Source organism: Dermacentor andersoni, chromosome 7 (assembly GCF_023375885.2).
Source record: "Dermacentor andersoni chromosome 7, qqDerAnde1_hic_scaffold, whole genome shotgun sequence".
Classification (NCBI taxonomy): domain Eukaryota; kingdom Metazoa; phylum Arthropoda; class Arachnida; order Ixodida; family Ixodidae; genus Dermacentor; species Dermacentor andersoni.
Window position 1 is genome coordinate 156,528,372 of NC_092820.1, and position 60,948 is coordinate 156,589,319.

The 60,948-nt window shown below is 45.9% G+C and overlaps 1 protein-coding gene across 1 annotated transcript; it reads right to left on the reverse strand.

Moving 5' to 3' along the window:
- Positions 1-31,149: 31,149 nt before the first annotated feature.
- Positions 31,150-60,582, reverse strand: LOC126533498 (protein-cysteine N-palmitoyltransferase HHAT-like). Its single transcript, XM_050180667.3, has 12 exons — positions 60,313-60,582; positions 57,185-57,267; positions 49,660-49,742; positions 44,981-45,091; positions 42,806-43,000; positions 39,887-40,123; positions 38,730-38,845; positions 37,808-38,014; positions 35,981-36,016; positions 35,093-35,294; positions 33,482-33,623; positions 31,150-31,787 (listed from the first exon to the last, which is right to left on the reverse strand). The coding sequence occupies exons 1-12, from the start codon at positions 60,369-60,371 to the stop codon at positions 31,663-31,665; spliced, it is 1,596 nt and encodes a 531-aa protein (XP_050036624.1). The 5' UTR covers positions 60,372-60,582; the 3' UTR covers positions 31,150-31,662.
- Between the last annotated feature and the right edge of the window lie 366 nt (positions 60,583-60,948).

A 60,948-nucleotide genomic window follows, 5' to 3' on the forward strand; every position in this document is an offset into this window, starting at 1 on the left:
TGTATTGTTGATGATGCCGTTAAAAGAGCCGATGCGCTCAGTCTCTGGGATTTGTTCCGCGCAAAAACAAAAGCAATGCTCTGTTCAGACACAAAGTAACCTTGTTCTAAACCACTCAGCATCGGTTCCAAATGTTTCGTCAATCCTTAAAAAACCATTTCAACATACTAGCGCAGATTGGTCACCTTAAAGTAACCTTGAAGTAAGTTTTCCAGAACCATCTCAGGTAGTCTTCAGACTGTCTAGTAATCTGCACAACATCCTAACGTCACCTAAAACAAGGATTCCTCGGTCTGCGGATTGCCCACCTTGCAAGAAATCACGATACAAGGTAGGTTTGTGTACACATGAGGACATCATGCATACCAAAAGCACTGCCTCCGATTTTTACATGAAAATTGAAGGCAATTTCACATGCGACACTAACAAATGTATCTATTTGCTGGAATGTTCTGGTTGTAAATTAGAGTACGTTGGCCATACTGAAACGCCGTTCAGATGCAGCTTTAACAACCGTAAGTGTCACGCTGCTACTCTTCCTATGCTTCCGCTATCAATGCACATGCGTCTTCCGAGCCACTCATTTGATAAAATCCCCACAGCAATCGTTCAATCTGGTTTTATGCGAAGCATATTACTAGAGCTCAACCCAGCTCCTCAGGCGCGGCGGTGTCGCCTTCAATGACATTTGACCCCATGCCATACCACGTGACCGTATATTTGACCGTATGAAAAATATAGAAACACGAAGTTTACAAATTCATAGCTCTGCATCAAGAACTGTTATCGCGGTTCTGTAAACGGCATCCATTAGATCATTCAAAGCGGACAAATTCAATATGCCATTTTACATCTTACGTGAATTTGTTACGTTGGTTACAACGGTTTTGCAAAAGTTGTATTTCCCTATGATTAATGTTTTTATATTCATGTGTAACATATCAATTTTGTCCGCTTTAGATGTACTATCAGATGCAATTCACAGAATTGTATTATCATTTTTAGTGGTTTAGTTACGGAGTTGTAAACTTGATAGTTTCGTTTTCTGAAAATTTTCGATTTTTGCCAAATTTTAATAAAAAATTGACGACCTAACTCAAAAATTCGAAACCAGCAGTCACTAGATTTTAAGTTTTTCTTTTAAATGCTACAAACCTCGTCAAATTTGGTGCAGTGGTTGCCGAGAAAAACGAATTCTCCTTTTACATGTATTTAGACAGGAGCACCCGAGCTAAAGCTTCCTCTTAAGACACACGAGTGTCGGCAACGCGCCCCTACGGCGTTCGCAAAAGGCGTCAACGCCGTAGTAGACGCCGCAACATCTCCACTCTGTACGAAGCAGCGGACATCGAGACACTGTGGCAGCCGCCGGAGAAGAACGCCCCTCCTCCCTCGCCTGACCCCCATTGCCTCACGCGCCACAGGAGAGGGCACACATCCGGGCAGCGTTCCTCTCTCGCGCACGCGAGATTGAACCGCATTCGCCGGCTCACCCTCACATGCTTTCACTCATACGAAACCTCACGGCGACGCCAACGGCGACGGCAGAAATGCGCCTGGAGTGTCATATAATTGTTATCGCAATAAGAACAACTTGCCGCAGGTGGGGAATGATCTCACGTCTTCTCATTACGAGTGCGATGTAGAAAGTAGGTTGCCCCGGCTAATAAGTTGACAAGGAAATTTATTCACCGGTAGGCACACTTATAACTCTGGTATAAACGTAAATTACAATATAAGGTATAGACCATGTAATACATCATACGTGTTATAAACAAAACAGATCAGCAAAATGAAATAGTAAATGGTGTCTGCTTGTCACTGGCATCGCCACACTCAGCAACAACAAAACATCATTGTTGTCAGCCTCGAATTCATGAATGACACCCGGAGCACATACAAATACAAAGTCTCAACTCATGCAAACAGAATTTGAGCATCATTCTGGCTGTAGGAAGACTTTGACTCGGGAGACGGTTAGGTACCGCGTAGACCAGCGGCGAAGAAACTCGGCTTCACCGAGTTTGAACAATGTTCTTGAAGATGACCACACACTATCACCCGTAGTTTGTGCATCCTGAGGTACATTGTTCTATTTGACTGCCGAGATCGTTCTGCAATGTTGCGGAAGCACCACAAAACGTAGCTAGCGCTGCAGTAGGCAAGACTCGCAAACCGATCTCGGCGCTGTGTTGTTCCTTTCCTTTTTAAACTTTATGTTCATGTTTTCACTGTGGCGTGAGGGAACGAAATTCAGAGCTCATATTGCGAAGAAATGGGGTTCCTGTACTCGAATGGGACGAGGTACAGGAATAAATTATATGTGTGGCTTAATTAGGTGTTAAATAAAAATTGGTAAACCTTCGTTTTCTGTCTTTCTGAAGGCAATATATTGAATGCTAATATAATTTCCCCGATGCCCTAATAATGGCAGCAGTTTGACATTTAGGGAGAATGTAGGCCATGCATTGTTCGTTACGTGCAGCACATATCTTTTTTGTAGGTTGATGCTGTGTTTTGAAAATATTTACGAATAGCAGTTTTCTTCTCTATTTTTATGCGTCATACGCCTGAGACGTAGTTGGTTTTCCTAGTGCACTGGGTGAATAAAGCAAAACACGTTGTTTATATTTCCTTGAATTAGGAAGCGTGTTATAGGTTGTCTATGTCTTCGAGCTCGCGCAGGCCGCTGGTGATTGTCTAGGGCTGCTCGTCTCCTCCTCGCTCGTACAGCTGCATCCAATCAGCAGCGGCGGAAATAGACAGTCCACTAGGTGGACTCTTACAGAATACCCCCAGGTTTCCATTGTCACATGCTTCCAATGTCAATGATGGCTCAACTGATAACGGGGGCGTTCTCTTTGACGACGGGCCTTCATCTGTTGCATGCATGTGAGGCCTTTCTCCTTCGCGTTGACTTCTCGCGCATGCGCCGCTTGTAGAGATTCTCCGGAAGATACGGCAAGATTGTGAGTACGCATCAGACCGAAGCACAGGCTTTCTCCGCGGTGTAGATACTTTCTGGCCTTTAATGGTATGCACATACTGCCTTAGTATGTACTTTGCTTCAAAGTTCACCTCACAAATGGAGTCGGTGGCTTCCGAAGGGCCGATCGGTGCGGTAAAGATTGCTCTTCCACACACGACGCCTTTCTTCGCCTTTAGGGACGCCGATGAGCGACAGCTTGGCCTGATCTCTCAATCTACTATAGACGATTTTGCGACCCTCTACACAACAATAATTATTTCGCCGAGGTGTGCTCAACCTCTCATGCTTCGAACACTGCCAAGTTGCCGAGTTACCAGACAAAATAGATACATACGCGCGCGTGGTCTGCGCGCGTATACATCGTGCGGACAGCATCGTTTGACGGAAGCGACGAACCTCAATTCATCACAAAGCAGTAATTTTATTGTATTCTTTCTTTTCGCACATACTATGTGCAAAAAATTACGAAAAAATCTCAGTGCCCTTCGCCTCTGTGAAGAAGGATGACCAGCGAAGCTCTGTTTCTGGACCCCTTAATAGCGAACTGCACCTCGGCATCGATCCACGTATGGGGAGTGCTTAACGCCGGCTTCACCTCCAGCGCGGGTTGGTCCGGCATTGCACTATTTTCAGTATCGACCCACGTATGGGGAGTTCGTAACGTCCGCTTCACCTCCGCCGCGGGTCGGTCCGGCATTGCACTATCTCCGGGATCGACCCACCTATGGGGAGTGCTTAACGTCCGCTTCACCTCCGCCGCGGGTCGGCCCGGCATTGCGCTATCTCCGAGAACGGCCCACGTATGGGGAGTTTTTTGCTTATAACGACACGAAAATTTCCTTGGACGGTAGAGGTATACAGCTTCACTGTAAAAAACGCGGGCACGACGGTGTGTCGAGCAGACGAGGGTTACAATGTGGGCTTGTTGGTAACGCATCTTCAAGGAGTTTACCGTAGCGCTATTAAAAGACGGGACAAAAGAAGACACAGTAGCGCTGTGTGTGTACCTGTGTGTCTTCTTTTGTCCCATCTTCGCGCTACCGTACACCCCTTGAAGAGCAGATGACGGCGCGTCGAGCAGAGGAGAGCTCGGAGCCGCTGGTACGCGTGGTTCCACCGGAACGCCGAGGCACCGGATTGGCCGGAACTTCAGAAGAAGGCGATTGCAGCGCCGACGCAAATTTCAGCTTATTTTCGCTTCCATCTCGCTGCTTGCGGTTGCCCACGTTGGACCGACTCCCCCATTCTAGTACACTCTACTACTGGGTATCAGCCGAGACGGGCCTCTCCGAAACAGACCAGGATATGCGAGATGCCTTCGTCTTGTTTACAGAGGTGAGTTTGCCTTGTTTACACCAAAGCAACACGAGTAACACCCCTGTTAGCGCTGAGATGCGTAATAGTGGCATGAGAGGTTGTTCACTTGTACGTCTGTGTCGCGCTGCACATATACGCCAAGAATGTGAACCTGCCATCTCGCCCAATTCTCTCTGTTGCTTGTACGATTGTTCTGACTATGGGGCTCTAGAACAGTTTTCAAAGCAGGGTAAATACTAGCGGATACAATTTGTCCTCTGCACCCTGGTTTTTCTCTCCTCTGTTTATTTTTAAAATTTTTATTGGCATTCAGATTTTTAATGTAACGTTAATTGATGTGCTTGTGTTCATTGTTTCGTAGTTTGCAAAAACCCGTCGCGCTTTCGCTTATGAGACAGCTGTGATAGCTTCAGCATTTACCGCCCGCAATATCTTCCTTGTTTGGCCTTACTCGACGTGAGCAGTGTAAAATTATGCCTGTATGTTTAATAAGCGCAGGTTTAATAAGCGTAGGTTTGTACTATCTTTAATCTATACCTTTTATTGAGTTTGATTACGACTATTGCTACCCTCTCTTTGATGCTGTAGAATTCGTCAATGTTGCCCGCTATGTCTTTATGGATTAGGAATCCTACCCCATATTGCTTCTTATCCGGAAGACCTCTATAGCAGAGGGCATGGCCGTTATTTAGCAATGTGTAAGCCTCACCAGGTCTTCTAATCTCACTAAAGCCGATAATATCCCAACCAATGTCTGATAGTTTTGCGAAAAGACCTGAAATATATATATATATATATTTCAGGCTAACACTCCCAGGGTTCTACTAGTACACATAAATACCCAAGAAAGTGGATGGGGAAACGCCGCCGCGGTAGCTCAATTGGTAGAGCATCGCACGCGACATGCGAAGGTTGTGGGTTCGGTTCCCACCTGCGGCAAGTTGCTTTTTCATCCACTTTAATTTCCATTAATTTATTTCATTTATTAAGCACATGCAATTTCCCCTATGTTGTCCTTGGTGTCAATGTTTGTTGGCTTCTCATTATATTACTAATAAAAATCGGGTCCCTCGGTTAACCCGCTTTCTTCTCGTTTATATATATATATATATATATATATATATATATATATATATATATATATATATATATATATGGTGGCGTTTCCGGAGTATATGTATATTTTGCTTAATGCAGCGCTCATGCCTCCGACGAGATACAGGTCACCGCGTTTCACTCTGTCCTTTGTCTGTTCATTCCTGTGCAGCGACATGTTGCTTCTGTAAATGCCGATCGACGCGCAATAGAACATCATTTGTTAATCAGCGGCCGTGGTGTCCATCTATTACATTCATCTCTCCTGCGCGGCAGCTTAAAAGATATCCCAAGCGCTTCAAGGATCTTCCATGAAATATGTGAGGAATAAGATGACCACGTCGTTACTTGCCTGCGCTTGGCCTGCTACCTTCTCGTTTTGCAGCTGCGAATGAGACGTGTCCTTCGTTTCTTGTGACTTGTTTTCTTCCACGCTATGCTATAGGGAGTGCAGGGTGAGGCGAACGTCGAGTTATAATTTTTATATACATTCTAGCAAGGCCATTTGCCCTTCTATCTGCATTGCCGCAGTTGATTGACGCAGTACCGCAAACACTTTTGAACGACATGGTTCTCTTTTCTTCATTTTCATTTTCATTAACATTTCGAGACCACAGTGCAAAAAAAAATTCTTGGAAAAACAGAATTTTTTTAGCAGCGGCCTTGACAGAAAATTTCTGTAAAGCTCTGTTTTCTATTTTGGCTTCTGTTATTTAACAAGTTCTTTCTGTTTCACACTAAGAGAAATTTTGTGTTTAAAGACAGTTACTGTTCTTATATTACAGGAAAAGTCCTGTTTTCTGTTTATATATATATTTCGTGAGGGCAGTTGCCTCCCTCCCGAAGGTAATGTTCTTTGTGTCGAAAAAGAGGACAGAAATTCCCATGAAAGTGGAAGCTTGATTGGCTCCAATGTGTCGAAACGTTGACTGCAGCCGATATTCTTTGCTCGACCACTCTCTATCACTTCAAGCTTCCACTTTCATGGGAATTTCTGTCCTCTGAGGTTTCTGTCGCGCGTCGCATAATCACTATAATATGACAAATATCATGTAAATATGCAGCTGGTCTTTAAACGAAAATTAGGTACTGTGGTCAAAGCTGAAAAGGCTTAACTGTACGCAGAAAAGACAAAGGTCACACGTATAGCGCTCGTGTGTGTCTCCGTTTTTACTTTACTCAGTTTTCTTGCGCTGCTGTTAAAGGGACACTAAAGCGAAACAATAAATCAGTTTAGACTAATGAAGCATTGTTTGAGAACCCTGCAGGCCGTCATTTCAAAAAATTTTTTGATTATTAGATGAGAAAATGAAGGTCCAAGTATCAGTATTTGAATTTCGCGCCAAAACCCCAGCGCCGGTACGTCAGCGTGACGTCAGGGATCCCAAAGTATGTTTTCGCATTTGGGCCGCGTTGGCTGAATAAAGGTTCCAGAAACTTGCCATGTTTAATATGTGTTTCCTTTAGAACACAATATAGTGAATCTGTACCGCTATATATAATTAGTAGGCCCTAGAAGATGCCGTCAAATTCCAAGACGGCACAGCCCCCAGGTGCGAGAACTTAAGTAGGCGTCGCCACCCGTATTTCGTTCTTGCACTTTTTCTGGCTTACCAAGAGTCTTATCGTTGTAAGAGCGGTGTTTTTGGCGTTGTAGAGCGGTAATTTACTGATTCAGAAGAAATCATTTTTCACTTTAGTGTCCCTTTAAATATGGTCAGCACTTTTTCTCTCAGTGGCTGTAAGAACTAATCTGTAATTTAGGACATTGTAGAAGGAAATGACCTTTTGTGTTATTTTCCATCAAAACATCACTGGACAGATAAATATGAAAACAGGAATACAAATATAACTGCTTATGTGCACTAGGTTCAGAAGACAAGCAGCATTGCTTTTCCTTCAGGTGTTATAACAGCTTAAAAGTCAATTTCCCAGGCTATAGGTGAGCTTCCGTTTGCCATGGATCGCACGCGTACGTAAACAAGGAAGAACAGGAAAAAGTACATGCCCTTTCAAAGCAAGTCAAGCGAAGTAAATAAATACGCACATATTTATGTATAATAAGCAATGATGGCCAAGTTACGCAACTCCCACGACCCGGTTTGTAAATTTCCTTTAAATTAGTCACGGCGTCTATTCATGCACAAATTTGCGACACAGGAGAGCATCAAGATGGGTATGCAGTGTGTATTAGGCATCATGGTAGGTGTGCATTATGCATTATGTCGCAGTGTCCAGAAATTGTGAAGTACACATTGAAGAGATATGGGTATTTTCACAATGCAGATGCAATCGAATGCTTTTTTCATGTAAACAGGAACTGTTGTGCAAAGTCAGATATTGGTTTAACCATTTTAAGTGAAGGGGCAAAATAGCAAAACTGTTCTCACCTGAAAATTCGTTAATCTAATTTCGCTCTAATGCTTTCTGTCTTTTTCTATATATGAATTCCAGGGTGTTAGGTGCCAAAGCCACGATTTTATTATGAGTCACGCCGTAGTGGGGGACTCCGGATTAATTTTCATAACCAGAGGAGAGAGAATCCTTTAATAAAAGGCAGAGAAGATAACCAGAGGATCTTTAACGTGTCTCTAATGCACGGGACAGAGACGTTTTTGCATTTCGCCCCCATCAAAATGAGGCCGTCGCGGCCAGGATTCGATCCCGCGACCTCGTGCTCAGCAGCGCAACGCCATAGCCGCTTAGCCACCACAGCAGGTTTTTTTTTTTTTTTTTTTTTGATAAACCAAGGAATATGATATTTCATGGAGCCATGCGTGGCAAACATCAGGTGGCGGCCCTAAAACTGTGGTAACTGATGTTACAAATAAGAGCTAGGCTACAGTTTGTTTCGTACAAAAATAGAAAGGTGTTTTATTTCAAAGCAAGAAAAACTTATCGCTAACTAACCCACAAGAAAACAAAACAGAAATACCGAACTTCTTACTACAGTGCAAGAGAACTAGCTTATATATCAAAGCATAATGGTGCTGAAAAAAAAGTTAACGGTCCCTCGGCATTACGCTGACAAAGACTTTTGCTTTAAAACTCAATCATGATGACACCTGATTACGGAAGCAGCTTTTGGTGTAAGGCCGCGCTGCTTGCTTGGGCGCTGTACCTTGGTTCCTCTCTTAGTGCGTCATGCTGCGACTGACCTCAAAAACAGCAGTGGTGATTTAATATAGATATGGCAGTATAGCATGATTGTAGAGTGCTCAGTGAAGCGCTCTAGCACAACACTTTTTTTGTGTGTGTGAAGAGAGGTCAACAAAGTCCTGCAATGTGTGCGTGTGTGAGTATCCTGTGGGAGGCCACTTTCAAATAATGTTTATTCCAGCCAGACGAATATTTCGTTTCAGGTAACTGCACAATGTTAGTACGTGGCCAGTCAGCGGCACGGTAAACACTTTAAAACGAGCAGCACTCACCATGGGACAAAATGTACACGTTCTTCCCCCCACACACGCACACAATACGTACAGAACACACAGATGCACGCGCACACAACACACACGCACAACGCACACACGACTCCATGTTGGTGGTCGCTGTTTGTTTCAAAAATGTAGAGGCCTATACAGAACATTGCACTGACAAGCTTCATTTTATTATTGCCAATATGCACTAAGCTAGAGGGTGTGTGAACCTCTGGAGAAGTGATGCGTCTGTCCTTTTCTGTTTTAAGTACCAGTTAAGCATACAAAAGGAGACACATTCAGAATGACTGCTGCTTCATTTTAAAGGAACAACAGTCAATGAAGACAAAGAAAGAAAAATATCTCAGGTTGGTCTCCACCGGTTCAGGTACAAGTGTAATTAGCACCCTCCCACGTTCTTGGTCGTTTCAATGGTTATATTTATGCGTGTCACCTATTCATAACAATATGGCACCTGACTTGTTGAAGCGACTAGCGGTCGTTTATCTGAAGGTGCATGGGAAGTCCATTTGAGGTCAGTATAGAACCCTAAGGAAATACAAAAAGCAGAAAAAAAATTATTCTTTTGTATGTTTTGTTCTCGTTTGTTCGCGCTTTTCTTCCGTATTGGAATGTTAGAAACTAATCTTAACCAACGCGTCCATATCCCCACCTTATTTCTGTATGGTGCAGCGCGCTCTTTTCTCTTCTTTTTTTTCAGTGCAGGCGCATGCTGCGCGGAGATTGAACGAATTTCTTCTCGGCGTTGACTTTTGAAAAAGACTATTCGAGAAATTTCAATGGAAATTTGCGCAAGAAGTTTGTTGAAAGTCGCTGTGTGTGTCATACCTTATCCGTCATATGCGTCATACCATGCGTCATACCATGCGTCATACCATGTGCGTCTTCCTGATTCTATAGCTAATAGCCATCGGCCGCCAACAAGCCCAGCTACCCACGTCTGTGCCGCGTGGCCAAGCATGCGTGCATCTGTCGAATAAAAATGAAAGGTCTTGTGGGATACGTATAACCTCCGTCACTAGAGGCAGCTCCCGTGCCTTAGCTGCTCTTTGACGATACAATAAAAATAATTTTGCTTGATTCACTCGTCTTTTATGCTGGCACCTGAAGTACAATGGTGACGTGGGAAGGTTTTTCTTTTCTTAGGTTTGGTGTTGCTGTTTGTTTCTTTTACAGCGAAGCTCTTAGCCTCTCGTTGGTCGGCATTTTTCGTGTCGCCGTGCGTGGGCAAAAATGGCCGATTCCGGAGGTATTGCAAAGCCAGGCCGACCTGCGGCGGAGGGGAAGCAGACCTCAAGCACTCGGCAAAGTCAAGCGAAAAGTGCATAGATTCTTTGGAGTCACGCATAAAACAAGCAAAGCAGCATTCGTTTCAATAAAGAACAAGCTCAACACAAGCATCCAGGCTACAAAATTGGTGATAAGGTGCTCTTGATAACAATGCGAAGCCCCTAGCGCTTCCCGCATACGTTTTCCGGTAAAGGTTACTGTTGCACAAGCTGCCGCGGCGACAGCAGCTTGCGACGTCACCAGCCTTTCGTATGTAAAACCGCTATGGGTAGGCGACGCATAGTTAGGTCTCCCCAGAAGCAGCGTGAATACGAGGCGCAGCTAAGGGAAAAAGAAATAGCGATACCACAAGCGGCGGCATGCTGTCAAAATTACCATTCCTCCCATTACTAGCGTTATTATAAGTTACCATTACTACCATTACTCTAAACCACCAAAGTATTGCATATTCCCATGAACAGTTGTAGTGGTGGTTTTCATCAGCTTCGCAGGACATCCACTTTCGCAGGGCCTGTGGTGACTCAGTTCTTTTGTTTTCATTCAACAGAGTCTGATTTACAGCTGCGTGAAGGCTTGGAAACTGATGCGTGTCATAAAGACAAAATGACAAGCCTTCTTGTTGAGTGGTTAGGCGGACCCCCGAGGAAGGAGCAGAGTTTTCTTCGAAGCGTCTGATTTTAATAAATTCACTTTTAATGCAAAAGCATTATATGCCCCATGAAGTGGAAAATCCGGCAACCGTTGTTATCATCCGATGGTACCAAAACCCACGTGACCAAGTGTGACGTTGCCTTCCCGGCGCTGGACCAGCTGCGCCTCACACAGCGAAATCTCACGGTGAACGGCCACGGCGTCGGAGGGACGCCGTGGCCCTCTTCCGAAATTGGATTGAGGTCGAATAAAGTGGATTAAGGTGGATTAAAGTGGATTAAGGTTGGTACAAATAAGAGCGACCGGGATTAAGGTGAATTAAGCTGGTGTTTTAATGCAATTACTTAGACAAGTCCTAATGCTTTCGCATTCAAATCGCGTAAGGATACTTTTCTCGTGGGAGACGCTCCTAAATATTTAATTATCTCAATCAAACAGATAAGCCAGTCAAAATGTTTAGTTTCCAGACTACCGGCGCTGTTCCAAGGTCCAAGTGCTTGTGTTGGCAAGCTGGAAAGCACCGTTACTTTAGGCGTTGTGATTCTCGATTCTTCTCATTATGTGGTCGAACCATGTCACCATCATTGGAATCTCGCTGTGGTCAGAATGCGACGAACCACATTCCGGCCGCATGCGAAATTCACAGGTGTCCAGTAAAAGTCCTGCACTGACGTACTTGGACTGCGGCTTCCTTGTACGTGATGACTTCTTTTGCTACCTTTGAAGTCAGTTAGTAAAAACATTCCTGCAGAATCTATATCACGATGAATATCGACGTCAATGCGATTAGCACCGAGGCAGTATAGCGACTCATCGTATGGCCGCCGGCGAGGCGTGTCATGTATGAGGTGTGTACTGCAGCAGGATTCCTCTCTCGCGCTTCCCTCTGGACTCGCTGCGTCATTTAGCGGCCTAGAAGTCCCCATGGGCATTCGTGGCGCAGAGCGCTAAAGCGTCGAGCTGCTGTGCTTGAGGAACTCGTATGACGAGGGTCCCTTTCAAGCCAAACCGAAGAAATTTGGAAAGCTCTTTTCTAGCCAATATATGTGGAACCACCAAGCAAAGTTAAGATCACAGAGGTTTTATTTGTACCTCACTTCACTCGATGTACTTAATCGTTTCTAAGTCCTCTTCCTCATCTTTTAAGCCGTACCCCACTATTCGCTCATGTCTAAAACCAGCGGCGCGACAGAAAAAGAAGAAAAGTTTGCCGCACGTGGGCCCCCCCTGCGGTCAAGTGGCCATAGTCACTGGAAAGGGTGGTCCGACGGAAGTGTTGATAATGGGAGCCAGTTTGATTCTTGCGATAGCAACTGTGCTAATATCGTAAGGGTGGACGGTTGTGAAATGGTCTTCGGAAAAATTGTGACCATTGTGAAATGATGTTCAGAACGCTTGATGGCGAGGAAAGGACCGTCATAGCGGAGCTGAAGAAAACCACGAGGCGTGTCAACATGGACAAAAACGTGCAAGAATCCTTGGAGGCTTGGGGGTAGGAAAATGTGCTTATTCGTGTGAGCACAGGTCGGTGATGGACGCAAGTTGTGCATGAAAATGTGCAGACGCTGGACGAAAGAAGATGGATCCGAAACATTGACCGTAGATATGTGGTTGACTAGGTCACCGGGCAAACGGAGGGTGCAGCCGTGAACCATCTCAGCTACAGAGCAGGCGAGTTCTGATTGGATTCTTGACCGAAGGCCGAACAGCAGGATTGGTAGATGCGATACTCAATCCTACGGTGAGGCTGAGCGGCGAATGCAGCTTTCAAGTGTCCATGTAGCCTCTCGACGATGCCGTTGGATGCAGGATGGTAAGCAGTTGTGCGAATGCGCAGACAACCCAGAAGAGATGTTACAGGCGTTAAAAGTGCCGACTCAACTGTCTGCCTCGATCAGTGGTCACTGTTGATGGCACACAAAACGGCTAATCCAAGTAGACAGAAAAGTATGAGCAACTGTCTCCGCCGTGGTCTCTTGCGTGTTTGATAGGTAGACCCGGGCCCCACGGGAAGATGCTTGATAATAATGATCTCGGTTGTGTTGGTCACTTTGGCTTCCTCAGGGAAGATGTCGCTGAGTACGGCGGGAAGGGTCGTGCTTTCAGCCAATGGCTGCCCTGAGAACTGGAGATGTGATACCGGGGATTCAGGAAGTACCTCGTTTCCGTGGTCCGTAGGCGTGTCGCGAGTCTGGAGTGGTAGAACGCCTAATACGATATCAGCCGGTACCCCACTGTAACTTACCACTGATGAGCGTGAAGGCTGCGCAAGGGACTGCTGTGGTTAAGAAGGCGTTCTCGGCCCTGGTAACCCTGTGTAGTTCTAGCGCTCAATTATAAAGGGGGGAAGGTGTACTGCACCATCCTCGATGGTGAGCCGAACTTCGCCAAAGCAGAGGTACGCACCTCCCAGAATCTTCAAAGGCGGGAATCGCGACCAGGCGCTTGCTTCTAGATTCAGTGTGAAGCTGAAGGTCAAGCGCCCCGATAGGCATCCCGGTGCCGCCGAGGTCACGGCGGGTTGCCTCGGTCCAGGACGGCAGTGCGACTAGAACGTGGCACCGGAGCAGCGCCGTACACTCAGCTCCAGGGTACACAGGAGCAGTGAGTTCCCCTATGTCGTTGACGCCTAACGCTGCGTTGGAAGCGGCCGCCCTTGGTGACGACCATCTAGAGATCGGGTTTGAAGGCAGTCCTCGTATACACGTATCCTGGGCGGCCGCACGGAAACCATCTGAGACACGACGTGCCGGCATCCGTAAGGGCTGTGCGGTAACGCCCACATGCGGCCTTGAGGTATCCTACAACTCCACCGCTCGCCGGACGAAAGCCTGGAAATAATGTTCGGCTGCCTGCACGGGCAGTATGACCGCGTGCGTCGAGTCATACATGCCGTCGACGACACATCATCTGGCTCCCGGAGAGGTCCAGGCCAAGCCACAAGCTTCCACGAGTCGTTGTTTGTCGTAGATGTGGAGTGCGATGGCCGAGCTCGCTCTCGGCGTGCCGGAGCGACCGCATGTCAAAGAAAAGAGCATCAGAAGCGCTCGGGACCGCTGCAAATGCCGATGCAAATGCTAATGCTCGCTCGTACTTTTAGTGGCTCAACAACGGGAACAGCGCAAGCGACATGAAAAGAGGCTGCGTCGTTGTCTTTCTTATCCCTTGCAAAGTTATGCATGCCAATGCAGGAACGTGATAACCAGCGGCGGAGTACATGCATGTTGTGGTGGTAGGGAAATTATCGCCACCTGGCGAAGCGTGCGACATCATTCAGTTGTCTCTTAGTGCGTAGCATTGTATGGTGAATTGGTCGAAAAATTCTGTGTGAAGCCAGAATACCCCTTTCACAATAGACGTCGAGAATGCGCTGCTTAAGCCCAGTATGAGCGTGGTTGATAGCTGCCATCCGGAGTGTACAGCGACAAACGACCGATTGTCTAGATTATCATAGGCGCCCAGGTGCAAGGCAGTCTACGAGCCCGTTCGCTTTCACCGTTCCCCATATGTCATACGTAGAAACTTCGGCCACTAATGCTTAAGCCTATACTGAAATGGGGATTTAAAAAAAATAATTCTGGGGTTCTACGTGCCAAAACAATCATTTGATTATGAGGCACGCCGTAGTGAGGGACTCCGGCTGAATTTCGACCACCTAGTGTTCTTTAACGTGCACCCAATACATGGTACACAGGCGTTCTTGCATTTCACCCCCATCGCAATGCGGCCGCCGCGGCCAGGATTCCATCCCGCTCCATCCTCGTGCTTAGTAAACTGGGGATAGCAAACAGTACAAGATGTCCTGGAAAACACACGCCCTGTGAGGGTGAATTTTGACTAAAGGGGACCCAAGACAAGAGGATGCGCCGCTCGTGCATAAATTACGCGTACACGCGCAGCCGTCTTTAGTTATGCAGCGCCGGGCATCGCGCGAAGAAATTAAGTGGAATCTCCCGGAAGGGAACTGTCGAAGATATGCGTACCATTATATGGCGATCGGCGTTGTGCGGAATGTCTATGTTCGGCGATGTGAATATATGCATCTCTCGGCTCGTCCTGCTCACGCAAATATATATAAACGACGCATATACTACATCAGCATAAATATCCCACAAAACGTTACCATGCATACGACATTCCGCACAACTCCGACCACCATATAATACCACGCATATCTAGGACAATTCTCGTTCGGGGAGGTTCAGGTTAATTTTATTCTCTGTGCGACGTCATTTTTAGCGTCCTGTGAAAACGCATGCATGCATTCCACAAACGTATTTGCTTTTCTACCGGCTCCCGCGCCTGACATTCTGATGGGATTTGTTTGAAATGCGTTTGGGCAAATGACATTTGACGTCAAAGAAAACGCTGACGTTGCTCGCAAACTGCGACAAGCACACGATGCGAAGGCATTTGTGTTCTACCGTCAGATCAGGAGTTTCCGAAAGCGTATTCTGCCTCCCGCTACTGACATTCGTATGGGCCTTGTGAAGATCCGTTTGCGCAGATGACATTTGATGTCAAGGAAAACACTGGCTTTGCTCGCGAACCGTATCATGCTTGACCTATGAATTGTATATACATCTGTGAACTTGAACATTGAAACCGAATCTTCACGTTATCACTTCCCTTTCTTTCTCTCTCTCTAAATCTGTCTCACGTTTGCAGAATTTTTTGAATGCCAGTTGTTTGCAATTTTGACCTGCGGTGGACCATTGCTAATGAGCAAAATTGAAGTTGCCAACCCTAAACGTTCGCCTTTATCTTTATACCAAATTATCTGAGCAATCACTTTTGTTCCCTTCAAAGCTTGACGCCAGTGCTTGATGAAATTTTCTATTCCTTATTGTCACCAATAATAGAAGGCCATAGACACGACGTGCTCCAATTTTGTTGAAATTCGGCCATTTACGGACACATTTCGCTGTAGAAAAAATAAGCCGCTATGAAGTAAACGTAATTAACGACAGCAACATAGTCGCGGAAATACCCAGTTGTTTTTTAGAGCGCAGCTCTTAAGCGTCCAGTACTGCGTCGAGCGTAGGCGTGCTTCGGCGTCGTCGGCGTAACGGAGCGAACGAGCAGAGCGTAGGACGAAAGAGTAATCGCGTAGCGCAGCGGGGGATGGAAAGCGAAGAGAGCGCGAGGAGGAAAGTGGTGGAGGAGGCTACAGTGAAAGCACGAGGTGGAAAGTGGAAGAGGAGGGTGGTGGCAAAAGCGTGAGAAGAGAAACGTTTAGAAAAGTGTAGTGCCTCTCTGCTGCGATTATGGCCACGTGATGGCGCCCGAGTTGCGCGTGTCGTCTGTTCACCGATGGCACGCGGCGAGCGTGTCCAGCGATACTATATATGTGGAAACAAAGCACTGCGTGAGCGGAGGTCTGTTTGCGGCGGTTGCTGTGAATTGCGCCCACGCGTCGCCCATGTACTGCATCTCGCGATCTCCCGATTAGCGAGGCAGTCGCGCTACACTTCGCTCCGTTTGCAACGTGCCGCACGAGACAGATTGTACGCGCCTGCCAATACATCGCGAGATCAAAACACGTATAGAGCTGCGCTCAGATGTCGCATTATAGAGTATCGTAATCGTCGGTGAACTTTTCTTACTTAAAGGGACAGACAGCCGCTCGGAACATGAATCGAGATAACCCCGCTGAGGGGAAGATTTCCTATTCTATTGGTTAACACAAGCCATGTTTTTATCGCCAAACGTGGATTTATGTTTTTAATTCTTCACTAAAAGTCGCAAGAAATGACCTTCGGCACCCCACACGGCAAAGACTTGAAGATGCATTAGAGGTGAAGATACATTCGGACAGTGGTGGTGGCGGCGGATACGTGAAACGGCAGATGAAACTTTGCTCACTTTTGCCGAGCGCGAAATTACGCCCCACCGTCGAAGTGCCAGCATCCCTGGGTTTCTACCGAGGAATCTACAGGCGCAAGGCTCTTGGTCGACCAGACACCGCATTACGGCTGGAAGCCCCTCTTCTCTTATTGGAAGCGCCAAGGCACCACGTGACCTATTGTTGCCCCCATCTAATCAGCTATAAACGCCTACCAAGGTATATGTAAACTGGTAGCGAAGCTTCCGTAGAAGCCCACATGTCAAGAAAATGGCGGCTGGTTGCAACCGTCGCCATCTACGTATTGTGGGGGCAACAGAAACCAAAAACTAAAAAAAAGTGACGTCACAACCGGACATGGCAGTGACGTCACGATCTTATGCTGCTTGGCGCGAACGTTTTCATTAGCGTCGGGCATTTTGACCGCTGCGCTAGAAGTTATTTTTCTTTTGACGCTGAGGAGAGCTCGCGACTCGCCTCGGCTGAAACGTCAGCGTGTCCTTTATCTATAGGAGTGGCGCATGTCTTAATGTGAACATAATTGGGCTGTTATTGACGGCGATTGCTCCAGTAGCTTCCTTAGGAAAGTGAGCGCATAGGATCGAAATAAATGACACTGCCACAGAGGTTTCAAAAGCAACTTCACTTTTATTCGTCTAGGATAATGGAACCATATAATTGACCAAACAAAACATGTTTGAATGCATGAAAAGTACTATGGCCAGCAGACAGTCATAATGTATAGCGACATATGCGAATCCTTTTTACACAATCATTTCTAATTCCTTCCGTCGCCATCTATTCATATGCAACAGTTATCAGACAAGACAACGTTGTCCCACATTATCATTTAGGAAACATTCGACTTACTAATTCCGCCGCCCGTCGGACACTCAGAGCCTGTGTTACGGAGAGTAAACGAACATAGCACAAGGTTTCTTCGCGGAGCGTTCCGCATTTATCGTTACCACGAGACAAGCGCGTAGGATACCGCAGCGTGAAATTGCACGGTAACAAAAAACCTGCACTCACACGTTTCGCCAATGAACGCCGTGTGCTAGGTCACGCAATATTTGAAGTGGAGCGCACGCCACACTTTGAACAAACACGCAAGGAAATAAAAAAAAAAAACACTCGGATGCAACCGCCGCGTTCAAGTGAGCAACGCCATGCCGCACGAGATAGTAGCGGGTTTGCACAGTCTTTCCAAGTCTTGTACCAGATTCACTGGTTGGTAGAGGTAACCAAGAACGAACTAATAAATTGAGAAATAGAAAAAATTTACATTTTTTTGGCTTAGCACAACAAAAATACTTGAAACGGAATATTTACTCGTATGACAGTATTCTGATTAAAATTTTCACACGTTTTTTTTTCGCATAGGTTTTCTAGTTTCAGTGTTTGTCCCCCCCTCACCTAGTCGCGCTTCAATCCTGCACCCTTAACTGATATCGTTGGCGGTGGGTTTTGGCACACTTTTCGTTCCAAGCTTCGCGACCTATTTAGATGGACCTTGCGCCCACTGCATATCGAGCTTCGCATTCGGCCAGTGGTGGCAGCGGCGGATGCATGGAACGGCAGCCAAAGAAACTTTGCTCACTTTGCAGGTTAGTTCGCCGTCCTTTTTGCAAATTTTTTCGCACTTCTACCCATTCTACTTTTTTGCTGCTGGCCCTACTGCCCGAGCGTGCGTGCGTGCGTGCGTGCGTGCGTGGTTTCACTTCGGCGAATACGCCTTTCAATTCTCTGGCTACAAACATATAAATAAATTCAGAAAAAGTAAACGAGGTGCTGCTGTGACCCTATACATGCGCAAAAGCCTATCTTTTGACATCCAGACTGAATACACGGGTATTTTTTATGATTTCTAGTCTGTTAGTGTACTACGCCTGAACATTTTATCATTGGGCTGTACCGCCCCCCACAGGGAAACACAGATCCCTTTCTTCAGTTTGTTGAGTCGTTCTTAGAAAATGCGAATTCAAATAAATGGTGCGTTATTGCAATTGGTGATTTTAATATTGATATTGAAATCAAATCAAATTTATTTCAACATACAACTGATGCCAAGGACCGTGTACAAAAAGCCAACACGGCTTGACGTGGTCCATGGCCCCGTTTTACAGGCAGCAACAAGCACAACAAAGGATGAGCACAGTTAAATACCAGAGAAATTGGAAAAATTGGATTTCCACACTAATAACTGTGAAACATTTTTCATGATAACTATGAGCAAGTATTAGAAAAAATTAAAGCATACATGATGAGTAATTCTCATAAATACAGCGAGTCATGAATACATCACAAAATACACAAGAAATAATAAAAAATGCAGCACTATGTACATCTCTATTATAGGACACAATATATGGAATTATTTTATACAGTAACATATGCAGAAGGATTTGATACGCACAGTATAAAAAATCATTATACAAGAATTGCACCTTCTCAAAGAACCTTCAAGCGTCTATATACATTTTTGCATCTAGATATGTGTTTATTCTAGCACAGAAATAAGCATTACGTTATGTTTGCCTTGTTTAGGTTATAGGATAGTCGAAAACGTGGCATTTGATAAGTATAATTTGTTCTAGGTCTCGGTAGTTCCCATACTTCAGAACTACTTGTACTGACCGCCTTATGTGTTGCTATTGAGTTGTAAATACGTTTTATGGTGTCTTTGTTTTTTTAATACTGGTGATATACCTTCTTAGTAACATACTTTCATAAATTATAGGTATTGATAGCAAATTGAGCTTTTCAAATAGCGGAATAGTATGCGTTAAAGAAGGGACATCTAGTTTAGAACGTACGGCCTTTTTCTGTATTCTACGCAATACATTTACGTTAGAAAGCGTTGTAGTGCCCCAGACAAGATGAAGATAGTTTATATATGGTAATTACAACGATTTGTACGAAAGAAGTTTAATACTTTCTGGAAGAAAAAAAAGAACGCAACTTGCCTAGTATTCCAGTTACTTGAGAGAGCTTACCCATTACGATTTCCACTTGAGCACTCCACTACAAATTTTGCTCAAATATAACTCCAAGAGACTTAATGGTTAGATCCATTAAGACACCAATTATGGTTGGATTTCCTGTTCAAGTGACCTTACCTGGAATGATGCTTCTATATGGCTGTGCTAACATTATTGAGTCGCCAACACGAGTAAACAAATCGTCAGCAACAGCAATAGATCTCTGTTACACAAACTTCCCTCGTGACGTGGTCCTTCCTGGAGTGTTTTCCTCGGGCCTAAGCGACCAGTATCTTCTTCTTTCAGTATAAAACGAACCACTCCTTTTTACTCGCGTAGAACCAATGATTCTAATAGTATCGCTATCTTCTGTGAATTGATGACAACAACAAATTGGGCTGGTGTTTGCGGTGCAACTGACACAAATGAAGCGTAGGATAATTTCATAGCAAAAATGATTAACCGTTAAACGTCGCTTTTCCTGTGGTAGTGATCGGAGAACACAAAGGCTCGAAAAGATTGGATAACTAAGGCTCTTCTCGTAATAATGAAACAAAGAACTTGAGGTTCTTGGATTTTCTCAAAACAAGAAGTTTCGACATGTTAGCCGAGCACAAAAAGTTTCGTAACACACTAAACACAGATTTAAAGGAAGCAAAGTCATCTTTTTACAGAAATGAGTTTTCGCACAAAGGGAACAAACCTAAGCAGATCTTGGAAGAAGTGAAAACTCTCATAGGTAACAAAACTGACACAACACCTCTCGAAATGCTGAGAGATGGTTTTCTTTACACTGGAGTTGCGTTAGCAAGCAAGTTTAATGCACATTTCCTGGAAACGGGCAAATATACAGCGTCAAGGCTCCTCCCAAATAATATCTCCCTTGCGTCGTACACGCACACGTCAAATCCTGACTCGATATTTCTGACACCAACAACACAAGCAGAAATTACAGCCATCAGTAGTTCTCTAAGAAATACCTATGCTCCTGGGGATGATGACCTTTCACCATTGCCAATTAAACATTCTATTGGATGCTTCATAGGACCGTTCACTTGCGTATCTAATCAGATATTGGCTACTGCAGTGTTCTCGGACAGATCAAAAGTAGCCCGTTTTACTGTTGTTTTCGAAGGCGGAAGGAAAACAGAATTCGGCAATTACCGGCCAATTTCAGTTCTGCCTGTTTTTCTAAGGTTGCTGAAAATATAATTTACCCGGCGTATTTTTGGCTTCTTTTCCTCCAAGAATGGGATAAGTGATCATCAATATGGCTTCCAATCCGACAAGTCGATTGAGACCGCATTACATTACATAAAAAAATGTGTTAATTCAAAACATTGAAATTAAACTTCTTACTAGTGGTCTCTTTCTTGACTTCAGCAAAGCTTCAGAAAACCGCAGTACAAATAAAATACTGGTCTGTATAACAGCGTAAACTTATAGTACCAGCTTTTTGTTTTCAAATGCGGTTTGAAAGGTCTAAGTCTAGGTGGTTAACCACAGTTGGACTCACTCCTTTGGAGGCGAAACGATGGGCGGCTTTCGCAGTTTGCGAGGTGGGCTATCAGTATCACTTCTCAGCGTTGCGGGAGGGGGGACTCTAATTTTTTTTAGAGGCTGCTCAGATCAAAAAAAATTCTGCTTACGAGATCAAGGAACCAAGATGTCATATAGGCATGCATGCGCAAACGTTCAAAAACTATAGCCAAGTTTACTTTTTTTACTCGCGCTATGTTCAGCCAAACTGGAACGCAATGGTCCCCACGTGCTCGTCTGTATGTACAATGCGCATTTACCCTGTTTGACAGGATATGCGGAGTTTCCTTTGCGATTACTGCCCATGAATCACTAAGTTTTTCACTCAGATAACCCGCAACGTGCGACATTCATATATCTACAACAAAATGAACCGCCTGTAACTGCAGTGATATTTAACGTCTTTGTTTTAGAGTAATAGACGTCTTTGTTTCACTTTCGGGACCTTTAACGTCTTTGTTTTAGAGCGATAAAAGGACCCTGGAAGAGTTTGAAACAAGGAGTTACGTCTGCCGTGATGTAACGTACGACAGCAGTTTCCGACGTTCTTGGCTATTTTCTGAACTTAACGTTACAGCGCAAACACCTAAGACGAACCACAAAAGGAGATACGACACATGCCATACACGACATATGAAAGACACGGCATATGCCGCTGGCTGTTTTACGGGGGCAGAGACAAACGTTCTCGCTCGCCTACAGGGCTTGTACCAATGGCACGGCAGAGGCACCTACTAGCTCACCGTGGTGGCCCTCTGCTGGACGGTTTTGCGGTGCCCCAGCTTCTGTATGGACTTCCTCTGGCGAAGAAGCGAAGAGGCAGATTCAGAAAACGCGGGAAAACATCGCCGCCTGCCCGAGTACTGGAAGACACTAGCATATACCATGTACCTGCCTCCACTGCTGAAGAGAGCTTTGCAGAACTACGATGAGACTTCGATGCATCGGTATGCGCCTTGCCCTTTGTTTCATTTATAGCATTGGGGAGATATAGCATATAGCGGAGATTGACTAGCGCAGTCGTTTATCGGAACGCATGTCGAAACGCGTGTAGGTGCTGATGGCGACACCTTTCTGAGCTGCCATCAACTGTGACGCGCGAATGCCATTGTTTTGAGCAGCTGTTTTCTAATAAAACAAACACATGTTTTCCCGGTGATTATATGCCGCTGTAAAAACGTTTGCACATCAACAAGTGGAATAGTTTCAACATAGACGAGACTAGTTCAGCAAGCTCTGCCGCCAGCAGTGATACTTCCCGCATCTACGTCTTACTAGGCCAGATCAGTACGTGTCCTCTGTTCTAAATGACTTTGTTTTACTATGTGGCTGTGAGGTCGACCTCGTAAAGCCTCCGTCGTTAAGCGAAGGAAAGTAAGGTGAACCTCGGTTACAGTAAACTGCACATCTGAAATAATAGTTTGGATTACGTTTAAGTTGACCATGCCGGAAAACGATGTTAACAAGGCTAGACAAAGCCACATTCGCATTCAAGAGAGCATGTTTATTCAACGAAATACAAAGACGCTTATAAAAGGGATCGGTGGACTTCTGCTGATGCTCACGCGTTGCAAGGCGATGTTTTCTCTGTATTACTCTAAGATATCGAATGAAGCGTCGACGCGATTGCCGGCCCACAGATGGTGTCGAAGGCCATCAGAAGAAGTGTACACGAAAGACGAGTTCCTTCCCGCCATCTGAGACGATACGTGTGAAGTCAACGCAAAACGAATTGACGTAGAAATGTAGTCGACATGAAGTCGTCGATCTCTTGATTTCAAATGAAGTTGACATTTCATCTCGTAGGAACGCTAGCAGCATTTTAAGCATAACTGTCAAAGGCCTAGTGTCAAAGGGTGCGTAGAATCCTTTTGCAGCGGATCATTAGAGCCGCCTTGGGCTAGTCAAATGCGTGGCGCTGTAGATATATCGACTGTCCACTTATGCGCACAATAACGCTCATGGCAAATTTCGAAATTTTTACGATAGTGTCATGCACCACATACTATTTTTTTTTTCATCAATGGATCGCTATTGCGCAGTTTTCAGGCAAATAAATCGATCTCAACGCATTAAACGCTTATTATTAGCTATGCTGCTTTCCTTAGCATTAATAAGCGCTTATATTATTAAATCTACGTTTCACTTCTCGAACAGTTTCATGTTGTCGCTGCTATCACAACAGCACAGAATGTCGGGCGAGTTGGTGCAAGTTCATGTTTGGCAAGCATCAAAGCTGTCAGCGCTTGTGTTGTGATCCTCTTTTCTTCTTCTTCGTCTAGGTATCGCTGTTGCTTGTCAAATGTGAACGCTCTATACCGCATTTAGGTGGCTTGAAAGAGATTTTCTCCATCATAAACATCAGAAGTAATGGCAAGAAAACGTTTACAACGTTGCAGAAACAGGCATGTTTCCTTCCAGGGTGCGGTGAGGCACACCACATCAGGTGTTGCGAACTCGAATATCCCACAGAAGTTATTCAACCTTTGACCAGGCGTGCTACCTTGACCGACAAATAGCGACAGTTTCCGCCTATTTGCGCTTGAAACCAGATGTGTGGTTTTCCACATGCCGTGCATTCTTTACATGAAATTGGTGAGGCACTTCTAAGAAACAAGAAAATAAAATTTCCAGCCTGCACCACTAAAGTACAGCAGGGTGTAGATTTAACAGACGTGATCGCGCCCGCGTGAACCAAGTTTGTCCGAACTTTGCTTATACAAATATTTCTTTTGTATAATTACGCAAATAGGATCGTCACTGTGCCCTGCGTGCAATATGAGAAACGTCATAATACACCTAATCTGCAATTGAAACTTCTTTGCAGTCCATAAGACCATACTGCTGTTCGTACTCAGTGTCCAGCAAACGTTACTCCTTCCCTCATATCGGCCAGTACCGCTAACATCATGTTTATCAAAGTTGATGGAAAGACTAATAAGTACGAGTTTACCTTGGTATGTTGAGCAAGGAAATAGACTGCCACCGTGTATGACCGGATTTCGCCCACGGTTGAGTACCCAGGACAGTGTCTTGGAGTTACTAAGCCACATCGAGCACCTTCGCGTCGACGGCCTTTCGACACTCGCCGTCTTTATGGACGTTACCAAAGTATATGACTGTGTATCATCAACGGACTCCAAGCCCTGGGTGTCTCTGTAAATGCTCTTCAATTCGTCCATGATTTTTTTAGAAAGCGACATGTGCAGGTTAAGCTCGGAAGTATCATCAGCAAAAAGCGACGCATTTCCCTCGGCGTCCCACAAGGAAGTGTCCTATCTCCCTTGCTTTTTAACGTTGCCATGGCCATATTCCAGACGCAGTTTAAAATTGGACGGCATTTAGAATGTCCATCTACGCAGATGACATTTGCATTTGGATCTTGGTGTACCAACACAAACGTTTGGCCCGGATAACCCAGGATGCAATCTACGTCATCGATCGTCACTTATGGACGCTTGGCCTATTTCAATCAGTGGAAAAATCTACCTTCAGGCTTTTCCCGGGAATGAGGTGCATGTCAACTCGCCTGTAGCTGAATATCAGAGGCCATCCAATTCGCCGTGCAACTAGTATTCGATTCCTGGGCATCACCGTCGACAGCAAGCTACTATGGCGACGCGCAGCTGAAAGTGTTGTGGCTGCATCAGTGCAGAGAGTCAACGCACTTCGTCGCATGGCAGGTGTACGTTGGGCAAACAATCCTATGTCTATGCTTAAACTGAACGCTGCACTTATAACAAACCGCATTCTCTATCAGCTACCGCTAATGTCACCATCACCGAGCCCATTCGAGCGCTTGGAGGCAGTGCACAGAAAGGGACTTAGCTTGGATGGAAATGGGAGTTCCTCAGGCGGCTTCAAACAAGAACGCTAATAATGAAGCGGAGTCTCTTTCACTCCGCCTTTTGGAATCTCAGGCCTTGCTGATGCAGTCTTTAAGGCTGGGCGAGTACCCCGCTGGCGCGGTGCTTCTCCGGCGGCTAAGAGCGTGAACTCGCTCCCATTTCCATGCAGCGCTGAACACCTTTCGGTTTTTAGGGCTGGAGTGGCCTAAACGTAGTCGCCTCGACCCACCATGGTCTTTCTCCGACGTTACGTGCAGCCTCAGTGTGCAACCATTTCAACAGTGTGCAACCAGGAAGACGGCGTAACGATTGCTGTTTGCCTTCGTACGAGACACGGGGCTCTTCGACACCTGGTGGTACACACAGTGACATTCATAGGAGGCTCTGGCGGAACAGTTGCCGGCCATGTATTCCAGGCTAACCCCGCCTGCTGCAACACCACCACCACCTACCTGCTGGATCCGCGCATATTCCCCGATGAAATACTCAGGTTTCACAAACGCAGGGTGGACAATGCCCATTGTCGCAGCTGAGTCCCTAAGTACTTTACACGGCATTCCATTCACTACTATGTCGCGAAAGCCAAGTTGTCATCGCCACCTTTCACGAAAAAAAAAGACCATTCTAGGCTTTCGACAGCCGATCGCAAGGTGTCCTGGCAACGGAAACAAACGACTGGTTTTGCAGCCTCAAACGGTTTTTCTGTTTTTCTTTCGTCTTTTGCTGCGGTGTTATTCTCTCCTGAATTATCGGGCTGCACGTCTTCTGTCCCTCCTCCAGCCTTATCCTGTTTTCCTCTTTGCTGAATTTAGTGAATGGCCTGACACACGTTTTCTCGGATTCACGACGTGCAGGGAATTTATCTGCTAGCACTGCAGCACGTTCCAAGTCCTTTTAGCTCGACCTATCTTGAATGCACAGGCGAATCTCTTCGCTCAACCACCCATAGAACTGCTCCATGCAGATTAACTCACCAGCTTTGTCGTGACAACGGAACGCATCTTACCATTTTAGCCACTCAATTAAATTGGCTTTCAGATTATAAGTGAAGTCTTGAAAAGACTCGCCCGATATTCTAGCTGTCTCACGATAACGACGGCGGAAAGCCTCCACTGAGAGCCGGTATTTTCTTAGCAACGCAGCTTTTACTTTATGATAGTCATCTGCGTCGTTTCTCGTTATCATTGCAATTATTTCGGATGCTTCGCCGGAAAGAACGGTCAGAATCTGTTGTGGCCAACTTTCTAGTGCCAACCCGTTTTTCTCGCACGTTCGTTCAAAAGTAACAAGAAACAATCCCATGTCATCTTTTGCCTCGTACGACGGCACCAGATCCCTTATTTTTACTCCTGCTTCACCTGAACGTGTTTAATTTATTGAGATGTTATTATCCGATTGCGTGGTGAGATCCCGCTGCGCGTTCAGTTCATTTAGCTTTAGCTTGGGAGCTCTCTGTCTTTCTTCTGCAGCTCTCTGCTGCTGTCGTTCCTCACTTCCTGCAGCTCTCTACTCCTCTCGTTCCTTTCTTTCTGCAGCTCTCTGCTCCCCTCGTTCCTTAATTTCTTTCCGCCGCTACTCTTTGATCAGCTTTCTGCCTTTCCTCTGCAGCTCTTTACCTTTCTTCTGCAGCGTTTTGTTAAGCTTTCTCAGCTCGTTTCTCTATCTCTTCCCATGCTTCTGAAACTTCGTCCTCAAGAGCCCCGCACTTCTCAATCGCCTCAACGAGCGGCTATGTCTGACTTTTCCCCACGTCAGTTCCCAGCTTTTCATATAGTAATAACAACTCTGGCTTTTTTCCGTTTGCTTAAATTCATGGTCAATCTCGAACGAGGACTTTCTTACTTTGCTGTGACATGAGGAAGCTTTCAACAGGAGCCTGCACGTACAGAAACTAATTTGAAGTTTTAGAAAACACAGCAGCTAAAACTTGGCAAATTCTCAAAGTCAAGCGCTCACAATTATGCTGAATCCAGGACGAAGGGTGGAGTATCCCACCGCTGCCACCAGTTGATATGATCTCGACCGGGTGAGGTGGGTCTTCACCGCAAGAATCAGAAAACGATGACGAAGCCGGGCATCGTTATGATGAAAAAAAGTAAAAGACTGTATTCACTCTATTGGTACATGCTAATTACTCCTATCCGAGTCTCGAGCGGTCCTGATTAGCATGGGGGCCAGGACGGCCTTAATAAATAACCCCTTGCGGTCTTGTGGTCGTCGCTGTCTTCTTGGGGAGCCTGTGGAAGTATTAGTGCTTTCGTCAGGTTCCACCGTCGACGACCTCCTGCCCTTCGGGTTTTCTTCTCTTCGTCCTCCTCTTTGTGTCAGCTAGGGGAATAAAAGGGGTGACGTTGTTTTGCAGAAGAGGGTAATTATGTCGACATGGGGACGCCCGCTTGAACGTTTCTCACACTTGACACTATCGATGTCCAGGCTTATCGTAACAGCTTTTTCTGGGACGAGGCAAATCATCTTGTCATGGGAACATGCTCCTGAACGTCTCTCACATTTGACAGGTCAATCATAACAGCGCTGACACCCCAATATTACAGTAGACGCGGGGTTTCTCGGGGCGGAGCAATAATGCCAACGCTTTTTTTTATTTCTTTCGTTGGGCTAGTCGAAAACCTAGTAACCTCCTTTCGACTTTCTACCTGCGCCGACGACATCTGCATTTGGACCGGACTTCTATACTTAACGAAGTACATGTAATTGGTTACTTGTAATCAATTACATTTCGAGGTAACTGTTTTTAGCGATTACTTTTTTACTCGGTAATGCTCACTGTAATTCAATAACATTTTTCCAGTAACCAATTACATGTAAACAGTTACTTTATTGGCAGGACATGCTGTAGCAGGAGACGCAGCTCCTAGGCCTTTAATTTAGCAGGAACTACAGGATGGACGGACGGACGGATGGATGGACGGATGGATGAACAGATGGACAGATAGATGGATAGATAGATATCTTATTTTGAGTGTGCCTCAACTGCCAAAATATTTTTAGAACACAAAAAAAAATATTTTTAGAACACAAAATAGCTCCAGTAAAAAAAATCTACGACTATCGCCTCAGCCGAACACTTAAACAAGAACATTTAAACAAAACATCCTTTATTCAAGCTCTTTCAGGCCTGAGAAGGCGTGAACAAAGCTACAACACAAGAAATAAGGATATGTGGGAAATTAAAACATTTCGAACAACATATGGGCTACAAACGTTAGAACACCGGCTTCCACAACTTCTTCATGACCTATTGAGACAGGATATAACACTTCAATATGCCACATTTCAGACACTCTTGGCTTACTTTCTTTCCTAAACTTTTTCTTGTTATTTCTTTATGCAACTAAAGCCAAATCGCTTTACAGAAGTATGGTGTTACTCGGTGTTATTCCTGTTTTTTCTGTTAAAGTGCATTTGCCATGTCATTGCATTGTGTAAACCATTAAAAGCCTTCATCTTTTTTTTTTTTTTGCCATAGGTGTATAACTCAATTCTTCTTTTTTAAGTTATGTACCAGATGCAGCCTTTATGTAATATGTTTATATATTGCTCTGTAGTGTAATGTGACCGCCGTGGGCAGTGCTTCTTTTTGTGTATTTTCTTTTTTCTTACTTTGTATGCTACTGCCAAATAAGGGGGGCCGTTGCTCTGTCAAGCTGTTGAAAGACAGCTTTTACTTCGGTCCCCCTGCATCATCATGTATGACGTGATGGTCGAAATAAACTTACTTACTTACTGCCATTGGCCTAAACGAGCGCACAATAGGTCACATGCAAACACCATGACATGAACCAGACACATTACAGAAAAAAAAAATCACAAAGACAATATAGACAATAAAGCAATAATCCAAAAAGACCGATGAAAAACAGCACTTTAGGCAAATATGTCCGAGCTATGAAAGTATGAATTATAGGTGATCTGCAAACGAGTCATGGGAGAAATGACATGCATCTCAGGATAAAATGTATTACAACATTAGTCGGCTTTTGCATGAGGCGCACGAAATTCGCAGTGACGTCAATAACTGGTTACAATCAACGAAGCCACGCATAATTTTATGAAGGAACTGCATGTCATGCGCAAGTCGCCCGTCATGAAGAGTAGACATACTTAGTTCTGCTAGGAGAGAATCATAGTTACAACACCTACAGCGACCATTACATATATCATACAGTATGCGTACGAACTTACGCTGAACACTCGATTCGATTGGAGTAGCCAACGGAGACGTCAGTCCCGGCTGCTGACGCGAACTCGAGGCGTGGTCTCACAAGAGCACAGTAAAAAGTGCGCATACATTCTTATCGATGAAATTTTCTTGTTAACCTAGAAATCACAGCAATATGTCTCAATGCACGCAAAGCAACTGAAGATGCATGCAACCAGAAACCTAGCTTTGAGTCAACAATAGCACCAAGATCTCGCACGTGGGTAGCGCGAGATATTTTTCCGCCAAGAAGGGTATAATTAAACATAACTGTGTCGTGCTGTCAGGACGCCTGTGGTCGTCCAACGCGGTAGCCTCCTGGATGCCCCTGTTTCGATATGCAAATCCGAGTTTTGCACACCTCTCTTGGAGGCGATTCTAAGCGCGCGGCATCCATGGGCGATAAGAGTTGCACTACTCAATTTTTCGCTAGCACAGTCTCTCATTTCTCTCACATAAACAAGTCTTTTTGGCCGTTAAGTGTTGTCTGTCTGCACGATACGTGATCCGGTCTGTCCGCCTGATACGCACGTGATTCGCGCACACTTATTTTGTGCAATGCAACGAAAATGGTATTTTGAGGGCTGAAGGATAAGCAGTTAATTTTTTTTTTTAATTACAGCACAGATTTGCCCACCTTTTCGAAAAAAACGTGAACTTTTGCTGCCGTCCCTTACAGTTATTAGGTTTACAGTCTAAATGACTGACGAATGAAGCATGTGTAGTAGCATGTGTGGGTTTATTGACCGCTTGCCTTCACCCCAAAAGATCGCGTTCTCGTGACGCCTGCGCCAGAAAGGACGTTCCACATCCGCCGCCAAGGTCTATGAATGGTGGCGCCAGGTTTCTCTAGGAAACATAAATACCCAAGAAGGTGGATGGGGAAACGGCGCCGCGGTAGCACAACTGGTAGAGCATCGCACGCGAAACGCGAAGGTTGTGGGATCGTTCCCCTCCTGCGACAAGTTGTTTTTTCATCCACTTTCATTTCCAATAACTTATCGTTTCTTCATTTAATTTATTAAGCACAAGTAATTTCCTCTATGTTGTCCTTGGTGTCAGTGTTTGTTGGCTTCTTATGATATGTCTAATAAAATCGGGCGCCTCGGTTAACGCCTCTTCTTCACCTAGTGAAGAGGACCGACAGGAGCTCCACCAGATGGTGGCCAACGAATTGAACTGGCGTTGCTGCCAGTTTGGTCACTTCGCAAGTTGTTGCCAGTGAAACTCCTGCGGACGATTTCTTTTTTAGGTTTTACCTACCAGGAGCGTCTTCTCCGATCTCTAGCAACAACAATGAAGTATTACTATCCCTAGAGGATCCAGAAACTAGCATCGCGGCATTGTACTACCACGATCTCGTGCGGGAGGGGTTCATACCCTACATACCGCCATACTTGCCAGCGCTCACATCGATCGAGTTTTCAGTACTGCTGCTGATGTCTTTAGAAATAAAGAGGGAAGATGAGTGATGAAAATTTAAAAAAAAAACACTTGTTTAAGCAACGTGTGAACGGCTACAACGCCGCACTGAAAGAGCCAAGCCAGCTCGTTTTATATATTTACTGTATTCGTGCAATATTAATAAAAGTTGTCAGGTAAGTAGCGTAAATGTAGTCGATTACCCATTATTTTAGTAGGGCAATAACTGGTAATTGTAATCAATTACATTTTTGATTGAAGTAATTGTAGTTGTAATCGCTGCCATTTTTTTCTGTAACGTGAACAAGTCTGATTTGGGCGTCGGGTGTTACAGGGCTTCAGCTTCGTGCTCGGTTTCAGAAGACGGCCTCTTTGACATTGTGCTACCTTCGTGAACAAGTACTTTCGCACAAGAATTTTTTTCTTTACCTGGCGCGGTTGACTGAACAATGGTGCACTTTATTCTTGCTCCGAAAGTGAGCGCATCATAGAGGGGAAAATAAAAAAAAAACGTTAAGCGATCCAACTTCCGAGTCTTTTATTTACATTCGTCTGTTCCCCAGCTATACAGACGCGCACATTTCTGTCCTTAACCATGCGGCGAAATGCGCTGAAGGTTCCCCTTCACTTGCACGACTCTTGTAGTCAGGGTAAGCTGGTTGTACAGAGGAAAAGAAAGAAAGTAAGAAAGAAGGAAAGAAAGAATGAGAGAAAGAAGGAAGGAAAGAAAAAAGGAAAGAAAAAAGGAAAGAAAGAAGAAAGGAAGGAAAGAAAGAATGATGGAACGAAGGAAAGAAGGAACGAAGGAACAAAGGAAAGAAGGAAAGAAGGTAGGAACGAAGGAAATAAAGATTGGGAAACAAAGGATTCACCTAGAGGTTCTTGCTTCGTCAGTCCTTTCACATCACACGTAAGCGCCTTGAATAATGTCCAAACACGCGTGTAAAATTGACGTTCCAGTCCACTGCGAGCACGGTCGGCATGCCTCGTCTGTGAAAGCGGTCCCAGGCAATTTATTCGTGCACCTCAAACGACTAGTGGCTCTGTGACTTTTGGAGCAGCCGATGCTGCCTCCGACTCCATAATGTCCTGTGACGCGTAGGCTCCGAAGTAAAGGGAGACCAGCACCGGAACCAGGGGCATCGGAAATCCTGCGAAAATGAGCGAAATACAGTCGAACGATTTTATAACGAAGTGCTAAGTCTTCCCAAATAATTCGTTATACAGGTAGCTTCGTTGTATAGGTCGCGCACCGCGCCACTCACTGTCGAACCGGGACGGAATTATTCCTTTGTTATACAGGTCATTTCGTTGTAGAGGCATTAAATTCTACAATGAACAGTGGGACACGGCACTGGGAAATAGTAGGGAAGTGCGGTTTCTTGTTAGTGGTGTAATCGGGCGTGAAAACGGATCAAAGCTTGAATTAGGCGGACGGGGTTAATCGAAGAAAATGTTACAGGGCCGCCACAGCCTCCGTAATATTAGTCATGCGTCATGAGATAAAATAACGGTTAAAAATTATATCGGGGAAGTATGGGCAGTCTTCGTTGAACGCATATCTGTGATATATGTAATATATGAGATGTATCTAATATCTGTAATTGACTGCATATGTGGGATGAGTGTTGCAAATTATGGGGTGGGGCAATAAGATTTGAGGTAAAGATTAACGGGAATTTTTTTTTAGCAGCCTGCAGTTTGCAAATGGCACAGTCCTGTTCGACAACGCGTTAGACAACTTATTATAGACGATTGAGGACCTGAAATGGTAAGATCTTGTTGGTAAATGCGAATATTAATATGCTGAAAACTTAAGGTAATTCTTAGCTACCTGCTGAAAAGAATAATACCTTATGATTGGTGCTCAGCGTCTAAGGAGGACATTGAAATTGGGTTACAACTTCTTAGGAAAAGGGAGAAACGGCACAGAAAGGAACGCGAGTTAAGAAAAATGCAACTTGACCTTGAAAGAAAACGTTTGGAGCTGTCTCAAGGAAGTGAAGGGGCTCTGGGACGATCAAGTGAGGCAGAATCATACCGCATGGACAGGCTGTTAAAGCCATTTGAGGCTGGGAACGACATAGGCTTGTTCCTTGGAAATTTCGAAAGGACTTACGAGAAGACGAACTTCAACTAGTTCAACGTTTGGAGTCGTCTCAAGGAAGTGAAGGGGCTCTGGGACGATCAAGTGAGGCAGTATGTGAGGCAGGCTGTGTGAGGCAGGCTGTGTAGCAGGCTGCCTCACACAAGTGCTCACACAAGGCAGGCTGTGTGGCAAGTGAGACAGGTTGTGTGTGAGCGTGCCGGCAACGGCACGCTCACACACAGAAAAGGACGCCATTTTTAAATCCCACTTGCCAGCACTGAGGCGTTATTCTCGGCCAAAATGCAAGCTTTGAATGCATTTTTTTTTACTGTGCCATCTGTTGAACAAAAAAAGAACTAAACAAAGTTCATTAGGGTAACTTGACTGCGGCAGTGCCCAAGCGCTTGTTGCAGCGGGGACGAGCCCAGCTCGTCTTCGGTGGGAGTGGTACAAACCGTGTGGACGAGGTCAGCTCGTTTATGGTAGGTAAAGGGTTAAAAGCAAAGCATATGCGTCCTCCAATTTTTGGGAGGAATGCGCCATCACTAAAGGAAATCAAACCAATGTGGTCAGCTGGCGGCAGGCATTAGGAACGCAATCATGCGAATGCACGCAACGCTACTGGACACGTGTCGTGTCCGCGTCACTACATCACCCGGTCAGTCTTGAGTGCCCTAGCAAGCCTCGCACACTCCCCTCCAGTATTAGAATAACGCGAGACGTAATCAAGCGCCAGATGCGAAATGTAAGGCTTACCGAGAATGACCCTTCTGAGGAACAGGGTCGTGATCTCCATGTCTACCAAATAAAACATGCAGGCCGATATGGTAAGTAGGTAGTGGGGCGACCCGAGGATGGCCTTGACAATTCTTCTTCGCTCGGGGTTCAGGTATTTGGCCTGCAGTAAGGCAAGAAGTTAGTGTGCATAAATAATCCCACGTAGTGCCCACATGCTATGAGCTGATAGCCTCATTTTATGCAAATATGGTAATCGATATTAACTTTGTAAGGGCCCTGTGGAAACCTGCGTGTAAGGCTGAAACATTTTTCAGTCAGGAAAAACGATTCCGCATTTTTCAGCCGCGTTAGTTTAACGTCGGGGAGAGCTAACGTAAGCATCTCATTTACCAATACAAAAGGACGCCAAATAAAGATCAAACTAAGCAAACTAAGGTTATACACATCAGTGAAGGCGTACTTATTTTTATGCTTTTCTCTTCCGCGTTCCGGCAAATGCGATACCGTCGCCCATGGAACTATACGCCGAAGGCACGCAAAACGTTGTCACACTCTGTCGGACCAATCGGCGCTCTGACACGTGTGCAATAGCTCCGCCCATGTAGGTTTTCCTTCGTTGCCGCATGAAATTGTCAGGATTAAACTACACAGCACGTGCGCGAGAGAAAGAAGGTGAATTAGCTGTCGTTTTAACAAGCTTGTTTCCCCTCTTCTAAAGGCTGAGATCAAACAGTGCACTTGCTTGAAACAGACACGGGCGTTAAGGACAGAATGACGACTCATCTGCCCTCGTTCGCGTCATCTGTTCGGCGCTAGTGCCAACGTCCAGTCGCCGTCGGGACGACCGACCCGGTTTAATTGGTAATCTTACATATGATGACCACCATCCCACTCCGTCGCGAAGCTTCTTGCCTCTGGCAGGCCCTCATCACCCGTAGAATAACTTTGCTTAACGCATGTGTTCACCATTCTTTAAATACACATTGGCAGTCATCATAGAGTACGCTGATGAATTCCTCTTGCACTTTCGTTAAATCTCATTGAGAACACGAATTTACTTTACTTAAAACTACCTAAATTTATCTTTTTTGGGTTTGAACGCATTGGACACCTCGCGTTTCAATATTGGATTCCAGATGCGCCTCCAGGAAGAATTTCTTCAACTGCGAAGCTTTTCTTTCGAGGAACCCGTATGGGTTTCCATTTTAGCACTTAGCCACGTTTGGGTGAATGTCTCATTTTCCCTTTATTAAAGACTCCATATTGCAGAAACATCACGGCGAGAAGCTGCGGACCGTGAGGTCACGGGCAAGCTATCTATACGTTGCAAGAAACGACCGAAGCTTCACACAAAGGGGTTCGCAAAACCACCCCAGCAATCGTGCATCGATACGAGCGTCTACCGGCCAAAGCAAGCACGCCGGACCGCGTCCACCAAGTACAGGGTCACGTGTTGAGCCGACTTTTTGGCAGAGAGAAAACGCGACGCGGACGGCTTCACGGCGAGTTTGCCTGCGAAGGCCCGTGGCTGCGAAGGATCGACGCAGTTCTCCCTGCTGGTTTCTGTCCTTCCTCGATCGAACGGCCCTTGCTGCTTATTCATTCGAAACTGCGCGGTGGCTTACGCACCTCGAAGCTTTTGGCGCAGTCCAGCCGTTTGATATGAGCCATCGCCACTTCGACTGCTACGCCGATGGTGCTGAGCGACGCCCAGAAGGTGACCGCGGTGGTCATGGAGTGCCAGATCCAGACGAACGTGAAGGCCACAGCGATGGCCAGGAGCCGCATGTGCACCTTCCTCTCGGTGCCTACTATGGGCAGGTATACGTACCTGCGGATGAAGTGGGTGTTTATTAGTTCAGAGTTTTACACTAATATATATATATGACGTAAATATTACAATGTGTGTACAGTTTCGCACATAGTCCAAATACTGCAATGTCTTTTTTTTTAATCTTTTTGTCATGGCGTTGTACAGGTGGCGCTCCATCGCTCTTTGACTATGGAACCACCTTCTGTAATTTTCACCATGTACATGCATATATTTGTTATTGATACAGCTTCATTGACTGACCGACCGACTCCGACCGACCGACTGAATCGGTCGGTCAATCGATCGATCGATCGATCGATTTATTTATAAAACGAAACGAATAGTGTCGGAGTGTCGTATCACTGGCATGCACTTTGAACCACCACGACGGCGCTAGTACGCCACAGTGCATGTTCACGCGCATACACGCATTCGAGCGCGACCGTGGAATCATGCAGGTTGCAAATCAATATTACGGGTCACGTAGTTTATGGTACGCTACTTGGACTAGTGGGTGAGGCGTTGTTTCAGTTTATGGCGCCATTTTTTTAGGTGATCGGTGACGCCACCTTGTTACGCCCTTTGTCAAAAGCCCGCGCCTTAAAACAAAGCGAGGCCCTTTCGGGCTGCCAATCGTCACCATGCATGCACAATCCAGCTGCGGGATCTAAATCAGCTAAAAGCCACAGTAAACGTCGTCTTACTTCTTTATCCACAGGTGGAGGCCATGGTCAAAATACCTGAAACAGAGCGCCAAAAGAACCTGTGATCATCGTCAAAAAACTTCGCAGAGCCCTGAGTGCATATGTATACGTTCTATATGCGCAGGATATACCAGCTATAGCTTACCCCAAGTCCTAAGAAAGCGAAGCCTTCGCTGTGAATGAAACTAACTAGTAAAACCTCGTTATAATGAAGTTCAAGGAGGAGCCAGAATTGCTTCGTTATATCCATTACTTCATTGTAGCCATTACTGCGTTTAGTGCAATGTGAAACTCTACGGATTTCAAGAGGAATTTCACTTCGTTATTATTTACTCATACTGTTGGCCTGTCGGCCGTACAGGGTGGGTCAAAAGCAGCGCTTCAACAATTAGTACAATACATGAATATTCCAATATTACATATAGCACAAAAAAACAGGTCAATAGCAGTATTTCAGCAATGAGTACAGTACATGAATAGGCGAACATAAGCGAACAAAAAAAGATACATAAGTGAACTATGCTGCAACATAAGTGAACTATGCTGCACATATTCCGATCAATGATACAAGACTATAAATGTAGTGTTAACGAACGAGCTCATACACACTCCCCCCCCCCGTAAAAATAAAGGCGGTGAGCACGCATACGTGCGTGCATCTTTCAGTGTAGCTTTAAGCTTTTCTCAAATTGTTCTGCACTGGTGCTTTCTCGCGTTAACACCGGTAATTCATTCCATTCTTTAATGGTTCCTGGGAAAAAGGGAATGCGTAAGCGGTAATGTGCCTCTGAGGTATTTGAAAAGTATTATATTTGCTTTTCCTTGGCATTCTACCTTATCGTGCAACCAAACACTGTTCACTATTGATGTTGAATGTGTTTTTAGTGAGAAGAAAAAAGAACTTTAACCTAGCTATGCGCCTGCGTTCAGCGAGCGTAGGCAAGTTCAGTAAACTGAGCATTTCGGAAACAGAATCTGTGCGAGAGTAACGTGATAGAATAAACCTTGCTGCTCGACGATGAACTCTTTCCAGTCTCTCAATTATCCCCGACTGATAAGGGTGCCAGATTATGCTGACATATTCTAGCGTGGGCCGAACGTACGTTAAATAAGCTCTTAGTTTTACTGACTGTGAGGCTAACGGCAATTTCCGTCGCAAAAACCAAATCTTCTTTACCGTAGTTTCGCATATTTTTATAACATGGTTTGACCAGCTTAAATTCGCGGATATATGTATGCCTAAGTATTTCAGCACGCCAACCGTGGAAAGCACCGAAGAATTCACTGTGTAATTGAAATATACATTATTTCGTTATACCCGTTTCGTTATGACGAGGTTTGGCGTACACGCTATTATAAACTTCCTCAAAGAGTCGTTAGTGTGTGCTGAGGGTGGAAGGGAGGGTCAGGGAGGGGAGGGAACAGATGGCTTTCAAAGCAAAATACTTTTAACCATCATTTTCTATTTTGATATATTCAACCTATTAACCCCGAAGCTCACAATAATATATATAGTTTTGAAACATTAATTTGTAAGGCTAAGCTTATTTGGTATTTTATTTTATTTTGTGTATATTTAAACGTCCAGTTATGTAAACCCTGTTAACAATTGCTTATCATTCTCGCCCTTGCCGCTGATCTACGCTTTCTACTCCTGGAAGCTGTTCTTACTACAGCTATGTCTTCCCTGTGAGCAAAGCGCGAAGCCAGCACCTGCACCCCTTTGGCGAGAAAGAAAGAAAGAAAGAAAGAAAGAAAGAAAGAAAGAAACAAAGAAAGAAAGAAAGAAAGAGAGAAAGAAAGAAAGAAAGAAAGATCAGGACCTACCTCCAGAAGTGCGAACACAGGTGCCCCCTAGTGACGCATTTCGGAGGTGCCGGGAGGTTGTGGCCTTCGATTCGGGCACAACCGCCAGACACGCCGTACTGTATGAGATACTTCGAGTAGAACATGATGTTCAGGATGGCGCCGTATCCCAGCAGGCTCGCGTTGTCCAGCTCCGATACCAGGTAAGGCGCCTTGGTTAACGCGGCGCTGCGTGGCACGACGATACCAGATACAGGTGGAGGGCAGGTCATCCAGAGTAAATTGAATAGATGCATGTGCTGAAACTAAGCCATTAGCTTGTTCCAGGCAACGCGTCTCGCAGTTCGTTTGGCTTCTGTGAGTATCAGTTCTTTTTTTCTTCGAAGTGAAGTCGGGGGAGCGAATAGCAATGGTGCATGTCGAATCACATGCCCCCACCAGTGCCGCAAAAAGTGCAGTCGCATGCTCCGGGTATCGCGTTTCAATCGCGGAGCACTGTACGTAGAAGATACGTGTGCATGAGGATTGTAAGAACGCTGCGCATGCTATAATTTAGACTCCCGAAGCGCTTCCATTCAATACCTAAAGGCACGTATTCCAAATGACCGGCGCTTGCGGCATCCTGCACCGTATATAGCAATACAAAGTGCTAGCGTTTCCCTATTAAGCCTACCGCTTGGTTGGCTTTAATTTTGCTATGTCTGCGCCAACGGGACTGGTCTAAACAATCTAGTGAAAGTACCGCGAAGTGCTCCTTGCGACCTCAGGTGGTTAGCGCAAGCGCTTGGAGCCACCGTCCTTACAAAAGACGTGCACCTAGGCCACCTGCCTACTGGGCATGCACACTCATCACGTGTAAGAGCTCTGGGCGCACAAACCCTCAACCTTTAACTCCCTGTTGCCTAGGTTGTTTGTTTGCCTACGCTGTCCATCATTTCCTTACCTGTAAAAGTAATGGCACAGGAGGTCCATCAGCAGAAAGTGAGCACCAGAACGCAGAAGCCCGGCGACGAGCATCACGAGCTCTCGAACTGTTAGCGACGGCTTCGGTTTCTCCATCTGCGTGTGGTCGCGACAGAACAGTGTGAACGATGGTCAAAGTTTGTTATAACGAAACGGTATACAGCGAAATTACGGATATAATAGAGTAAGTGAAATTCCTCTTGAAATCCTCATAGATATTCATGTTACCGCTAGTACATGCAATAAAGATTATAACGAAGATCAATGGCTATGACGAAGCAGTGTTGACTCCCCTTGCAATTTTGTTGTAAATAAGTTTTGCTTTGCATGAATCAAACAGCCTTAGCAGTATGTGTGAAGTGAGTTCAATATTCCAGTTTACATAATATTTGTCTAATGTGTTGAGAATTCAGAGGGCGGCACTACTGCCATGCCATCAAGCTGTCGAAAACTGAAGTGCACAGTGAAAAACCTTCTATGTCCACCGTACATATAGAAGAACGGAAAGCGTGATTTTCAAGTACGACCTTCCGATACACTATGACATCGCCTGGCTCCCTGTTGCTATACGATATCAGGCCACCGAATGCGAAGTGCACTCGTAGACTAAACTATCCTGTCAGGCTATGCAGACCTGGGCCCACAGTTCCGCCTGAGGCTCTTCAGGCCCAATGGAATCGCGTTCGCCTAAACGCGGTCGGGTTCGGCTATCTCACTCTCGTGTTATGTTATTTTTACATTGCCCCACCATAGTTGTTTTATACTGTAGTGGTACCAGATGGGCATACTCTTTTTCTAACGCATAGATGCCCAAAACAAATCTTATCGTTTCAGCCCGACTACCCATTCGACCTGCAGGCGCCCACGAAAAACACCTGCAGACGTCAATCCATGACCAGGCAAGCATTACGTGGGAACTCTGCAGCGTAAACGTCTACAGGCAAACCTCGTTATAACGAAGCGCGATATAACGAAGTAAGTGAAATTCCCCTTGAAATCCCCATAGCGACTCACAGACTCATAGCGCAATACGTGCACTATGAATCCCCCTTCGACTTCGTCATGACTAAGTTTTACGGTGTTTCCTCGAGCAAACTGCTGGTTCGCAGCTGTAAGAGTAAAAGAAAGCCATCTCACCGAAGCAGCGAAGTCACTGTAGTTTTGCACGGGCCCAAGGAAGAGCGGAGGCAAGTACACTGCGTATGCCAGCGTCTTGCAGTAGTCGGCCAAGAAGTTACGCCCTCCCTTGGCAGTGGATTCATCTGGAGGCCGCCGAATGGTGTCCATGCAGAAGCTGAAGCACCGCAGCACCGTCCAGTAGAAGGCCACGGCAGTGACGTAGTAGGCATGTTCACCGTTCCTTTCGTACACAATCTGCAGACGGCCAAAGGGAAACGTGGTGACTCATACCGCCATAGTCATCTTTATCTGAACCGAATCCTGTAGGGCACAGAGTACCTTCGCCGTTCTTTTGCCGACCCCGCCATGTACCTTACTCCTGAAGGTTTATTAATTGCGTTCATTTCTTCTGTCAGCTCTTGATACACTTCCCTAGCGGCGTCAGAGTCATTCGCTATATCTCGACGGAGTACCGGGAGAAATGTACGCACATCGCGCCCGGCTATAGATCCATGCCTTCCTCTATATGCAACCTTAAACATCTTGCGGAACTTAAGCGGTTCGTGTGATCAGCTGTTAAAGCCGGTTTGCGTGAGGTTACACAAAAGACCGGGCAGCTCTTCGGAGGAAAACGCATCGGAGCTGCCGCCTGTCTTAATTCAGTTGTGTGGAAACTTGCATCTTGAATCCTGCTGTTTGGAGCTGAATATCTAATCTCCGTGTCAGGTAATCCTCAGAGCCCAAAATTCTGCGCTGACAACGTCTCCCGATTCCGGGATGTGACTAATCTGCGCGCTTCGCCTTCAAGTTTGAAAAATCATTCAGATGAATGCAAAAAAAAAAATAATCATAGAGTTTCACGTGCCAACCCCACAATCTGATTGGAAGGCACGTCCTCGTGGGGGACTCTCCATTAATTTTTACCATCTGGTGTTTTTAACGTGCACCCTATGCACAGTACACGGGCGTTTTTGCAATTAACCTCCGTCGAAATGTGGACTCTGTGGCCGATATTTTATCCCGCGACCTCGTGCTTAGCCGCCAAACGCCAAAGCCACTAAGCAACCACGGTGGGTGCATAAATGCAGCAAGACGTAAAAAAAGAATCACTTGCTAGACTTAAAGTTGACATGTGAGTCGAGAGCCAAGTGAATCAAGCATAAATGCCCTCAAAATTTTCCCATGACTGATTAATTCAATTAATGAAGATTGATTGATTGATTGATTGATTGATTGATTGATTGATTGATTGATTGATTGATTGATTGATTGATTGATTGATTGATTGATTGATTGATTGATTGATTGATTGATTGATTGATTGATTGATTGATTGATTGACACTGACCTGATTCCTGGATATAAATTCTGGCTCGTGGTTCAAAGAGCACACGATATGCTTAGAAATTATCGCATGCATATTATGTGTTCGGCCTCCCTTGTGCACCGGTCAACATCAGAAGACACAGCACCGGGCTCAGTCAAGCGTAACACATTGAAAGTAGTTGCTGATTTCCAACATAGCTCAAGAAAATTTGATATTTCCTAGTTATCCTTGCCGTTGTCCTGAGTTTCGCTTCAGTTTCTGCTTTGTAGCGTCTACCAATTATTCAGATTCATTCACAAGGCTTGCCTTGACCCTGTCAAGATGGTGTTGGGATGGGAGCAATAGCCATTTCTATGGTTACTGAAAAGCGGAGTGATATGATGTTCGTTCTTACAGACCCCTTTAACCAGTGTCAAACGGTGACAAACATTTCAGGGATTGGCTGTACTACATAACGAGACCGAAAAATATACGGGGAACGCTCAGTAAGACCCAAGGTCGCACTGTCCCCGATTTTCCGGTCTCTACCACTTCTGGTCCGCTTCTCTAGTTATCATATAATTTTTTATTATATGTCAATCAAGACGAATAAATAGAACGCCTCAACACTGCAACTATGCTAATAATAATACTTTATCGCACAAGACTGAACGAAGATGATGCCACTAATCGATGGAGTGATGCTGCGTAATAGCAACCGGTGTGCCGAAGCCGGCGGCCCGAGCAATAATTTGTCACAACGGAACTTTGCGATAAAGTGGCATATAATGAAATAATTAATATAAAAAACTAAGTGAAATTACCGTTAAAATCCCCATAGAAGTTCTTAGTACAGCACATGCAATAATATTATCAAGAAGTAACTTATATAACGAAGTAATTCTGGCTCCCCATTATACTTTTTGAGAAGGCTTTACTGTTTCTTAAGCTACGAACATCTCACCGTTAGTAGCTAACGTTGCCTGCACATTCAATGGTGCGTCATCTATCAAGTTCCCTTGCTTCGAAAAGCCCCTTGACCACATTCTTTCTGTACAAGGACATGCAAAGATTAAACGTTAACCAGGGCTCAAAAAAACGGGATATTTGCGGTTGCTAACTTGTAGAATTCATGTTGTAACAGGGGGTGACGACGTCACCGCAGGTATACGACAAGTTAAACGGCACGTTAAATCTGATTCAATATTAGTCGTGTTTCTTGCATTTATCTACAGCTCGATGGATATAGTGTTAAAGAAGCAGCTACAAACGGATAGAGGAGTTGTCACGTCCCATTGCCGATGGCTACTTCATTTGCATCGCTCATAAATAGGTAAAAGATTAAAAAAAACATATAAGTTCTTCCAATAGATCATTTCTAAATAAAACAAGAATATTACACTATTGCACACGCATGAACGAGACACTCAAATGCACACGTGGGGTCAATATTCCTCGCATAAAGCCTCGCCAGAAGTATCGCTTGCTCTTTAAACAGACCCAGACGGTTCTCCTAAATCACTTGTTTCTAGAGCCATTCCGACAGGCCCTTCGGAATCTCCCGATTGCCGCGTGTGGACGGTGACCCACCTCGGTGTTATGCTGGCCCGACCAGCGACCGGTCCACTCACCTCGAAGAAGTCGAGCTTGAACACGTCGTAGTGTGTCACCATGGCCATGGCCACCACGTAGCACAGCGCGGGAACGCCGATCCAGGACAGGGCGAAGAACACTCCGTGTTCCAAGACGAAGAGAATGGCGCTGTGCCAGCCAAACTTGAGAGACATGAAGGCCAGCGAGTAGATCACGTGGTACCCGGGCACCAGCTGCGCATTGCGTGCCACGTGGGCGTAAACTTCGTACACTCGTTGCACGAGAACCGTGGCTCGGACCAATCGTCTCAACGAATGCTCATCACGTCAATAGATTTATCTGTGTGCCAGCCAATGGGAGAGAGCAAGTGAGCGGTGACGTAGCCAGAAATTTCTTTTCTTTTTTTTTTTTTGAGGGGGGAAGGAGGGTGAGGAGGGGCTGTGCAGGCCGCGTACTAACAGAGAAATCTTCTGCCAGTGGCTCTCCGAGGGCTCGATGAGGCCAACGAGCAAAATAGTCAATTGTAACGGACAAAGACGGCTAAGAAAAAAATGTTACAGATCCAACGCAGGGGTGGCATTTAGTGGTGCGTTTTGCTTAACAGCACGTTCGGACTTGCCGAAGTGATTCACTCGCTCTGGTAGTGAGCCCGGGGTTGCGGTTTCGATCCCTGTTTGCGGCGACCACGTTCCAACACGGATGGAATTCAAAATCGAATATCAACCCACCTTCGTGTTCACGTTAAAGAGCTCAAAATGGTCATTTCTAGTGCTGCGAAGGGTCAGCTTATAGGTATAGCCATCTGTACTACAAGCCCTGCAAACGTACCGGCGACTGGCTTTGTTTTCTATGTATTTTCGCAATGGGACAACAAACGCTTTCCTAAATATCCTCGTTGCGACAAATAGGCGCCTCTGAGTGCATCGTTCAGTTATTAAACCGTGTCACTGTCTTTGGCTCTTTCTCTCATATTGGTTGTCAGGGGAGTAGGCGAATTCAATCGCACACGCATACTTCTCTCTCTTGTAAACGCCAGATATCTCTCTGAGACGCACATGCTCCCACACGAGATTCTTGTGGCGACCAGAGGTGCAAACGATTTGGTCGGTGGTGGCGCCGGTGTTCTGGGCACGAATTCAGGGTATTCTAACCACTAACGTTTCCTGTCACCTTCTCCCCCTCCTCCTCTTCACGTCGTCTCAAGCACCTCGTCTGAAGTAGCAAGCCCTACATGTAGCAGGGCCAACATCTTTAGCTTCCACTAAACTCTTTCTCTCCCATATATCACCGCGAGCGTGGCAGAACGAAGTTCAACGAACACGTTGGTGAGGAAGATAGAAGGCTCTGTCTATCGCGTTACGCATGCGTATAGCGGGATGTGAACTTGTGGCGAGGCTGGCAGAATGATTCGCAGTGAACTTGCAAAAGCGTGCTATGAACGCTGCAGAACCGAGGCAAAGAAACAAGTGCAACAAAACGCGGCGCTCATCAACATGTTCGGCGCCGTGCTCCTTGTACTTGTTTCTTTACGTCGGTCCTGTAATGCTCGTAGGGCGCCTTTACAAGTTGAATTTTATATAAGCGTCGCTGCGCAACAAACTGCAGCACTCCATCTCTGCCTTGTCGGCCCTCTCGTCTATAAGCTTTATTCTTAAGCCATACTACGACAGACTGCTAAAGTTGGTTTTCGTTCCACGCAACCGGCATGCTTCGTTTCTCATTGACATGAACCATTATACGCGCCTGACAAAGCTCAGTCTAGCATAGAGAGAGAAGGAGAGAGAGAGAGAGAAACAGATTTAAGAGAGGTGAATAAGACGCGCGTCCGGTTTGCTACCCTCCATTGGGCGAAAAGGATATAGGGATGAAGATAGTCGGAGGGAGGGAGGGAGGGAGGGAGGGAGATAAAGCACACAGTTTCACGGACAGCCGTGTAACAAGCTATGCGGCGCGATGGGTGCTAAGCATCTCGTTTCAGCTAGTTAAACCTACCCCAGCACACGCCTTACGTGTTGACGTACGCAAAAACTTCAACGAATTTGCGCAAGGTGGTTCCCGACCTCAGCGTCGCTGTATGGGAAAACTATTCTTTTTTTCGAATGAATACACGGCTCTGCGCAGGCGTGGACTTCACTGTGAGACACTTTAGTTACAGGAGAAACGAAAAAAAAAATAAAGTCGAGCCGTATTCTTAGGAAAGCCACAGTACTCACCGACGGCACCAGGTGGGCGAGTGCCCGACCGATGACAGAGTGCAGCAGAAGCCAGGGCCAGGCCGTGACGAGGAAGAGCCTGCCCTCCCTCCACTCCCGGTCAGTGAGGTCCTGCGGCGGCGTTAACAGTGTTTGCCTGAGCTCGTTGGTTGAACGTACCAAGAAAGGTTTCCTGCAGGAAGCACTAACATGAACGAAAGGTTCATCCTTCTGTTCATCCTGTTCATCCTTCTTCCCTTCCGTTCTGTTCTTCCAGCGGTGTGCCGTTCTCTCTTCTGCCCATACCCGTGCTTCCTGCTGGAAACTGTTTTTACACGCGCACACAGCCTCTGTCCCGAAACCGCACAGCGGGTTCATGACGGACGCTGTAGTGGAAGGTTCCGGATAAATGTTGACCTCCTGGGCTTCTAATTAAAACCCTTTACGGACCAATGATTCATCTGGCCTGTAAAGGGTGTTGCAGGAAATGTCCGACATCGGGAAAACCAAATAACGAACCATTCTGGGAAATGCAAGTGTCAGCGCGGCTAATTACGTAACTTGTTGACTTAGCGACACAGATATACATGTGCTTCTCTCTGACATTTCGCAAAGTCCTCACGCGTCGCGTAACCTTGAGGTTAGGCCTGTGTGCTGTGTACTTGGAGCCTGCTTGCTGCCTAATGCGTATCACCTGCATTGGGTGGCACCAAAATGGTCTTCAGATAATGTTTAGCTAATTTCGCGCCATTATGATATTGAATTACGAATTCTGAAGAACCACATGCTGTTTACAACTCCTTGAGTTGGTGGCAGGTCACGAGCAATATAATTCGACTCATTGCCAAAAACTGCATTTCTAGCTTTTGTTTTTCTTTAAATTTTTTCTTTTCTTTTGTCGTTCGAATCCAGGTAATATCAAAAAAATTTTATGTCAAAAAATCGAACCCGAAAGATTTAAAGGGACACGAAAGCGTTAAACCTTCGCAATACGGAAAAAGCCATTCTTACCGTGAAGAAAGGGTTAGTGAACCAGAAAAGGTGAGAGATCGAAAGACGGGTCGCGACACCGTCTTCACGTTCCCGCACCACATCGCTGTGACGTCACGGATTCCGATGGGCTTTTTATCGGCAATGATGGACTGCATCTTATTTCAGTACAGCCATAGGCTGAACTTATGCAAGTTTCAACCTTTATGAAACATTGTTCCAGCGCACAATTGAACACGGACGAGAAGAGAAAGACAACACGAACGCCGGTGTCCCAGCTGTCCATACTTAGCAAGTTGCAAGAACGTTTGCTGTGCCACAACAGCTAATTAAAAGAAAGGATTTGTTATAAATCCACGACATCATACTGACGCGCTAGCGCTGGAGTTCCGGCCCGCAATTCAAAACATGGAACTTGGACCTTCATGCTCTCTTCTAATAAGAAGAGAGAATCAAGAGAGACCTGCTGCGGCGAAATTAGTGTAAATACATTTTTGGAAGAATACTTTATCACTCCAAACTGGTATGTCTCTAGTTAGCCTCACTCCAGTCAACGGGCACTTAAAGCGCGGTGCACTGCGTCTTCGCAATCCGCTTCCAACTAAATTCGGCTGCCACGGTGGGGGTGGGGGGACGGGGGGGGAGGCGAACCCGCGACCTCGCGATCAGCAGGTGCAACGCTACAGCCACTGTCACCGTGGCGGGTGATTGAGCACGTCGATTTTTCGACCAAATTGCTGTCTGTTGTACATTGAAATTAATTGCTATATGTTTCAATAAAAAATTTGTCCATGATTCATAACGAGTAGTTTTATGCTGGTTATGGGGTACAGGCCCCGTTCAGCCGAATATTCGAGCGTTTAGCTCGTGCCCTATAGTCGGGTACAACTTTAGAAGGCAGCGGCATCTGCCCCTCAAAGGCGGGTGCACACTACCCTCTAGACTGACGTCATGAGCTGGACGGTCGGTGACCCCGCCGACGGAGAACATGGCAGCCCGCTGTTTGAACTGGGCCGAGTCGCGTCGGCGGGACTATTAACGAGTTAGCGTTAAGGGCACCGTGTTGTAGAAAACCCAGCGTCGGCGTCAGGTTTTCGGGAATTTCGGGAATAATCACTCCGAACCATACATACCCAACCACGCAGGCCTTCCATGTAGCGCGAAGAAGTTACTGAAATAATGGAATTTCTCAAAGTAAAATGCGTCAGAAAAAATGGTAAAGTACGACTTACACACAACCTTAAGGCATGATAACGTCGGTCTGTAATTTGTATGTACGAGAAAATATAATTCTGTCACGCGGAAACTCAAACACAAACCCCTTTTAACGCGACAGGGTTTTTCATGCAGCTGCCATTTGAGATCTGTCTTAATAGGACCGGCGCGGCCCCCTCGGTTTGTTGCACACCATCAAAAAAAAAAAAAAAAAAAAGAGCCACAAAGCTCGCCTTCGTGCATAGCGTTCGCCACCAGCGCTTCCCGGTAAACATTACGGTTACATAAGCTGCAGTTTCCGGTAAGCGTGAGAAGCACTTAGGGATATTTGAATGCTATCGCGTTCCTCTCTCAAAGGCGTTCTCCTATTTTTTTCTCGAGTTCCCGAGGCAATGCCGAAATAAAGGTGATTTAAACTGCGCTTTTTTGAAATGCAAGAATCCTTTTAAAAGCTACATTTCTTTTTTTTCGGTGTTCCTTACAGTGCAATGCTAAAAACGAAAGCGCACCATTGTACTGCAAATCTCGTTTATTTTTTTCCTGTATAACGTCTCTTGTCCTATGCCTCAATTTTTCGTGCTATGTCTGGAGTTGATTTTCCCACGGCGATAAAGATTGTCTGTCTATTATGTGCCTTTTCAGTCTTCGTGACTTACGTGCCTTTCAGTCACTCAAGCTACTCAGTTGCTTTTCATTTCATGGCCGATGACGCTGCAAACTGCACCACGAGCGCCGCTGTTCGCGCCGACAGCACTTGTGGTTTCGGCGATCTGTGGGACAAGACTCGCCGTGAACTGCAATATTTTAGCTTCATTTTTATTTTCTCCCTTTCAAATGTAAGAACGAGAACAGAAGCGAAATTATCTCACTAGAGGGGAATCGGGCAGTGCGGCGAAACCGGATGTGCGCGCCTGTCAATGGTGATGACTGGACGGCGCGCTTCGCTGTTAAACTTTCATTTGACGCTGATAGTACAGTTCACCCAGATCTTATAGAAACTTGTCGAAGCGGTGCCGTCCGCGTTCCACAAGACAGGCCTATGTGAAAAAAACTACTCAAACCTTTAATAATTGTCGTGTCTGCGAGGCTTGTCGCTAATGCCCGCCCGACAATGTGCAATAATTTTTTTCACAGTCATGACCTGACGTGGCTGGCATCCACCAACAGCGTCGCTATGTAAGCATGAAGTCTGTGACAAGCGGCTAGAATTTCACAATGTGCGGGGAATATAACGTCACCACGCAGACGAAAGGAGTAGTTGACGTTTGTGGACGTGTTTACTTATCGTGGTATAGAGGGAAGCTGAATGTCACTCGATCATTGCACAATAAATGGCGCCGCGTGAATCCAAGCGTTTTACCTTGTGCTCTATTATAATTGAGCGCAAAAAAAAAGTCCTTGCTCGTCACATTCGACGCGACCCTCGTGTATATACAGCAATGAAGAGGGATGAGTTTTTTTTTTTTTTTTTTGTGGTCGTGAAGAAAAACATACAAAACGTGATTGACTGGGTTGATTGACATTTTAAAATAATATGCACCCTTGAAAATTAATAATGGTGTAAATCTGTCTATAACTCACACCCTTGCGCTCAAAAATGGTGTAAGCTTAGGATGTGTTATAGACAGATTTATTCCTTTTTTCATTTGTAAGGGTGTAAATTATTTTACACCCTTAAAATGTTTGCACCCTTTGAGGTGTGTCTCGTCCCACAACAATAACCGTCAGCTGTCTTGCCCGCCTATCCTTTCTTTAACGCTGCGAGCCCGGTACTTCAAAGTCACAAAAAGCACGCGCGTTATCAGCGTGACATAGCACTCTCGACAGAAAACTAGCGATCGTGGCGTTTTCAAGAAAGGAAACTCAAGCAAGGCAGATGACGATTATTGTTGTGGCACAAATATACAACCCAAAGGGTGCAGCTGTTTCAAGAGCGCGCAGTGAATGGCCCGATCAACCAACCTTTGTTCAGGACACCGATTTTACCTTAGCTAAGCAAGCACGAAATCCCTCTTCCCCTGCAAACGAGAAAACCGTATACACAGCAAAGCAAGTTCTGTCCCGTGGTGTGCATACATTTATTTGTATTCGATATTTCAGTGTAGCGCTCTTTCGAATGTTCACCTAGAGGCACGAGCTGACTTTCGCGGAGTTGTCGCCTGCTGAAATTCTTTCAACGAAGTTTCTTTTTTCCTTCTTTCCCAAAATTAACGATACCGCCTCGGCGCCGCCAGCCGGTAGCCCGTGCACATGGTAGCAGCTAAAGAGCCGCGTCTCGAGAGAACCGCACCGCAGAATGATTACTTTCAGGGCGTGCGCCGTCTCGTCAGTGTTTAAACGCTCCTAGTAGGGTAGCTTTAAGCTTGTGCACGACTTCCGAGGCTCCGAATCAAGCACATATACACTGCCCTGATGATGACCCTAAAATAATACCCCCCCCCCCCACTTCCTATCCCCTCACTTCTCGTTGTGGAAATCGCAGAAGGCCGTCTCACCCAGTATCTTGTGACGCCGTAGTACGAGCTCTTCGTAAGCGTGCCACCCACCACATGGCTCAGCTTCTCCGGAAGGCTCGTGTCTGGAAGATCAACGGGAAAGAAAATGTGAGGGGAAGGGAGTGCACGCAAGTCCTTTCATTACAGATATATATATATATCATGACTATGATCTGAATACGTAATTGCTAAAGCTTTAAAATGTCGCTCTTTCGCCCGAAACACGAAGCATTGAATACGATAGCAAATTAGTAGACAGCTATACGAAGTAAGGATAGTAGTTTTATCGGCCGTACAAACTTTCAAACGTTCGCTTACTAACTAAATTAACAAGCATGGTGTCACGCGCGCACAAGCATACATGAACACGTCTCACTCGATGACCGCGGACACTCGCTGTCAAAGCGCTGGCGTGAGGAAGCGCGGCAGCAGCGGGGCGCGAATTTACCTTCGTGCTGTCTCTCGCTTCAACGCGAGCTAAGCGGCGCGAACACAGCGTACGCGAAGCTATCAGCACTCGGCGCCCTCTGTCCCCATCGCGGATCGCTAGGCTCCGTGCGCGCAGCCGCCGCCGGGGTAGGACGACCCCCCCCCCCCCCCACCTCCTGGGTACCCTGCGCGCGACGGAAGGCGGCATGCCTCCTCACCGCCTTCCTCCCTCCCTCGCGCGAGCAAGATCGAGCCGACATTGTCGGCCCACCCTCGAATGCGTTCACTCACACATACAGCACAAGGCGCGCGGCCACGATGTTGTCGCACTTATATTTTATACGGAACCTCACGGCGACGGCAACGCTGATGGTGGAAATGTGCCTGGAGCGTCAACATATTGCTAGCAATAAAAAAAACTGCATGTGTTATTCGGATGTGATACGAGGAATGAAGAAGCAGTGCAAGTTGAGCGAGTTGGTATGAACTCATGATGGCTACACAGCACGCGGAAAACCTTTACATGGATGGAAAAAAAGGACAGGACAAGGCGCGGTGCACGCCTCAAGAAAGTAGTCGTGTTGAGTGTCAGAAACATCTCAGATACAGTACAAATACACAAATCGCATGAGAGATAAAATGCAAACTCTCAGTCAGTATATAATGGTCATTTTATGACGTACGTGTTTTTTTTTAACTTCTGTGATATCTAATATCATCTGACCTTTGCGATATTATTCGATATGTGATGCATGCCACCCATGGGAAAATGAGTAGCCGTCACCATATTTCGTTGCCAACGTCACCTTATTTATTCATATCAGCAAAAAAAGAGGCATATATATAATAGGCTACGTCTAAACGTACAGACGGTTGAGGAGCGTGTCCGAACGTGCTGTCAATCTTACGGTTCGGTGGGATCGCAGGAGGGTGTCAACTGTTCGCAAGAGTCATTAACTTATCCGTTCATCAAACCATCTGTCATTGCAATTCAGACCAAGCTTGATTGGTCTGCTTAAAGCTCTTCGACGTTCGCCACAATTTCGTCGCACAGTTCTTTTTTAATATAATAACATTAATTAACAAAACATTATTAACAAAAACACGGACAAAACAGAACCACCATCGCTCTTTTCGCAACCTGCTCCAATCTGAAGTCAGTCACCGTTGCCGATCATCGCACCTGCGGTCTTGGGCAGATTAACAGAATGCTACGTGACCGCTGCGGAAAAGGAAAAAAGGCGGGGCAGCACCAACCAGCCTTGTTCGTTTTGTAAAAACAGCAAGCCAAGAAATAATGATAGTAATTTCTATAGTTTTACACGCCAAAAGCGCGATTTGATTGTGATGCACGCCGTTGTGAGAGACTCAGGGTTAATTTTGGCCATCTGAGGTTCTTTACCGTGCATCCAAGGCATGGTACCCGAGCGTTTTCGCATTTTGTCCTCGTAAAAGAATGCGGCCGCCGCGGCCGGATATATAACCCACCACCTCGTGCTTAGCGCAACGTCATCGCCACTAAGCCACCAGGCCAGTTGAGCAGCAAGCAGAGCAAGTTTTCGAGCGCCGTATCCTTGGACGTTAGTCCAGAACTAACTCAACTCGAATGGTATATATACGGGTTTGACGAACGTATAGGAACTTCCAGTGTTTGGACTATCTGTTAGAGCTGTCTTAAACATGCCTCAGGATTTACCTAAGCAACTCATCCATCTTCCAGCTCGGCTGTTGTCATCGTCGTCGTCATTGTTGTCGTCGTCGTCGTCGTCGTCGTCGTCGTCGTCGTTGTTGTTGTTGTTGTTGCCCTTCGAAGAGCAGTCACCCGATCGTCACCGGTTGGCGTTTTTTCAGCCTAATACGCATACAGCCACTGTTATTGATTTAAAACACTCTCCGAGAACGCTGACTGCAGAATATTCCCTTCAGGCGCGGTGTGCGCATTTGTGTGGGGTATTTGTTTTTGCCAGCAATATCTACTTGGGGACCAAGAAATGGCAACGGACATTGAGCTTCAGCTGGAACGAACACCCCCTTGCAAAGTCAATGTCTATCAATTTCGCTTCAATGCGCTGAATGTCGCTGCGAAGAGACCACTTTTGTTAGAGGCGCCAGGATGTTACAACGTGGCGTTGGACGTGCTTAATTCAGGAAGCAAGTGCGAAGTAATAATTCTTCCGTTGTCGTAATGCTTGCAGCCAATAATTACCTGAAGCATGTACTTCGAGCCGGTGATTTCACTGTTTTTTATGCGAAAACGCGGCATGACCGACTGCACAATGGCATTCAATTACCCTATATCTATGATGACTTACTTAAAAATACACAACGCAACGTCCTGCCAATTTCTATTTCTCGCAATGAAGATTCCGGCGCCTGGAGATAACGTAGGGTAAATCTCAGTCATTTTTCAGCATTTCATCATAATTCGCGCTTGAAGGTTATAAGAGCAAGGAAGAAGTCTGCGTTCCCGTGCCTGCAGAAAGTAACTCTAACTGCAGCTCACTATACCTGCATTACTAGGGCTGCTCACTAGAGTATTGTCGTTCGCGGCTTTTGAATCCTGCAGCTATCCAGGGCAACGACAGCTTCTGCGTTTTCAATGGCCTATTTCTGAGCCCCTCAATACGAAAAAGAACCTAAATAAATGTGAGCGAAACCCGCACCACTGGAGGTATCGCAGGTTAGGAGCCAATTGAAAGAAAAAAGAAGAGGGGTGGTAGAAAACCCAAAGGGAGATTAGTGAAAGTCCACTTATATATAAAAGAAAAATACAGAGGTGTAGTCAAGAAGTAAAAGCGGGAAGCAAAGAAGTCGAAAGTAGTTGATGATGATATTCGAGAGGAGGTGTGTATTGAAATGGCATGTAATGTCTCAACTGACTCCGTACGTATGTTTTATTGGTGAAATAGAATGAAATATGAGAGGACGAAGAAAATAAAAGAAGATAGAAAAGAAAAAAGAGAGATAACAAAAAGAAGGAAAACGAAAGAACAGAAAAAGAAGAGAAACTTTAGTCTTCAGGTTGTTAAGCCTTGAAAGTGCCCAGGCACGTTCGTTATAGTGGGGAGTCAGGTGACGCATGCAGACGAGCCTTCGTGCCTGTATGCGTCGAGATTGACACTGAAAATCGGGAACTGAGAGGTGCATGATTAATCCAGGGAGGAGAGTACATATATATAAGAGCAACAGGAGAGGTTTGCGTTTGTGAAAGCAGCGGGAAGATATCAGAAATGAATGTGCAAATGCGTAGGTTTGTGGTAAGGAGAGGGCGAGAAGCATGGGCATACGAAGTCAGGCATTCCGTCTGTCGTATCCTCCTCGTAGACAAACTCCACCTTTTTCGGCGTAAACAAAGAGCCTACAGAACGAAAGCTGAGGAGGAAAGAAAGAGTTCGGCAGCGACACTTAAGACTGCTTGCGTGTACGTGAGAATGCGAAAGCATTGTAGTCGCTTTGTGGAAATGTTTTCGCTTAGGTATCCATCGATATGTCGTCATGCACGTTGTAAATTTGCACGCATGGAGGAAGGAAAACTGAGGAGGGGCCCTGACGCCACTCTTTGTGAAGCTAAGTGAATACGGAAGTTGGCGTTGCTCCGCCATCATATCGAGCCAGCTCTCCTCTCTTGTTTACATTTCTCGCGAAACCACGCCGCGCTTCGCGCAACCGGGCTGCTCGGACACGCGCGCTCCGCAGCAATACTAAACAAAAGGATGTAATCGCGATGTCTCATTGCATTACCGTTGCCGAAGTCATGTTGAAAGAAGTTCATAATGAACTTCGCAAATTGGGCCGTGAGGTCGAATCGGCTGCTTTTACCGGCTTTTATGAAAAAAACATGCTTTATAAGGCCAGTCAAGTGAACTGTTGTCATCAACCGCAGGTACCAGCCGCTTCCCAGTTCTTGCGTGTTTTTAAAAAAGGTCACCTCTATCGCTGCCTTCTACTTGCTTTTCTCTGCTTGCGACCTGCGAGCTAGACGTCTGGCGATACGAAAAAATGTACGTATTATCACTCCACTGCAAGAAACTGAAACGGGAGCCTGGCACGGTTCCAGGTACTCTGTGTCCCGAGCGAAGTTTTGCAGCTCTGAAAGGTAGCTCGAAAACAACCCGTCTTCCCCCGCTGAGCGCTTGCAAACCCGGTGGGAACGCCGGCTGTAAGTCACCGTGAAGCCCTCGGAGCCACACCATCTGCCGATTGTGACGGCAGTTGCAGACCAGGAAGGCAATACCGGTGGCAAGTCATCCCTCGGACCGTGAAGCCCATGGAGCGACCCCCTGAGCCGAATGTGACTGCACTCGCACGGGCGCCTACCATTGGAGGAAAATGACGACACCTGAGCGGGCTCGACGAGTGGCCGAAAATGACGTGACCCCGAGACACCGAAGGGGTTAAAAGCAAGAGACAGGGAGCAGAGAAGAGTATTCCTTCATTCATTCATCTCGTTCGGGCTTCTTGCCACGGGCCGCAGCGTCCGATTTCCTGCCGGCCATCAATGACTGTTAATTACTTCATGTTTTTACTGTAAATAATGTAAATAAACCTCCAGTTTTCATCTCAAAATCCTGCTCAACGTCTGCCAACTCCCGCACTCAACGACAAGATCTAATAACCGGTGGACAGCGGTGGGATTGTCCTCCAGATCCAATAGCACGTAGCGCTGCCCATATACGTCCCAGGTAAAGATTATTGTTGCGCAAGCTGCCGCGGCAACTGCAGTTTGCAATGTGAGGAGTGACGTCACTAGCCTTTCGTATATAAAAGAACCAACCTAGCAACTTGTTTCATTGTTGTTGCAGCACCGCAATGCATGTCGACGCGCTGTCAAAATTACCATTACTACGATTACTGCCCTTATTCAAAAGCAACAGAGCATTGCATACTCCCCTCAGCAGTTGTAGTGGAGGTTTTCAACAGCTTCGTTGGAAATTCACTTTCGCAGAGCCGGAATGGCAAGTCTTTTCTTTTTTTTTTTTTTTTTTTTTTTTGAAGCGCAAGAGCTTTTAACAACTCGACCCTCCTGATTAGGTTGCCTGCACCAACCAGCTTCCGGTGTAAGAATTGGACGCGCTGGATATTAATCACGAGCATCCACACAACCAGATGCGAACACACTGCATCTTATTTAAAACTGTCTCAAGCCCAGCAAAGAAGTGCGCGACAAGTTTTGAGTTCTAGGAAATCTTAAGCTCTCTGTAAAAACTGCTATTGAATTATGTTCTTCTCCTGACATCGAAAATTTTTTTTAAGAACTTGCTCGCAGAGCGAGAGTGTTTCCTTATCTCTGACATATGTACGCAAAGCTCTTGACGGCAAGGGGTTGAGAATCTCTAAACTGCATATTTTCAACTTTTCTTCTGATATTTAGCCTCTTGTACCAAAAACTTGTGCAAGAATTGTTAATACGATGATGAATTAACAATATCTCTCTCATTCTCATTTTAGTTTATGAATTTACAAGGAACATGCTGCAATTGCAGGTTTGAAGTCAGCATAGAGTTTTCCTATTGAATCGAGATCTGTAGTACCTTGCACGAGTTTCAGCAAATAAGCATGTCAATACCTCTAGCGATAACCATTGCTGTTCTGGTTAATATGCCTCTGCATATTGCTTTTGCTGCATATTGTAAGTTGCTTTTTCAAGTGCGTCACCCAGTTTGTTCCTGATGTTGAGCAAGATAGATACGTGTCTGAATGTCTTGACTTTTGCGCTCACTCTTCTTCGACTCGGAATAACACTTCGCCTGTGAATTCTGTTCTTCAAGTTTTGGAGAGGATCAAGCTCACAATGTGTGTTTCGGATAAGAAAGGAATATTTGTAGTGATGCCAGAACGTGAGTTTGCGGAAAATTCCGAAAAGGCGGTTTTGAAGAATTTTTACCGGAGTGATGGGAAAGCATCTAAAGTTAAGAAGCAGGCACTTGCGATGCTACAGGATAGAAATCTGGTGAAATGTGCGTCAGTAGACCGTCTGTCACACTTAGTAAAAAAGAATTGAGATATTTTGAAGAAAGTGTTTCGCGGTAGATTGTTGTTAAGCCTGATAGGGAAATTTTCTGTTGGGTTTATGGTTTTTTATGTTTTGATGCACTGGTTTGTCCACGTAATGACGCACTGATGTTTTCCACGTGTGTTTCGACAAGGCACCAGGATGGCTCCTAATACGCATGCACAGTCGCTTAGATGTTGTCACGTGTTCCTGTGTTGGCATGTGTATATAAGTGTGACTTTTCTCAAAATAAACTTCAGTTGTGAGTAAGCGCCAGTGTCGTGTTCTTCTTTTCCTTCAGCTTTGTCTGTTTAGCGCTGTTAAATTCCGAAGCATGAATTACCACCAGCTCGCCCAAGTTCCTCTTCTAGTGGCGAATGGGGCGAGAACGAAACGAGAACATCCGGGCATCGTTAAAACGAGTTCGTCCGGGGCAACCAGTCAAAACTTAAGAAAATGCTGTCTCTTGCCCACAACCCCTTATACAGGACTGCATTACATATGCTAGTTACAGCCCAAACATGTTACAAAATAAATATTACTTCCTATTTCTTCCCAATGTTCGTTCACAATGTCACTCAAGCTGTACCTTTTTGTACGCTGAAGTTTAATTTGTCATTCTCAATAGCGACGTTCGAAAGGCAAATACAGTGCACCATGCACTTGGTTGTCATCTTGTGGCGCTGAGACAGAATTACATGTGCTTTTTCAACGCCAGCGGTCCGTGAGTTCCGCGGCGCGGGTTTTGTGGCGCCTCGAGAGATGGCGCCACGCTGCGTGAGCAGGCCGGCAGCGTCCGGCGTGCCGCGGATGGTTGTGAGATGGTTCTGTGTAATCTTCGTGATTACTCCAACCATGCAATCTGCTTTGCTAGTAGCCATTTCATGATTACATCTACTCTCGATTACGAGAGAGCCAGCATTTTGTGTCCATTGAATATCGCTTGCATCATCGCAAAGCCCAGGTGTCACTGTAATTCACGTTTAATGAATTCTGTGCATTGGCAGTTACGCGACAGCTACAACAACAAACAATGGTAACAATAACACTGACAATTTACATGCGACCGAGACTCATGCGTCAACTTGTAAATCTTGAACTTACTGACTTCGCTGGTGGCGAAATGCACCATTGCGTACGCGACCACGGCAATCCAGACGAACAAGTGCAGACAGTGGGTCGCGCACCTGTAAGTTGAAAAGGAGAACTTGAAATGCGTTTAGGAGATCGCCCCCTATCCGTTTACTATAACTGCCCAAAGACTTGAACTCAGAACAATACTAGCTGCCATAAATGCAATACACATAACAATATCGTACTCTTTCTTTATAAAAAGCTCATTCTGCTTACGTGCGTCGCATTCAGGACAGGAACGCTTCAAGTTCACGGTTTTATCGTTATTCTTGTTTTGTGACTGCGTCGTGCTGTCGCAGACTTCACAGAACGGCAGTGCGAAAACTAGTTTATTGTGGACGCACTCGGGCGGGGGGTGTCCGGAGGTTTAAAGGTAAAACAGTGCTGCACAATTTGTGACAGGAGTTGCCTGGTCTCTTTCAACTGACAGCAGCGTATTTCATACCGAACACACCTCCCGCGGGGTCCCTGTGATAAGAAGACGCGCTGCAACTTCTGATTGGACGAGGTGCTGCCTTGTTGACTTCTGATTAGACGAGACACATCATGTCCCATAATGCGCGATGCATTACCAACGGGTGCGATGATGCGCTTTGCGTACTGCGTGAGGTGGCCGCAAGCTCTTGACTTTCGGCGATCTCCATGCAAAGCCCAGTTGGCCGTCCGCAACTGCACTGCAGCATTCGAGCTGGACACCGCTACCTCCCAGTACGAAGTGTTAATTAAGTTGGAGTTCCGCCCGAGGTTTTAGTTGGAGGCAGCCCCTCAGTATATGTGCAATGTCCGCTTTATGGACGTCGCAGTTCTTGCATTTAGGTGAGATGCTGCCCGTGTATATTAGTGAATACTTGCAATGAAGATCCTTGGACCCTGGCCGTTCGCGCCGATGGCACAGAAGGCCACAAAAGCGCTCTTGAAATACCTCAAGTCGACAGGTCTTTGGAACCGTGTGTAAACTCGGTGCGAGCCTTCCACTGTGCGGGATACTGTGCTTTCTCTCTCTCTCTCTCTCTCTCTCTCTCTCTCTCTCTCTCTCTCTCTCTCTCTCTCTCTCTCTCTCTCTCTCTCTCTCTCTCTCTCTTCATCCCCATACCGCCTTCCCCCAGTGCAGGGTAGCAAACCGGACGTGCGTCTGGTTAACTTCCCTGCATTTCCTGTCTTCTATTTCTCTCTATCTCTCTTCTCTTTGTAAGGGTTGGGAAATTAGCCAGTCTGCAGCTGTATCCTGGTGACCCGTTGCAGTTTATCCTGGCAGAAGAAAGAACGCAGTAATTCAAAGAACTGTAACATGTGACGAAAATAAAGTTGTTTTTTTTCCTCTTCCTTCATACTTCGTCTCCGAAACATAGCCCCGATAGCTGCATATGGACCCGCTCTCAGCTCAGGAGCTTTTGCTGCGCTAATGTAAATGTGGATCCCACATTCGCAGTGGGAATGGGTTTAAGCGAAGATTTCACTGGTGTTTGCGAAGAAGGCTGTTCTCGTTTAGCGTCAATTTGCAAGCAAAGAGCACACGACTATGTTGGACACATTTTCACCAGGCAGCACCTCGCTCAACACAAACTTAATTGTGGTGCTGGAACATGCGAATCACGCGCATGAAGAAGGAATTGCGATGATGGAATGACCACGACGGTATGACAACGACGGTTTTTGATGACATCACCTTCGGTCGTCCTCGTGACATCACTGCGTCGACGTGTCACAGTGTCCATTCGCATGAACTGCTGTTTGCACCGCGGCTTAGACGGTGAACGGTGTAGCGCATAAACATAAACATTGCGTGCGATTACATGTTGCATAGATAACGATAAAGCCAACTGTGCGCATCGCGTTTAGTTTTGTAGTATTTAAGTTACCGCTTTAGAGCTTAGGTGCCGTATAGACTCGCGTCCGCACTTTTTTTACAAGTTTGACGAGGGGCAGCCCTTACACGGGACCGAACCTTTTGGTCGAAGGGGTACCGGCCCAGCCGGCGCCTTTTGCACACCCCGGCTTTCGCCATCTAGTAGCGGCATGCGGAAGTACGCAACGCGCGAAGATTCGCCGAAGCACGCGCGCTGAATCAGGGCACCAAACGCAATTGCTTCTCCGCTAGAAATTTTTTTCTTCAAATTTTGGACTGTCAAGTTGGGGGTGCGGCCCTTACACAGATGCGTCCCTTACACGAGCCTATACGGTATTCCGACGTGTATGCTGAATCTGCACATTTTTTATTATAGGAAATCTGAGAGGACGGCCGAGCCAGGGTTCTGACCTTCTACTCAGCGTCGGGGAAGGAGAGTAAAAAAGAGAGCGATAGTGCAACGTGCTGATGACGGGGACGAAAATAGTTTTATGAATGAACTTTAGCAGCGCGGGACTCTTCAAAGTCCCAAATAAGGACCCCTCTTTTGCAAGAATTTGATGAGACCTTTTAGACCGCCACGCCGTCGAGAAGGGTTCGGCCAAGGTCCCAATAGAACATTTGCAGACTAATGCACACCATAGAATTTGCGGAGAATTAACCGTATGCACATGCACAGTATTGTCGAATCCGCAAGGGATGCCATCGGAAAATATCCGACCGCGTTGAAATGGGGGGCACGAGGAAATACACAGGATAATGTCTCCAACAAAGCGAAGTTGGCATTATTGTGTCTCGTCATCAAGGGGGGGGAGGCATAACATGGTAACGTCAAAGACTGGGTTAGTTTATTCTGCATGATGCACTATGTAGCAGCGCTGCACTAGACGAGGACATTAACCGAAGAGTAGACAACGGCAAGCGCTATCCTTGTATGTTATTGTCCTTGCCCAGAATGGAGCCAAACATGCTGCTGCCCTTGCCAAATATAACGTTACACATACGTGACTTATTTGTTCCGCTGCCTTTTTTAGTCCGATTTTATGCTGTTATAGATATGACGAGCAAAGTACGTGCTTCCTTAGGGCAAAGCTTGGGGAAATTAAACGGAATGCTGGATTCGTTGTTAACTTCACACAAAATAATGGTAAATATGCTGAAATTAAGCACAGCACTGATTTCTAATAAAATGATCGTGCGAAAAAGACGTGCAGCAGTGCGAGCGCGATTTCGTTAAACGTGATCACCTAACCTTTGCATTGGAGATAGTTCCTGGTGTCCGGAGTTCCTCACACATTGTTCCTCGGCCATCACGCAGGTATTCCGACACGAAGAAGCACTCCAGAAACCTGGCAAGTCGCCAACTTATTGCGTCTATACTTCCTCGCGGAAGCTGATCCCTTGGCGAGCATTCGAACACTACGCCCCAGGGTGCCGCGAAGGCGATGAGAAGCTTGATTGTGTCAGAGAACTGTGCAGCTGTTAGCATGCCAGTCATTTCGAGAGAATTCGTCTAATGTGCGGAGTGGGGCTTTTGTTGTGTTTTTGCTCGACACGTCATCAAACTCTTGAAGCTACGACGGCCAGCTGTCCGCGTCCGTAAAGGTTAAAAAGCGATGGAAAATGTCTACAAAGACGCAAAACAAAACAAAAAAAGACGCGCGGCGGCAGATCGACGGTGCCGGCATTTCGCATTCCCGGCGAGCCTTCTATGGACAGATGCATATGGTTCCTTGGCTGCAGAAAATAGTATATTTAACAAAAACACAAGGAGTACAGCAAACGTACGAATTTTATGATAGTTTGTTGAGAAAGCGATGCCAGCACTTTTTACTTTCTTTGTTTCAATTTTTCCTTCTTTGTGCAAGGCGCAGCAAGCAGAAGCCGT

What these genes read in the sequence shown, in the direction of transcription:
- LOC126533498 (XM_050180667.3), bottom strand. Translation starts at nt 60,371, where the DNA reads ATGGCCGAGGAACAATGTGTGAGGAACTCCGGACACCAGGAACTATCT. An exon ending in ACGGCGTCACAAGATACTGG is followed by an intron (nt 45,092 to 49,659) that starts GTGAGACGGCCT and finishes ACGCCGCCGCAG; the next exon opens with GACCTCACTGACCGGGAGTG. An exon ending in CTGTGTTCGCACTTCTGGAG is followed by an intron (nt 36,017 to 37,807) that starts GTAGGTCCTGAT and finishes GCTCTGTTTCAG; the next exon opens with GTATTTTGACCATGGCCTCC.